A 61,130-nucleotide genomic window follows, 5' to 3' on the forward strand; every position below is an offset into this window, starting at 1 on the left:
TTTATTCATTTGCATGTGGATATCTAGTTGTCTCAGTACAAATTGTTAAAAAGGCTATTTATAACTGATTTGTTTGGCGCTCTGGACAAAAAACACTTGGACATGAAGGTGAGGGTTAGTGCTGGAATTCTCCCTTCTACTTCATTGATGGTTAAATCATTCCTTATGCCAGTACCAAATCACATTTTATGAGTAGTCTTTCCCAGTCATGCATATTAACACTTGTTTTATGTAATAGTAAAAAAGTGTAGTGGATTGTTTTTTTATTTTGGAGATGTTTTGTATCTTGATAAAGCCTGTGGCCAGCTTATGTTTTGCTGACATTGTAACATGATGGGATAACACCCATTCCTTTTTTTCTACATTCAAACCTTTAACCTCTAACCCAGTGCCTCCCACTTCACTTCCATTCCATGAAATCCCGGTAACAGGATCTGCTAACTTTGCCATTTTCTTCATTGTGTTTTACTCATACTTCATAGACTCACTGCCTGGAGAGGAGAAGATTAAAATCTGGACTGTCACCATTCCTCTTTAGAAATGTCTCAATTTGAGCCCTAGCTGGTTTGGCTCAGTGGATAGAGCAGGGTTTGATTCTGATCAAGGACACATACCTGGGTTTCACGCTTCTCCCTGGCCATTGATGTTTCTTTCCCTCTCTCTGAAAAAAATCAATGGAAAACTATCCTTGGGCGAGGATTAAAAAATATTAACAGAAGAAATAAATGCCTCAATATGAAATCTCAAAATTTTAAAGCCAATTTTTTTTTCCTGTGGAGAAACGTTGTGGTATAAAATACAAGCAAGCTTGAAGTAAGCCAGAGGAGAACTGGTATTTAAATGTTGCCGCAGGACGCTGCACTGGTTTTTCCACTGAGATTTAAAATTATTTCACGGTATTCTCTGTTTCCTCACCGAGGAAAGGAAAACTTATTCCTAACCATGGAATGCCTCTCTGTGGACCTTGCCTGTGCCCTCTGAGTCTTTGCTCTGTCCTCTTCATAAGAAGTGACCCATGCTTGCATCTCTTATATCAGCCTGCTTCCTCCCTGTGGACCATCTAAGACCCACAGGCCTCTTTTTACTGCGTAGGGTCTTGGTCTCCCTTCAGGAGCTAGCAGGCAGAGTTTCTGCTACTACAATTCTCTTAGAAGATTTGAGTTTCCTATGAATTTTATTGGGGTTCATGGCATTAGAAGAGCTATCTTTCAAATTGTTTTCAGATAAGCTCTTCACCTGAGGCTTCCTGGAGGTGTTGTAGGATGGTGCCTTTAAAATTCTTACATTCTGAAAATCCTTAACAGAATTTGAGGAACCATATAAATGTTTCTGAGGTCTTAAGTACTTTTATATGTCGTGGCTTCATCTTTAGACCATCTTTTCCTGGAACACCCTGGAATTGATGTTATCTCAGAAGCTATTTATTTTAGCATTATATGACAAATGGACATGTGGGAGAAACTATAAATGGGAAATGGATATTTGAAACCCATAAATCTGGGTTCTTTTATATTTAACTAGAGGCACAGTGCATGAAATTCATGCATGGGGAGAAGTCCCCTCAGCCCAGCCTGTAACCTCTGCAATCCAGGACCCCTCGGGGGATGCCCAACACCAATCCCGGGGATTGGGCCTAAACTGGCAGTCAGACACCCCTCTCACAATCCTGGACCGCTGGCTCCTAATCGCACACATGCCTTCATGCCTGATTGCCCCCAACTACCCCTCTCTGCTGGCTTGGTTGCCCCCAATTACCCCCCTTTGTCAGCCTGGTTGCCCCCAACTGTCCCCCCCCCCATGGGCCTGGTCACCCCCAAGTGTCCCCCCCTCCAGCCTGGTCACCCTACTCAGCCTGCCTGTTCAGTCGTTTGGTGATCCCTCACTAACTTCCCTGTCTCCTTGGTCATAGGCAGCCATCTTGTGAGGACATAAGGGTTATTTTGCCTATTACCTCTTTATTATATAGGACTGTCTTTCTTTAGCCTGTTTTTCTCATCAATTTCAATTTCGGCTGCTTCCTAGTGAGAATCCCTGTCATCATCCTTTAAGTGTCACTTTATTCATTTCCCCAGGATCCTTTGCTCTCAGATTCCTCAGAAGCCCTGAGACCTCCACTCATTGTTTCTTGGAGGCCCTCTTGGTGTTCATTTTCATGCTTCACTACATTATGCAGGTTCCACCCACCTCCTGTTCAAAGGCACTCCAATGAGTGTGTGTGTTTCTTTTAGCGTCAGCACTCTATTTTTCTATCAGTATCTGTGCCAGTGATTTATTGCTGTTTAATAAACCATTTCCATACCTCCTACCTTAAAATAGCATTTACTTAGTTCACAAATCTGCAGTAAGGCCACCTCATTTCTTTTCTACTTGCCACCAGTTGGGATGACTTGAAGCTGCGAAGTGGAATCACCTTGATGTTTGTTCACTCTCTGGTTAGACATTTGCAGAAAACTTTGGCTGGGACATTCACTGGGGCAGTCTCAGCTGGACACCTGTATGCGGACTGACCATGTGGCCTGGGGGGCTTCTTTCTTCCCAACATGGTGGCTGGGTTCTCAGAGTGAGCTCCCCTAGGGAGAGGGTCAGATGGCACCAGACATAGCAGTCACACAACAGTCACCATATCCTATTCACCAGAACCCAGTTAGCACTGAGGCCAGCACCTATTTCTTGGAGAAGTGCCAAACAATCTGGAGACATTCTTCAAAAACTCAGCATCACTCACCTTGTCTTACCAAACAATCATTGTATCTGAAGGGAAGTAGTTCTTCCCAAGTCATTATCACTGACATTCCAGCAAGTTTGCTGTTGATGATGATGTTGTTGTTTTTATTTAGCATGCTCCTTTATTTTGTGGGATGTAAGAAAGAATTTCAAGATAGCACTATTGACTCAAGCCCTCGGCCCCATTTTGTTGATTCTGAAAACTGTTGGCTCACCTTGCTAAAGTTTTACAGGAAGCGATGCAGTTTCTCAGTAAACCATGGAATCGTTTCATCTTGGAATGCAATTCAAATTAGCATCAAAACTTTGTAATTCAGTAAAAGACTTTTGACATTAGAATCCAAATATAAAAGATTCATTAATTATTCTCATTTTGAAAGGGCTATTTTGGGAAGCATTTGGTGACTCAGTCCTGAATACCTCAATATGATATCTCTAAAACTTTATAAAAATTATGAAGTGTTAAGATGGGAGAAGATGAATGGGACTTTCTATTAAGAAGCAACGTATAGTCACTTTGTGAAGGAGAGACATAAAAAAGTCATAGAAAAAAAAATAATCTAAAATCAACTGCAGATGTTGTGTGGCCAAGACAAGAAGAGTAAATATATTTTTGGGATTCCTGGTCATTTTAACTTTGGTCTTGATTCTAAGTAACTCGTGGTTCCACATTTTAAGACTCTAACACAGTGCAGATAACATTTTATTGCAATTGAATTTGTTTCAGAATTTCATGCTGTTAAACTATAAGAAATTTAAAATTTAAAAAAATCTCACACAGGTGTCCACACCTTCATAACCAAACTATATTCTTTTATGCATGCAGGTTGATGAGCTTGTAGCAGATTCAAAACGTACGCATTGTCCTGAAGAAAATACAGCTCAACAGGAGATAGAATTCCAAGAATTTAAAAAAAAAATGTGACGAAATGACGACTAGAGTAGAGTGGTGGAAACAAGAAGCAATAAGAGTCAGAAGACAAATGGAAATAAGTAGGGAAAGACACCGGGAAGAAGAAAGGCGTCTAGAGAGGCTTGGAGAATGTGCAAATCCTTATCTAGCATACAGATTAGAACAAGTCAGGCAAACTTTCCAGGTTAATTTATTGACCTTTAATTTGCTTTATTTCATTTTACTGCAAATTACACTTTGGATACAGGCAATGCATGTGTTTCCCCTTCTTCCCTTAATAGCAGCTTGTTCTGTCGATTTCAGGAAGGAAGATGACATGTTTCTCTTTCAGTATTTTAATTTTCATCATTACCATCACTGAGTTGATCTTACAGAATGATTCTTACTAGAGGATCATTTTATTTTTAAGATGCGTTGAAGAAAAACGACTACTAGGAAAAATATAAAAGTCAGGATTTAAAAATTATACAATTATTAAATTATATTGTCCAATTTTAAGAACTTAAATTGATTTTATTATTCTTTGAGTTATCAGAATGTGTGAGTATTAATTAAAAAAAGATTATTTGCTAAGCAAAATAAGCAAGTCAGAGAAAGACAAATACCATAGAACCTCCTTAATAATGTGTGCAATCTAAGCAACAAGATAAATGGATGAACAAAATAGAACCAGAGGCATGCATACATGGAACAGACTGTCAGATGTCAGAGAGGAGGGAGGTAATGGAGAAAGAAAGGGGAAGAGTTTAGCTAAAGAGCACCTATGCATGCACACAGACAACAGAGTGGTGATGGGCACGATGGGGCAGGCCTGGTGGCCCTGTGGAAGGGGGTCTTGTAAGTACAGCCCTCCCAGAAGGCAGGGAGAATTACCTGAGAAGCCGTCTACATCACTGACAGCCTCCTTACTTTGGATTACTCCTTAATTAGGAATCCCCACCCCCAACTTCTTAGAAACATCAGTACTTTTAAGAATAATTTAGAACCTATAGCTGAATATAGTAAATCTGCTTTGTTACATTTTCATTGCTAAAATGCGATGTAATGGGAAATTCCCTTTACTACTGTAGCTACTTAATGAATGCAAGTCTCTTAGGGGAAAATAAAATACTAAGCATTTGTTGTTTATAATCTTCACAGTTCTAAGAAGCAGCTAAGAGGAATCAGCACCGAACTTCTCCTTGTTTCAGGAGCAGCAAGACAGACCACTAAGCACTCCTAATAAGAGGCCCTTCCTGGGGACAGCTTTTGTTGAAAATCCTAATAAGTTTTGTACGAAAAAGAAAACTTGCTGATTCCTACTTTGAGAATCTTTTGTGAATACAATAAACTTATACTGCCAAAAGGATTAATTTCTCATTTTAAGTGAAAAGTTTTGTTATCTTTTTATGTGAGGGAACATTCTTAATTGCTACTTTACTTACTGCTTTTTATTTCAGTTTTTATAAAATGTCTTGCTGAGCATTGTACATTTTCTAAAAAGTTAACCTAAAGAAATATTTGAATTTATAATTTACTAGAGGCCCTTTGCATGAAATTCATGCATGCATGGGTAGGGTCCCTAGGCTTGGCTGGCAATCAGGGCTATTGGGCTGCCAGGTGCAGGCCAGGGCCTCCCTTTTCCAGCTGCCAGCTGCTGGCCAGGGCCTTTCTTTGTTCTATGCCTCCCCCTGGTGGTTAGCCCCCATCATAGCTAGTGATCAAAGTCCTGGTCTCCCAGTGGAACTCCCCAGGGGACACTTTTCATATTAGCCTTTTTTATATATAGACTAGAGGCCCGGTGCACGAAATTCATGCACTGTGCAGGGGGAGTCCCTCAGCCCGGCCTGCACCCTCTCACAGTCCAGGAGACCCTCAATTGATCACCCCGCAGAGGGAGGCCGTGCCCACCCACTGCAATGCCGCTGGCCAGGTAGCCTGGGCCTCCCCCTGCAGGGCGATCATGGGGCGATGGCCGGCCTCGACGAATTGCATTGCACCTGCCTTGGCTGGCCTGGTACCAGTAGGTGTCATAGCATGGTCGTCCGGACAGTTGTTCTGTGTTTGGCCATTCAGTCTATTTGCATAATTATTATTATAGATTGCTTTATATTTGCATTTTTAAATGAAGTTCCCTTATGTCTGCATATCTTGCCAGCCCTTGAATGACTGATGACCAAGATGGCAGTGATAGGCATATTGCCTCTAGTTTTCTTTGTGTATTAGTTATTAATATACCTTTATCTCATTTATTGAGTTCTTTAGCTCCAGAATTTGGTTCTTGGTATAGTTTTAATCTCTTTGGTAAAGTGCTCCTTCTGTTCATTAATTTTATTTCTGAGCTCATTGTACTGCCTTTTGAGTGTTCTGTATCTCATTGAGTTTCTTCATGACTGCTGTTTTGATTTCCTTCTCATTTATAGAAAAACTAGAGGCCCGGTGCACGAAATTCGTGCACTGGGGAGGGTGTCCCTCAGCCCAGCTTGCACCCTCTCTAATATGGGACCCCTCGGGGGATGTCCAACTGCAGGTTTAGGCCCGATCCCTGTGGAATCGGGCCTAAACCTGCAGTTGGACATCCCTCTCACAATCCGGGACCGCTGGCTCCTAACCACTCACCTACCTGCCTGATTGCCCCCTAACTGCTCCCTTGCTGGCCTGATTGCCCCCTAACTGCTCCTCTGCAGGCCTGATTGCCCCCAAATACCCTCCCCTGCTGGCCTGATCACCCCAAGGCTTTTATTAGTATAGATATGACCCTGCACAGAAAATTTTACTAACCCTGCTTTACAATAAGGGCTTGACGATTGAATCATTAGGACCAGACACCAAGATTTCCTTTCATTGAATAGTGGAGGGAATACTTATCTTGTCTTTAAGTTGCCCAGAAATTAAAATGAGATAATGACTTAGAAAGTATAAAAGCACCATATAAAGACAACTGTCTTTTTAATGAAGTGGTAAAATGAAAAACACTTTTTATTCTCCCCTTCCTTCCTTTACAGCTTTTATTTAAACTTTGAAATTTATAAAGATTTCACTCCAATTTTCATTTCTTTACATTCAATATTATTTTGTGTTGGTTTCAGGTTTTATATTAGTTACAGAATAGTGGTTAGACAATCATATACTTTACAAAGTGTTCCCCGATATTTCTAGTACCCACCTGGCATCATACCATCATTACAACACTATTGACTATATTCCCTATTTAAGTGACAATGGGTTTACAGGTTCCTTTCAGTCTTTCTTTTGTGTTGCTTGTCCTTCCTTTTCTTTCTCACTTCTACCCTCATTTTCTTTATATAGTATCTCAATTGGCCATCAAAGCTCAGTGAAGGCACTGGGGCACGCTTAATCCATTTTACAGACCAGGAAACTGAGGCCAATTCCAGTTGGCTGTGGAACTTGACTCAGCACACAGGAAACCCTCAGAGCCATGCTCTTTGCGCTTCCTAAGGGACAGCCGCCCAGCAAACAGAACAAACCTTCCAGTCAGGCTTCCGAGCCTCTTTCTCAAGCACCTCTTCATTGCAGATGCTCCACATTCTTTCCTCTCCCCCCATTCTTTACTGCCCCCCCTTCTCCGAAGCAGGTGGAAGGCTTCCCACTCACTGCCTAGGCATGCTCTGCCATGGGGCAGGGTGTCGCAAGCTTGCTTTTGGGTCAAGGCAGGAGCAGGAGTCACTGCCTCTGAAGTGTGAAGGCCGCCTGGAGCTTCTCTGAATCACATCAGTCAGTCCAGTACCCTGCAGTGCAGCACCCCTCCACTGAGGTGGCACCACCCCTCAACCCCTGCCTCAGGGGTGAGGGTCCTTGCTCCTCTGCCAGGAGTCCTTCTATGCCCCTTGATCCCTGGCTGGGCCCACCCACGTCTTGGGGGCACTGCAGAACCTCTGTCTCGCTGCAGATGAGGCAGATCCCTGCCCTAGGTCCCCGCAAAGCTATGAATCTGTGGCCAGAGGCCTGGTCTGGGTCTCAGCAACCACATGCCTGCAATGTTCCCAGGGACCCCCGGGAGTGGCTGGGCGAGTCCCGCCTCACCTCCCCAGGGTGCCGATCTCCCCAGGGACCCCTGGGAGCAGCTGGATGGGCCCGGCCACGCCCCCCAGGTTGCGATCTCCCCAGGGACCCCCGGGAGCGTCTGGGCAGCCTGGCCACGCCCCCCGTTTTGCCAATCTCCCCAGGGACCCTGGGGAGAGGCTGGGCGGGCCCGGCCATGCCCCCCCAGGTTGCCAATCTCCCTAGGGACCCCCGGGAGAGGCTGGGTGGGGCGGCCTCGCCCCCCATTTTGCCAGTCTCCCCAGGGACCCCTGGGAGAGGCTGGATGGGCCCAGCCACGCCCCCCCCCCCTTTTGCCGATCTCCCCAGGGACCCCCTGGAGTGGCTGGGCAGCCAGGTCTCGCCTCCCCGGAGCGGCGATCTTCCAAGCGACCCCCGGAACTAAGAGGACTGGGCGCCGCCATCTTGATCTTCTCAACGGCCAGATAGGCCACCCAGAGTCCTGCTCCCCAGCCTCCCGCTGGCCCAATCGTGGATGTAGCGGAGATGCGATCAATTTGCATGTTTCTCTATTATAAGGTAGGATTGTCTGCTATTTTGAGCTTCTTTCTGAGAACTGTCATTGTCTTCCTGTGTTAGTGTTACCTTGGTGGTCCATGCTACTTGATGGGTTGTTCCTCTGCTGGTGTATTTGAAGTAGTGAACACTTTTCTTACTTAGGAACATTTTGCTTTCCACAATTCAACAGGGTGACAATTTGAGGTCTTTCTTTAGTTTTCTAGTAGATGGTAGTTTTTGTTTTCTAGTACAGGGCAGTTTTTGTTTTCTCTTACCTAGACTAGTTAATCTTGAGGAGGGCAAGGTTATGAGTCATGGTGTAGGAGGTTTAGCCTTAGACATGGGAGTGGATGTGAGGCAACCAGGGTAGTGGATGTTGGTGCTGGATCTGGCTTGTCTGGGTCTCAGGGTACCACAACCATGGCAGGAGGTGGGACCAGTTGAGGGGAGCCCATTGGTGAGGCCAAGGGGCTGCTGCCTCATTTCCTATGACCCCTGGCAGCACTGTGCTGTTGCATGGGGCCTAGAAACTTGGTCTGTTCCTACTACTGGTCTGTGGTGGTGAAACTGGAGAGGAACCTGCATTTTGGGGGTGGGGGTGGGAGTGGGTTAGGAATGCTTCTGAGCTTTTGCCCCTGCCCCTGGTCTGTGTTATGAGGGCTGTACCCTGACTCCTCAATCACTACAGTGTTTGCTGGGGCTGTCGGTTCAGCCTTGCTGCAGTGATGGGTCTGTTCCTGAACTGCCCCTTCTCCTCCTCCCCCTTCCTCTCCTACACATTCCAATGAGACCACCTTCCAAAGTCCTGGTGCATGGACCTTTCAGTGTGTGGAGCACAGGAACCTGTGTTGGGTTCTGGATGTCCACAAATTGTAGATTTCAGGGGGGAAGCAAAGGGGTGTCTCCCTTGGTCATGATGCCGTCACTCACTAAAATAGCCACTTCAAATCAGTGCACGTTGGCTTAGAGTTTTGCTGGTGCTTTTTGGGTTTTATGCTGAGAAAAATCGCATAGGCCTGTGCTAAATGTGGCTTCAACTTTTTTTTTCATTTGGCTTCATTGGAATACATCACAGAAGAGCAAAACTTAGGATGTCTAGACTGCTCTTTGGCCAAATAAGGTCTTTGTGCTTCAAAGTTGTGAAACTGGATGACTGGAAACAAACAAACAAAAAAACACAAAAGGTTGGTGGGGAAAGAAGGTCAAATACTTCCATAAGTTTGTAAGCATGATGCAAACCCGAAATTTTCTTATTATATCTCACCAGGAAAATCAGAAATGTCTCATTTTACAAGATGAAGTTGAAAGTGTGTGAAAATGCAAAAGCGTTGCAAGATGATTTTTGTAGAATTTTTTCATTAATATTTTTGGAGGAAAGTTGTGTGGGCTTTTTTTTATTCCCAATATTTCTAGATAAATAAAAAAATAGCTTATTTTAAAGTTAATGTTGGTTCCAAGATATGCATAGTTTCCTTATGGGGCATTGATCAGCCTAATTATGCTAGACTTAACAAGAGAGAGTAAAAAAGCACCCTTCTATCAAGATACACAGATAGCCACAGGTGCCTTCTGGAGTTGCTGGGAATTTAATTACTGCTAGTAAGAAAACATAAAGTAGTATTATGAGACATGGTACCATGCTGTCTAAAATGAAAGAATAGGGTGAGTTCTGGGATGGGGCATTACAATACAGCAACTTCTAAGAGTCTTTAAGCTATGATTCTGGAGAGTAAAACGTTAAAAATGCCTTAAAGTTGAATTTGCTTTTCAATCCCCTTTATTTACAAGATTTTAACATTTTGGACTCTTCCTACCTTGTTTGTCCACCTTTAAGGACAATAATTATAATAAAGTATGACTCTAATCTGTGCTTTCAGTTTTCTCCACTTTCAGAATATTTAGATGTGTTGCTTCTCTCATCATTACATGAAGGTTAGTCTTGCCCACTTGATTCCATTGAGCGGTATAAAGAACTGCATATCTGCTTTGATGATTTTACCTTTTGTGTTCACATTGTAGGGTGTTTATTCTATATATCAGAAGTAGTTTCAGTTCTATGTAATTGTGTTATTTAATGATATTATAAAATACGTAAGTTAAAATTAGCTTGAACAGTTATATTACTTGTTATATTTCCTTGGTTGTTGTTTTTAATCCTCACCCGAGGATACGTTTTTTTAATTGCTTTTTAAAGAGAGAGGAAGGGAGAAAGAAACCTGGATCGGTTGCTTCCAGAGAGTTGATGGACTTCACAACCTAAGTATGTACCCTGCAGGGAATCACAGCTGCAGCCTTTTGATGCACAGGATGATGCTCTAGCCCAGTGGCTGGCAAACTGCGGTTCGAGAGCCACATGCGGCTCTTTGGCCCCTTGAGTTTTTAGCAAAGGCCAGCTTAGGAGTACCCTAATTAAGTTAATAACAATGTACTTACCTATATAGTTTAAGTTTAAAAAATTTGGCTCTCAAAAGAAATTTCAATCGTTGTACTGTTGATATTTGGCTCTGTTGACTAATGAGTTTGCTGACCAATGCCTTAGGCTTTAAGGCCCATCTCAGTAGCCCTCCTACTCCTTGTGGCCTAGAGTATGTGGGGGTCCCGCAGGGATGCAGAGGCGCTTTTATTGTCCCCCTTCTCCTCTAACCAACCACCAGCGATGGTAGGGTTTGGGCCTGATGCTCCAACGCCATCTATTTTCAGGGCTACCAAGCAGATACCAGGCTTTATCCATGGTATTCTTACTGGCTTCAAGTATTCAGAGTTCAAACAGAGCTCTTTAAAACATGATACTCCAGTCAAAGTTTCCATTCAATAAGACCACTATTAAAAAGTGGTCTTATTGAATTTATGCAAAGAAATGTATTGCCATGATTTATTTATTGAGAATTGCCAAATTTCAGTGGAATTGTATAAGGAGAAAAATATACTGCCCTGCTTTAAGATCTTTGGATTTTCCTTGCCAGTCTTTTTTATGGATTCTTCAGAGTAATATTTTTCTAAAGGAATTATAATAAAACAGTAACTATCTTCAAATGGCAAGAAGAAATTTAAAATGTGTCTATACTCAAATAGATAGTCACAGCTGTTCCTGTAGTAGGGTTCCCGCTAATGTAGTAACTTGTCCTTAAACTACATATGGTCTCTGGGATGGGTGACATGCCCTCTCAGAATGGACTAAGGGAGCTTTATCCCTACACAGGGTCTTACATATCACAGAACCTCACAGGGTCTGTAATTCCTGTGAGAGAGGGCTGGTACTCACTACTTCCCTCTGTTCCACACAGGCCTCCCCCACTTTTCTTTCTTTTTTTTCCTTTTTTAAAATATACTTTATTGCTTTTTTACAGAGAGGAAGGGAGAGGGTTAGAGAGCTAGAAACATCGATGAGAGAGAAACATCCATCAGCTGCCTCCTGCACACCTCCCTCTGGGGATGTGCCCTCAACCAAGGTATGTGCCCTTGACCGGAATCGAACCTGGGACCCTTGAGTCTGCAGGCTGACGCTCTATCCACTGAACCAAACCGGTTAGGGCTCTCCCCCACTTTTCTAAAGTTGAGGTTTGTGCCACCCCTGACATGGGCATGGTCATACAGGCCTAGAAGGCAGTGCACAGGCTGCCAACTGTCTTTCAATAAAGACTAAAACCTGATGGGTATTTTTCCTTGCCCATTTGGGCACCTGCCCTTTTGGCAACTGCCAAATATGTAAGAGAATTAAAGATTAATATAACATATTAACATAATGAAGTATAATATTGGCACTGTGGCCACTTCAGGCAGCCAAATTTTCTGCTACCAAACATGACACATGGTAGGGCTATACAAACATCTCAGGGAGGTGACTAAAGTCCATTTTTTACCTTCACACACAAAGCAAAATTGTCCTTGTTTCTCTGGAGTTATGTCCATGAAGATGCAGGTATCATCTAAGTCCATTACACAGTTTTTTGCAGGCCACTGTCAGCTCCAGTTGAAGTGCTGAAGTTTTAACCCTTTCAACACAGTTGCAAATGGAAAATTTGACCAACTTCATCCCTGGCCACTTTTACATATCCCAGGGCCTGTTGCTTGTCTCCTTTTAACCAGCAAGCCAAATGCTTAAGTCTTTTATTATGTGTTATAAAACACTCTTAACTCACTGGGCAGAAACTTGGGTGTCAGGTCACTGGTCTGTATTTTTTAATTAACTTCCTTTTAACATTTCTCTTTTCCTTTTTACTACATACATAACCTTCATAAATTTCACACTTTCAAATTAGCCTTAAATCTTCCTTCCATGTCTTTCAAAAATGCATAACCATGCCTCAGTCCTTCTATTAAGTATCTCTAGTCTAATATTCTTTCCTTTCTGTCATATTATTAGCAAACTGTAGACCTTTTCTTTCCTTTTTTCTTTAAAATGGTTTAGAATTCTTTACTTTTAGAAACCTTAATTCTTTAATGATTACCAAAAAGTAAACAGCCAGCATTTCTTAGATTAACATTTATGAACACACTTTAAATGTACTTTTACTTTCAAGAAAATATACCTTTAACAAAGTATAAGAGACCTTCCTCCTGAAATAAAACTAAGAGCAGGTAAATTAAAACTTGTCTAGCAGTTAATGTTTCAGTTTTAAAAAAATTTTAGATATTTACCATTTAACCCAGCAATGCCCCAAAGCCTTTACGTTAATTAAGAAAATTATTATAGGAGCAGGCTTTGATTTAAACTGCAACATTTTCCCTTAGATTAAGGTGGGGGGGGGTTCTTGATTAAAAAGTTGGTCTATATGGAGCAACAAAAATTTTCATAGAACGCAAAAATAGTATTGTAATATATATTTTTTAATTTCAACATAAGTACAATTTATAAATATAATAAATAAAAAATTATGTATAGTATTATTTTATTCTTTGGCATATTTCTCATTTGAATTTTTTTTAGTAGATTGCTGTCGTTGTTTAAAAGGTCATGAATTTGCCGTAACGTAAGTCGCAAGTGTCACTTTCAAGGCTGGCGCTAGACTTTTTGCCGCCACTATAAAATATAAATAATATGAGTACTGTCTGCTAAATTCAAGAAAATTTTTGTATTTATGAAATAAATAAATAAATTACTTACCTAAATTATCTGAATAGCTGATTTGTAATGACATCACTTGTTTAACTAGCTTACTAGCACGCAGTAGGATGTGTATCGTCTGACAGTTACAAAATGTTTTCGTCGTTGCCAATCCCCAAAAAATGCCATTGTTCATTAAGTCCAAACAATGGTGGTCGAATTCTAACAACTGATCAACAATGCGAACTTTGATAAGCAGTTCTCGATAATCAGTTCTCAACAATTATTTGTGATTATTAAAGTTTAACATTATAAAATTAACAAAAATAATATAAAACTCATATCCTGGCTAAATAGCCACATGGCCGCTGAAAACCGTATATTCTCTTCCCGTTCTCCCGCTGTTTCCTAGCTTGTTGTGCATTCTTTCAAAAAATCGGGACTTTTTAAAAACGCCGCAGGATGTGGGGCAAATTGTTAAAAATCGGGACTGTCCCGCCAAAAGCGGGACGTCTGGTCACCTTACCTTAGATATAACATCTAAGGTTACTACTGCAGCTTCTGTTTCTGGCCCTCCAGGCCAGCCCTTCCCTAGGCCACTTGTTCTACAATTGTGAACATCATGTTAGTTTTCTGGTTTTGCTTTTTTTATTTTATGTACATAGATATTCTTCTTTTAACATCTTTTCTGTACTTCTCAGGTACCTGGGTGCAGGTGGGCTGAGACCAAGGGGGGGCGGTATCGGCGAAGAGAGTAGGGAGAGATAGGTTTTCATTGATTTTTGCTGGCTTCTCTGAAAAGCCCCTTTGTCCATCTACCCGCTTCACTCCCCCACTGTGCCCTTGGTCTCCAGGTGGCAGGACTCGGCTCCTTTTTTTTTTTTTTTTTCCTTAGTTTTTATCTTTCCCTCTCTTCCCCTCTCCTGGCAAGAAGAGATAAGAGCAAGTAACTAACAGGTGAGCAATAAACCTCCTTGAAATTTTTATGACTTTACAACATGTTTTGCAAATAGTGAACTTTAGAACTCATTTTTTTCTCTTGCTTTTTCTTATAAGTAGTTTGGAACTTGCCTGGGTTGTAATTTTTGCAAATTTTGTACCTTTAAATTAGTCTTAGAATTTTAAAATTTAACCCAACATAGCAAAATCATAAATCAGGAAAGAGCAGGGGAGAAAAAAGATGGCGACAGGCAGGAAGGTAGGGAGAGAGAGAGTGTGAGTGAGGAACCCATAGAGGAGAGTGTAGATGTGTGTGGTGTGTGTGTGTGTATGAGATAGGGTCAGTTAGATTCTGCAGGTCTTCCAAGGGGCTCCCGAACAGGGCAGCCCTAGACGGCGGAGGCCCGCGCACAAAGCGGACACTTCTCGGCGGCTGGTGCGGAAGCAGAGACCACGCCATCTTGAGAAACAGAGCTGCCTGAGACTCGGATCCTGGCTTCTGACACAAACCAGGACCCTGCAGCCACTGGGGACAGAGAACTGCTATCACAGCTTCAGACAAACAAACAACAAGAATCCAGACTTCCCGGCAGATTTCCGTGAGTCAAAGAGCCTATCCCCCTCCTCGCAGGCGCGCTGATAGCGCCATAGTAACTGATAGACTCGCCCCTCCCCCAAGCTGCTCACAGGCGCACGCACAGACAGCGCCATAGTAACTGATAGACCCGCCCCTGGCCCAAGCTGCCGAGCTTTGCGCAGGGACGTGCTCCCTCTTAGGGAATTTGGCGCGCGCTCGCGCATGGGACAGAAGCAGCTCCCCGTCGGGGAAATCTGTCAGTGCGCACAGAGGGCTCCCCTTCGGGGAATTTGGGGGAATTTGGCTCGCGGGTCACAGCTCCCCCTCCGGAGATTCTTAAGAGCGTGCACAGAGGGGCTTCCCTTTGGGGAATTAGGCGCGCAGGACGGACTCCGCCCCCCTTCTGGGACTTTGGGAGAGTGCACTGAGCCGGCTCACCTTCAGGTTTTTAAGAATGTGCGCTCTAGCCGGTTTGGCTCAGTAGAGAGAGCACACACAGGACGCAGCTCCACTTCAGGGAATTTGGCACGCCGGACACAGCTGCCTGGGATCCCTGACTCACAGCGCATTCACACTAAGAGCCAGCGACCCCAATTGTTGGTGTGTGCACACACAGGGACCCTGATTCTCAACGAGAAACCGCACAAGGCAACAGAGACTTTGACACTCGAGTCTTGGTGCAGACACAGGGAAACTCTGACTCCTGGCACATGCTAAGGATCTCATTCTCGGCACATACCAACAGTGTGGTGCAGACAGGGCCCCTGATTCTAAATGTGCACACGAGACCACACGGAACACTGGGGACACTGATCCTGGGCAAGTCTGGTTCCCACCAACCAAAGACAGCCACACATCCTAGTGTCAGAGCACTTCAGTGAAACTAGGGTGGAGCGAAGTCCCCACAGCACACGGCCCAGGTCCACGCAAACAGAAGCTTGAGCTTTCTGGTAATAGCCAGAATGGGGAAACGAAATAACTCACAGAGGAAAGAAAATGTGGAGTCGCCAAGAAAGGAAATTAGTGAAACTGAAGCTTGCAACATGACCGAAAAGGAGTTCAGAGTAATGGTCATGGAATTTATACATCGGATGGATGAGAAAATCAACAACTTATGCAAGAATCAGGAAGAAATGAAAAGTGATATAGCTACAATCAAAAACACCATGGAAAGTTTCAACAGTAGACTACAAGAAGCAGAGGACCGAATTAGTGAGTTAGAAGATCAGGTACAGAAACAAGCTCAAGCTGAACAGCAATTGGAGAAAAAAATTAAAAAGCAGGAGGAAAGCCTAAGGGAGCTTCGGGACAACATGAAACGAAGTAACATGCGTATAATAGGGCTGCCAGAAGGACAAGAAGAGAAGCAGGGATTAGAAAATCTATTTGAAGAAATAATGACAGAAAACTTCCCGGATATGGGAAAGATAAAAGTTACGCAAGTAAAGAGAGTCCCAAGCAGGATCAACCCCAAAAGACCCACACCAAGACATGTCATAATTTCAATGGCAAATATAAATGATAAAGAGAGAATCCTAAAGGCGGCAAGACAGAGACAGAGAGTTACCTACAAAGGAACACCCATCAGATTGTCAAATGATTACTCATCAGAAACACAACAAGCTAGAAGTGAATGGAAGGAGGTATACAAAGTGTTGCAAAGCAAAGGACTGAATCCAAGAATACTATATCCAGCAAGACTATCAATCAAAATTGAAGGGGAAATCAGGAGCTTTGCAGACAAAAAAAAGCCTCAGGGAGTTTATCACCACCAAACCAGCAATGCAAGAATTGCTAAAGGGAATACTGTAAAAAGAAGAAATAAACAGGTAAGAAAGAATACAGACACAAAAATAGATATGACTGCAAACAAATACCTTTCAGTAATAACTTTAAATGTAAACGGACTAAATGCTCCAATCAAAAGACATCGAGTAGCTGAATGGATAAAAAAACACGACCCATATATATGCTGTCTACAAGAGACCCACCTCAGAACAAGAGACTCACACAGATTGAAAGTGAAGGGATGGAAAAATATCTTTCAGGCAAATGGAAATGAAAAAAAAGCTGGGGTAGCAATACTTATATCTGACAAAATAGACCTCAAAGTAAATGCCATAACAAGAGATAAGGAAGGCCACTTCATAATACTAAAGGGAGAAATCCAACAAGAAGAAATAATTCTGGTAAACATATACGCTCCCAATATAGGAGCACCCAAATACATAAAAAAACTCCTGGAGGATATCAAGGGAGAGATTAATAGCAACACAATCATAGTAGGAGACTTTAATACCCCACTATCACCACTGGACAAATCCTCTAAACAAAAAATCAGCAAAAAAAACAGCAATCCTAAATGACTCACTAGACCAGATGGAATTAATTGACATCTTCAGAACATTTCACCCCAAAGCCACAGAATATACATTCTTCTCAAGTGCACATGGGTCATTTTCAAAGATAGACCATATGCTGGGTCACAGGCAAAGTCTCTTCAAATTCAAGAAGATAGAAATTATATCAAGCATCTTCTCAGATCACAGTGGCATAAAACTGGAAATCAACTACAATAAATACAATCCAAAGAAATCAAACACATGGAGACTAAACAGCATGCTATTAAACAAGGACTGGGTCACCAGAGAGATCAAGGAAGAAATAAAAAACATCATGGCAACAAATGACAATGAAAACACAACAATCCAAAATCTATGGGACACAGCGAAAGCAGTCTTGAGAGGGAAGTTCATAGCTCTACAGGCCTATTGCAAAAAACAAGAAACAATGGTAATAAATTACTTAACCCTACAACTCAAAGAGCTAGAAAAAGAGCAGCAAGAAAAGCCCAGTGTAACCAGAAGGAAGGAAATAACAAAGATCAGAGCGGAGATAAATGACATAGAGACCAAAGAAACAATACATAAGATCAACAAAACCAAGAGCTGGTTCTTTGAAAGGATAAACAAGATTGATGGACCTCTAGCCAGGCTCACCAAGAAGCAAAGAGAGAGGACCCAAATAAACAAAATCAGAAATGAAAGAGGTGAAATAACAACAGACCCCGCTGAGATACAAAGGATTGTTACAAAATACTACGAACAACTCTATTCCAACAAACTGGACAATCTGGAGGATATGGACATATTCCTAGAAAAATATAACCTTCCAAAAATCAATCAAGAAGAATCTAAACAGCTCAATAGGCCAATAACTATGGACAAAATTGAAGCAGTCATCAAAAAGCTTCCGGCAAACAAAAGCCCGGGGCCTGATGGCTTCACAGGAGAGTTTTACCAAACATTCAAGGAAGAACTAAAACCTATCCTCCTCAGACTATTCCAAAAAATTCAAGTGGAAGGAACACTTCCAAGCTCCTTCTATGAAGCCAGCATCACCCTAATACCAAAACCAGATAAAGACAACACAATGAAAGAGAATCACAGACCAATATCCCTCATGAACATAGATGCCAAAATCCTCAACAAAATTCTAGCAAATCGGCTCCAGCAGTACATCAGAAAGATCATCCACCATGACCAAGTAGGATTTATTCCAGGAATGCAAGGATGGTACAATATCCGCAAATCAATAAACGTGATACATCACATAAACAAATTGAAAGATAAAAATCACATAGTCATATCAATTGATGCAGAAAAAGCATTTGACAAAATCCAACACCCTTTCTTGATAAAAACTCTCAACAAGGTGGGAATAGATGGCTCATACCTCAACATAATAAAAGCTATATATGATAAACCCACAGCTAACATCATACTCAATGGACAAAAACTAAAAACATTTCCCCTAAGAACAGGAACAAGACAGGGATGCCCACTCTCACCACTCCTGTTTCACATAGTACTGGAAGTATTAGCCATTGCAATTAGACAAGAAGAAGAAATAAAAGGCATCCAAATTGGAAAAGAACAAGTAAAGCTGTCTTTATTTGCAGACGACATGATATTGTACATAAAAAATCCGAAAGACTCCGTCAAAAAACTAATAGACTTAATAAATGAATTTGGCAATGTAGCAGGATACAAAATTAACGCCAAGAAATCTATGGCCTTTCTATACACCAATAGTGAACTTACAGACAGAGAGACTAAAAAGGCAATCCCATTTACCATCGCACCAAAAAAATTAAGATACCTAGGAATAAACTTAACTAAGGAGGTAAAAGACCTATACACGGAAAACTACAGGACACTGAAAAAAGAGATAGAGGAAGACGTAAACAGATGGAAGAACATACCATGTTCATGGATTGGTAGGATCAACATCATTAAAATGTCCATACTACCCAAAGCAATCTATAGATTCAATGCACTCCCCATTAAAATACCAACGGCATATTTCACAGACCTTGAAAGAACTCTCCAAAAATTCATCTGGAATAAAAAAAGACCCCGAATAGCCACAGCAATCCTGAGAAAGAAGAATAAAGTAGGAGGGATCTCAATACCAGATTTCAAGCTGTATTACAAAGCCACTGTTCTCAAAACAGCCTGGTACTGGCACAAGAACAGACATATAGATCAATGGAACAGAATAGAGAATCCAGATATTGACCCAAACCACTATGCTCAATTAATTTTTGACAAAGGAGGCATGAACATACAATGGAATAAAGATAGTCTCTTCAATAAATGGTGTTGGGAAAATTGGACAGATACATGCAAAAAAATGAAGCTTGATCACCAACTTACGCCATACACAAAAATAAACTCAAAATGGATACAGGACTTAAACATAAGACGGGAAACCATAAAAATACTAGAGCAATCCACAGGCAGCAAAATGTCAGACATATGCCAAAAGAAATTCTTCACTGACACTGCCCCTAGGGCAATGGAAGCTAAAGAGAAAATTAACAAATGGGACTACATCAAAATAAAAAGCTTTTTCACAGCAAAAGAAACCATCAACAAAACAACAAGAAGGCCCACTGCATGGGAGAACATATTTGCAAATGGCATCACTGATAAAGGTTTAATCTCCAACATCTACAGGCAGCTTATACAACTTAATAAAAGGAAGTTAAATGATCCAATAAAAAAATGGGCAACAGACCTAAATAGAATCTTTTCAAAAGAAGACAGAAGGAAGGCCAAGAGACACATGAAAACATGCTCAACGTCACTAATTATCCGAGAGATGCAAATCAAAACAACAATGCGGTACCATCTCACACCTGTCAGAATGGCTATCATCAACAAATCAACAAACGACAAGTGTTGGCGAGGATGCGGAGAAAAAGGAACCCTCGTGCACTGCTGGTGGGATTGCAGACTGGTGCAGCCACTGTGGAGAACAGTATGGAGTTTCCTCAAAAAACTGAAAATGGAACTCCCATTTGACCCAGTAATCCCACTCCTGGGAATATATCCGAAGAAACTAGAAACACCAATTAGAAAGGATATATGCACCCCTATGTTCATAGCAGCACAATTCACCATAGCTAAGATTTGGAAACAGCCTAGGTGCCCGTCAGCAGATGACTGGATCAGAAAACTGTGGTACATCTACACAATGGAATACTATGCTGCCATAAAAAAGAAGGAATTCTCATCATTTGCAGCAACCTGGGAGGAATTGGAGAACATTATGTTAAGTGAAATAAGTCAGTCAATGAAAGAAAAATACCACATGATCTCACTCATTTATGGATAATAAAGAACATTATAAACTTGAACAAAAAGATAGATACAGAGACAGTAAAGCATCAAACAGACTGTCAAATTACAAGGGGAAGGTTAGGGAGAGGTGGGGGAGATAAGAGATCAATCAAAGGACTTGTATGCATGCATATAAGCATAACCAATGGATGCAAAACTCTGGGGGTGGGGGCATATATGGGAGTGGGGTGTGGGGAGGGCAATGGTAAGATATGTACAAATATAATACCTTAATAAAAAAATTGAAGAAAAAAAAAAAAAGGAGCAAATTGAAGTCTCTATTTACAGATAGAAACCTCCCTAGCTAAGAGTTCTCTGGTGAGCTAAGTGTTAAAAAGGAAGAGAAGGATGGTTAATGTCATACTGCAATCTCTCTTACAGTTCAGTTCTACTGGGCTTCCCCCACAGAGCGGGGCTGGCTTGTCCCAAACAAATTAAACAAAGAGACAAAAACATCAATAAATACTCTGATGTTTTTAGCCAGACATCTCTCTCTGTTAACAAAAGCACACAAAGGCACAGGACAATACAAAGCAGCTCTCACACTTATATTTACACATCAGTCAGTCCAAGCCACTTCTCCTGCCCCCAAAGGCAGGCTTGAGCTCAGACTGCACTTCAGCAGACATATGCTCAGAAGTTAAACAGTTCATCGGATTCCTGCCCAACTCCCCTAACAAAAACAGACTTGGAGGCCTAACAGAAACAGACATGGGCCCCCCCTAAACCCATGCCCCAAGAACAGGATTCTTGACTGATGTCTCAGTGAGAAACTATCAGAAAAGTTATGACTGCATCCAGGCTTTCTTGTCAGTAGCAAAATGACCGGTCATACAAACAAGCAAGCAGGAAAATGAACTTGAATTTACTTCATCAAATTTACCTCCCGAGGTTTGTTGTTGTTGTGTGTGTGTGTGTGTGTTTTGTTTGTTTTGTTTTGTTTTGTTTTTTTACTCCAAAAGAATGCAGGGGCATGACAGGCGTCCTCCGTCTGGCTGCCAGAACCACTAATGAGTGTCTCTGGGGCCCTGGAAGCTTTCCAGGGGGCACCTCCCCTGGAGACCTTCCCAGGGACTGGCAGCCAGGCCAGGGGAGGCCATCAGCCCTCGGCATCTGAGACTGAGTGCTGGTAAGTGCCATCTTCCCGTACGGGCCACCAAATATTATATTGTAAATCAGCGAGCCGACATGAGATGCCTTAATAAGCCAAATTAATTTGGAGTCTTTTTATTATGTTAGCACTAGCGGGCTCAGTGTAGAATCTCTCTGTCAAATTCTGGGCCTCAATGTGGTGAAAGTCTTTCCTATTTATACTTTTTCCAGCTCTTTGTCTTCCAAATTTGGAACGAGACTTCCGGACCTTTTGAGAAAAAAGTTCTATGTGCTGGGACAGAGCCGTGAGACCATATCTCAATGCCTGGCCTTATTACAGAGATTCGGATCAATCAAACAATGCAGGAGAGTTTGGAGAGACTCACTTTATTCACCGTGGTGGGCTTAGAGAGAATGAATTCAAATTCTAAGCAAGGCTACAAGCAGAACTTCCCTTTTTATTAAGGAGTCAGCCCTATGTGCACTTAGTGGTTATCTCGCTGCTGGCCTTGAAAACAACACAGTTCTATCCAATTGAAAAGTACACCTGGCATGGCATTGAGATTATGGGCATATCTAGTGTCTGGCCTACAAGGTCAGGCAGCTAAGTTTATCTTTCTCATTATTCAAGCAGGCTAGAAAACAAAGTTATTTTTTAGAATAAGAGTCTGTCTAAAACAACAGCAGAGAATTCCAAACAGTAGTTTTACAAAATAGGGGTTTTCCTTCTCAGCCTGGTGTCATCACTGACAACTCTGTCTGGCATAGTTTATGGCCTCTCTGGAATAGGAGTAGTCTTATTTTTCCTTATTATCTAAGCAAGCAAGCATTTACAGAAGCCAAAATAGCAGGGTTAAAATTTCAAACAGCAGTTTTTACACAAGATGGAGGTTACTATGCTTCAGTTTCAGCAAATATTGGAGATAAAGGTCATGGTAGAGTAAATGCAGCTTCATCTATTTAGTGGGATATTTTCCCAGGGCATTCAGGTTGTTTAATGTTTTCATTTGTCTAGACAGGAATCCTCCCTCAGCAATCCACAGAGGGGCTTGGGGCCACCCCATTCACCCTTCAAAGAGGACATGGAACTTTTCTTTTGGCCAGGACCACTTTCCTTAAGTCCAACTGAAATCCTCTGATTTTCTTAGTGATATGGGAGTTTTGGACTGGAAATGGGTGGTGTTCCCCTGGGCAGGATGGTTCCCAGGTTATTGTCCAGTGGAGTCCAAGAATGACACCAGGGATAAAAGGTGGTATAGCAAAGGTGGAAATTTATTGAGAAACAAGCACAGACTCTCACATGGGGAGGGGGAAAGAGTCCCACTGAGTCCCTTTTCCCTACAATTTATAAAGGCTGCAGATCTTTGTGCATTGATATCCCCTCTGATTGGTCACTATAGAAACTCCAGAGCTCAAAGGTCAAACTTCGCATGTCTCACATGGGACATGTGAGGCTGTCTTACTTGCCTTTCTTATTATTTTCCTATCCCCTTTGGGCTTTCTTCTTCTCTCTTTGAATGAGGGGCTTCCTTGCCTTTATTCTGTAAATGTACAGCCTTCTGCAGCTCCCAAGTCCCCTTATTCTATGGAAATGTGCCCTCTGCTGTTTCCAGCTCCCTTATTCTATGGAAATTCACCTTGTGCAATTCTATAGCCTTGTGCTGTTTCCATGGACCCCTTAATTTTTAAAATTTCCTAAACCTGCCTATTTCACACCCCCCCACCCCCCCAAACTCTTATTTTACCCAAAAAACTCCTTTCATTAGCCTATCCTAAGTGAAGATGAATGACAGGTTGGGAGACTCTGTAAGACAACCCATTGCCAGAGGGATTCTGACAACGAATCACAGATGCAGCAAGGATACATTAATGTTTTTACGAAGGAACATATACAGCCCTTCAAATCCCTCAGCGCAGCTCAATGTTTTGGAGATACCAGTTTACTTGTGGAGTATAAAGGTAGGTGATAACTGGATGACAACATTCAGCACACAGTTGTTGAGCCCTACTACATGTCAGGGCACTGTGCCAGGGGCTGAGGACACCACAATCAGCAAGATGTAACACCTGTCCTCATAAGGGACAGAGAGAGAGAGACAAGTAAATAGGCAATTACAATAAAGTACACCAACTACTAATGTTAGGGGTGAGCATGGTAGCTAAAGGGACACATCAGAGGGGACCCAGTCTAGTCATGGGCTGTCTTGGAGAGCTGCCTGAAGGAGGTGATACCATAGCATTATACTGAAGGACAGGTGGATATTTGTAAGCCAGACAGGAACTTTCCAGGGGTGTGAAAGAGCATAGTTTACGTGGGGAACTGTAAATAGTCCAATACGGTTAGAAGGAATAGAGAGCACAATAAATAATGCTCAAGAGGTGGATGGTAAAGGGGCTGCATACTAAGGAGACTGGACTTCTTGAGGACTCTGGGAAGCCAGTGCAGGACCAAAAGGGAGGTCCTTGTTTGGGAAGGATAGTCCGACTGCTGTGTGGGTATACATTGGAAGAGGGTAAAGATTGGAGACCTGGACACTAGTTGGGAAGCTTCTGACCTTGGAAAAGATGTGATGGCGAGAAAGGGCATGTAATAAAGAATAGAGCCACAGTTGTCCTAATAATTATTCACCTTACTAACTATAAATATGCTTTCTTACAGACCCTGGGAAACTGGAGAATGGAACAAGGCTGAAAAAAGATTAGATGCCTCGATGGGTCCATTACTCAGAAAAGAAATACATTTTGAGACATGCTTTCAAGGATAGGACATGCTTTCATTTGGTTGCTGGGCCCAGACCATAATCCCTTCTGGGAGTTTTTCTCGGGAACGCTGACCATTTTCTGGTCCCAGGAACTGGCTGAGCTGTTTATAACATCATAGAAGTTTAGCCACTTTGTTATCAGACTTTGAGCTCCTGAAGGCCCGACTACTATTAATTACTATACCTTTATACCTCCCCTTTCCATGTTACACTTGCAGCTCACAGCTGCATGTAGTTATCTTCTCCCCCTGTGTGTACATGATCAGCCAACTGGCGAAGGGAGTCAAAGCAGAATTTTCAGGGTGACAGACAGCTTTCCCTACACTGCCGGCATTATTGGAATAATGCTCATATATGATTCAACCCTGTGTCTGCTTAATTTGGTTCAAGCAGTGACAGGCAGCCTCGGACCCATTGTGTCCGGTTTCAGATGTACACATGTTTTAGCACTATGTGTTGAAAATACTATGCCTTCTCCTTGAATTACCTTGGCACCTTTATAGGCAATTAATTGACAATACACATACCCATCTGTCCCTGGAATCTATTCTGCTCAATTGGTCTATATGTCTATTTTTTCATTCTACTGCACTGTCTTAATTACTATACCTTTATAGTAGGTCTTGAAATAAGGTAGTTTGAATTCTCAAATTGGCTCTTTTTCAAAATTGTTTTCACTATTCCAACTACTTTGCTTGTCCATATAAATTTTAGAACCAGTTTGTCAATTTATTTATTTTTTTAAAAAGGTGCTAGGATTTTTAGCAGAATTGCATTAAATCTAGAGAAACATTTTGGAAGAACGTATGCCTTAGCAATATTGAGTCTTCTGATCTATGAGCACAATATATCTCATCATTTACTTAGGTATTATTAATTTATCTTATCAATACTAATCAATACTCATCAATACTTGCACATATGTTTAGATTTGTCCCTAAATATTTTGTTTCTTTTTTTAGTTTTTTTATTTTCTTTTTTAATCTATTTTTATTGATTTCAGAGAGGAAGGGAGGGAGGGAGGGAGAGAGAGAAACATCAATTATGAGAATCATCTATAGGCTGCCTCTTGCATGCCCCACAGCAGGGATGGACCCTGCAACCCAGGCATGTGCCCTGTTGATGCTCAACCACGGATCCATGCTGGCCAGGCAATATTTTATTTCTTAATACAATAATAAAGGATGTTGTTGTTTCTAATTCAATTTCTGATTATTTTATTGCTAGTATATAAAAATACCATTGATCTTTTAAAGATTGATTTTGTATTCCATGTTCATATTAAACTCACATATTAGTTTTATTCGTTTAAACATTGTTTTAGGGCTCAGTTGGTGTGACTCAGTGGTTGAGCATCAACCCTTGAACCAAGAGGTCACTGGTTGGATTCCCAGTCAGGACACATGCCTGGGTTGCAGGCTGAATCTCTAGTGGGAAGCATTCAGGAGGCGCTGATGGATGATGTTTCTCTCTCATAGCAGTTTCTATCTCTCATTTCCTTTCCCTTCCTCTCTTTCTAAAAATAAGTAAAAAGCATATTTTTTTAAAAAATTTTTTATGGAACTTACTGTATTCAGAACATGCCATCTGTGAATAGAACCTGTGTTATCTGTTTCTTCTAGGTATCATAAAAAAAGATTTTGCTTTTTATCCATTCTATCTCTGCCCTTTGGTTTGATTTTATTGAATTTTTATTTATTTATTTATTTATTTATTTATTTAGTTAGTTAGTTAGTTAGTTATTAGAGAAAGAGGAAAGAAAGGGAGGGAGAGAGAAATATTGATTGGCTGCCTCCCAAATGCACCTTGTCTGGGGATTGAGCCCGCAACCTGGCATGTGCTCTGACCTAGAATTGAACTGGTGACCTTTCAGTGCGCAGGACTATGCTCAATAAACAGGGCTCTGCCTTTAAATAGACTGTCTAAATCATTCACATCTAATGTGATTAACATGCTTGGGCTTAAATCCACCATTTTGCTATTTGTTTTCTATTTTTCTCATTTGTTCTTTATTTTTTTCTTTCTCTGTTTTCTTTGTATTAACTCTCCATTAGTTGTGTATTTATCACTGTCTTATTAGCTTATGTCTTTTAATCTTTTTCTGTGTGTGGTTCCTCTAGATTTTAAAATATTAACCTTCTAGGGCCTGTACTGAATACCATGGGTGCTGCACAAAGATTCTTCACTGGCTGGTTAGAACTCAAGCATGTCTTAGCTCTGTGTCATCTCTGGGAACTATTCAACTAATAGCTCCCTCATCTTATTTGTGTGGCATTGTGGAGTTTCACATTTCAGTATTTAGTCACATAGTCAAGAGGACTCCTATGCACATTACTGGGACTCTGTTACTACTAGCTCCTGCTTCCTGGGACCTGCCATAGAATATCCAGCTTCCTTAGCCTTCTGGTGCTATGATTTCAATCTGCTTAACTCATGAGACTGATATGTTCTGCGTGGTTTTCCCTCCCTGCACCTCTGAAAAGCCAGATTTTCCAACTGTTGGGCTCTCCTGGCAAAGCATGTTATAAACAACAGATGGCAGACCATTGGCACTCACATTCCTGATGTTTGCTGCACCATAACTCACAGCATAATCCTTGGACTTCTAGGCTGGATTTGGGAAGGAGTTTACGTCTGGAACGAGGGGCTTCAAGATCCAGCTATCATTACTCCTATGTCCTTGTTTCAAAGAAGGTTGCTCCCATTTTAGTGTCAGGGAAATATCTAAGGATACAGCCCTGCAAAAGCAAATTTCAGAATTCTTAGACTTGTTTCTACATGCATGACCTAAAAAAAAAAAAAAAAAATAGGAGCAGTGTTTGCATGTAAGAGAAATGCAGCAAATATTTGCTGAACTGAATCCTGTTAGGACATGTGATTATAGCCCCACCTGGGCTAACCCCAACTTTTGGCAAATGTTACCTGACTCTTGTGGATGATAAAGAAGGTTGGCAGTTCCCCAGGAGCACGTGTTAACATTCTCTAGTTACCTCACCAAGTTCACACCCTTACACTTAAGAAATCCAATGTTCCGGCCGCATCTGCAGGGAATACAGAAGAAGGCTGCATTCAGCAATGCCCATTTAGGACACTGGGCCAGGAGCAGCTGGGTTGACTGATGATACTGCTGGCCCTCAGACCCTTTTTAACCCTTCGTTGAGGTCGCAGCTGGGAGGGCTTACCTCTGTAATCTGTGTCCTGGCTTCCCTGTCTGCTGGTTGCCAACTGGATTTGGGAATTGGGAGGCACTGAGGGGAGGATTAGAAATGGAGGGAGGTGTCGGGTGTTTTTCCCTCCTTTTTTTGAGGAAGGCAACAGCAGCTTCTATCTTGTCAGTACTTCTAACTCTCACCCAGATGGCCCACCATGCCTGCAGCCCCTGCCAGGGATGACCCCACAAGCTCTGGGCTGAAACTGTCCTCTCGCTTCCTTTGTCTCAGCTTCGTGAGCAGCAAGCAGTGGCTGTCTGCTTCTGCGGACCTCTGCGTGGCTCCATCATTCCCCGATTGGCTTCCCAGATGCGCCCACAATTTGAATACCAGTTCCCCACATTGCGTTTCCCCCCATTTACTAGTAAATAGTCAGCATGGTTTCTTTCTTCCTGGCTGGCTCATGGCTGGAGCTGTGCCCTCAAAGTGTCTCCTGCAATCTTGAAATCTCCTTAGGGCTGTTGTCTCGCACATGTTCATGTTGCCTCCCTGTGGACGCTTGTCACGCCAGCCTGCTGTGCTGCTGCTTTCCTTGTGGTTAGATATGTCACTCAGCGGGGCTTGGCTGTACCTGCTGAAAACTGTCACTGCTGTAATCAATAGGGCCTTGAGGGGAGGGGTGAAAATTGCTGTTACTCTGTTCCTGTGTGAGATGGGCCTGTCAGTTCCCCAGAGCTGAGCACAGTGTAGGATACAAGTTTTAATAAGAATTTAGAAACAGTTTGGAGTTCACAGAATCTCAGAACAGCGAATAACGAAACTAGCCTTAGGGAGCGACTATAGGGTTAAGCCTCCGACTGACCTGTTGGCAGAGCCACAAATAAGTCCCAGCTTAGAGGGTACAGCCCTCTTAGCATAATTAAGCTTGACCTTATGAGGCCCCTGGATCCTATCTGGGTAGCTAATGGGCTGTGGGAGGTGCAGCAAGTGATGCTAAAACAAGTGAAACTCACAAGAACATTGTAACTATGGTGACCACAACCTTGTTTACCTCTGACTATAAAATAAAGGGTCAGCTTGCTCTCTGGATCGCTCTCTGTGGTCTCAGCCAGGCACAGGAGATCCACCTACATCCAGCTTATTCTCTTTGTCTATCTTTTCTTTAATCCACCTACGTGCTGGGAGCCTCTCTGGGTGCAGGGGTTAGTGTTGCAATATGCTTGAAAATATAAATTAGTAGATAAGATCTCAGAGAGTGGCAATTGTGCTGAAGAAATTAAAACAGGTATGAGATGAAGATGAAGAAGTGCTACTTTGAGTAGAGTGATCCAGCAGAGAAGACCTCTCTGAGGAGGTGACCCTGGAACTGAGACCCCAATAGGGGGAAGGATGGAGTCCCATGCAGCTCTGGGAGATCCTCAGCTGTGAGTTCAAGTCTTGCATGACTCAGATGGTCTCCTAGCTGACAACTCAGCGAGGGCCTTGTCATAATGTTCCAGCGGCAGGGAGTGTGCATAAGGAGACCCCGTGTTGAGCTGCAGCCTCTGCTTGCAATGGAAGACCTGGGAGAGGCAGCCAGAGGCCCAAAGCAGGAGGCCTCGGCTGTTGTGGGACCTGGCAGGGGAGTGAGGGCGAAGAGCAGCCACAGAACAGAAACAGGGTGCTGAGGATGACCCTGCCCCTGTGGGCCAGTGAAAAGGGGCATGGACTTAACCAGATTCTTCAGGGGTCAGATTAACAGCCTGAAGGCCAACTTTTTGTTCTGTTCTGTTCATATGGGTAGGGGGGTCAAGTTAAAATGGGTTCTGAATCTATCCGTGAAAGTTACTTTTTATTGTTTCACAATGGATTCCCACCTGTACAGGCAGGATTCTGTCTGTGTGTGACATTTTATTCCCATGAAAGGTACATTCATATCTTTCTCATTACCCTGAGTCACTGTTTGCTTCAGAGAACTAATTGAACTTTGTCCTCTCTTTAGTTAAATCTCCTTTTAGAATAACTTGGACTGCATCCAATTCTTCTTAGCTTTTGTTTCAATTATTGTTCTTCCCTTTCAGCAAATTTCTTGAAAATAATCCTGCCTTTTCTCAGCTGGTATTTGAGACTGAAGGGCTGGGACACAAGTTCCTCTTGCGAGGTAATTGACTCAGCATGGAAAAGAAAAAACAAAACCTTATTCTGTCATCCTAGCTGCTGGGTCCTGAGAGAAAACTCAGCAAGCACCTCCCTCGGTGCAGCTACAGGGTGATGCTGACAAATGGGATTCACTCGGGGGCGGGGGGGGGGGGGGGGGAGTCTTACTTGGTCCCTTAAGGATTTGGGTACTGTTGTTAGCAGTTATTACTCAGTCCTGGCTTTCACGGGAAATAGAAGAAGGAGTAAGTGAGGGGGAGAAAAAGTGCAGCAACATCCAGAAAAATGAATAATGGTATGTTCTCAAAGGATGAGGAAGGTTAGGAGTCTGCTATACAGTTGAAGAAATATCAATGCCCTCACTTCATACTTAGCAAAGATCTGCACTAGTTACTTCTCTCAACCAGTGTTTCTCATCACACAACATGATCTTCATTCTCTATATTAATTAGTTTATTGTCTTACTAATGGAATGTCATCTCCACAAAGGCAAAGATTATTTTGTCTTTTTTTTTCCATAATGCCTATAACTGTGTCTTGCACATTATAGCTACCCAATTAAATATGTATTTTAATGAAGTACACTTTCATACAATTATTGAATATTCAGACGTCATTAAAAAACCATATAAAGGCCATTGTAAAAGCATCTCTAACCCACTTGGGATGGGCTACCTGCTTTCTATCATATGATCTCCTAGGAATCTTTATGTCCTATCTCCTTATGCTAAATTATAACTGCCATTTAACCTGTCTCCCTGTATTAGTTTCAAGTTGCTAATTTTGTAATAATTTGTTATGTAGCATGGCACAGCTGAGCTGGATCCTCTACTGAGATTCCTCAATGGGCTACAGCCAAGGTGTCAGCCAAAGCTGGGGTCACATCTGAAGGCTCAGCTGGGGAAGGGTCTGCTTCCAAGATGGTGATGGACAGAATTCAGTTCCATGGGGGCTGATGGCATGAAGGCCTCAGTTGCTTGCCGGCTGGTGTCCAAAAGTTACCCCCAAATTCTTGCCATGTAGGCCTTTCTAACATGGCCCCTTATTTTAACCAACTATACAAGCTGAGAAGCAATAGGGTTTATTAGCCTTTGAGAAATCTTAGAAAATAGGAGAGGTATTATCTTTTCAGTTGCAAAGGGAAGATGGATTATTCAAACCATACTGTGAGGAGTGATATCAATCTCTAAACATGTTTTAGGGTGATGTTTAAATGCAAGTTTTATGAGAACTTTTTAGCAGAGAAGTAGGGAGCCTAAGAGGCTGGAAGGACTTTACTAAGGAAGAAATTGACACATAAGTTCCTGGGCTGCTGAGTCAGGAAGTAAGAAGAAACAGTGTCTCTGCACTTCAACAAGGCATTTAGTTCAAAATACAGGTAAATAATGCAAGGGGGAGGGATTAGGCTAATTGATAATGAAAGAGGGAGGGATTAGGCTAATTGATAACCTGTTGAATGGTGTTCTCAAGGCTATTAACATCAATAGAGAGCATTTTCTTATAACCTGACACAGAACTTAGCCCTAATTTTACAATGAAAATATAGAAAGTACACACATCAAATGTATAGTTTTGATAAATACTGAATACATGGAATACTAGAATCTGGTGGAATTCTGACTTTGACCAGCCAGAGGGATGGGTTGAAACAAGATACATTACAATATTACATCCTGTGGTTGGCTGCAAAACACCACTGCACAAATAAACACAGCATGGGGGAAGCATGGCGGAATGGTAGCATTAAGCACAGCAACACTAAGGATGCTCTCGCTTAGGGGTTTTATCTAGCAGAAATTTCTTATTAGTTGAGTGTAATTCACTAACAGGGTTTTCTAAATGGCGTTAATAGACAATAACAATGTGACAATGTGAGGACACATGGGAGAGAGTGATTACCCCTCCAGGTGGTCATAATCCCAGGGACAGAGCACATGCTTTTAGGATAAATCAGGGTCATAAGGCTGATCGGAACAAGGGGCTGCTTGAGTAGGCTGTTCCAGGAGGAGGCAAAGCTGAAACAAAGGCCAATTTGTTTTCACAATTTCTTTACAGAAATTCATTCTGGATGTCAGACAATTATTTTCTTGCCAAAAAGACTAAAAGAAAAAAACACAGAGAATCAGAAGGTGGAGTGAGGTTTTGTTACAGGGCAAAAGATAATGAAATTGGGGGCTGGGGTTCCTAAAGAATTGTGTTACATGTGTGCTGGAGACCAGGCATTGAGCTCATTTCAAGAAATTCTGAATAAAGTCTTTGTTGATGGTATTTTGTTGTTGTTGTTAATCCTGATTCCAGGACATTTTTTCCATTGATTTTTTTTTTAGAGAGATTGTAAGAGAGAGGGGTGGGGGTGACACTAATGTAAGAGAAACATATAGATTGGTTGCCTCTGCCTCCACCTACATACCCCGAAGGATCCGGGGATGAACTTTAAACCCAGGTATGTGTCCTTGACCAGAATCAAATCCTTCAGTGCATGGGCTGACTCTCTAACTGTTGAGAAACACTGGCCGGGGCTTGCTGGTATTTTTTGACCAAATGAAGGGTGAGGACCTTAACTAAGGTCCTCGAGTAGAATGAGTGTTTAGAGATGGCCAGCCTAGTGACTATTGTGCGTCTTGTGGAGTAAGTCTGCTGTGATTATCAAGTACAACTTGCCATGGTTAATTGTATGTGTTGTTTTTTAACTTAGGAGTCCAGGGTGAGCAGTGCTGGAGAGACAGTCCCAGCTCCTGTAGTGTGCGTGACAGTTCTATAGCTCTTTCTGGGATCTGTGCCTGCCCGGACCTGGAAGAACTACAAAGTCCTTGATTGGTTTCCTTGTGGAATCTGGGCAGCAGCAATCCCAGCCCCGCCTCATTGGTGGTTGGTAGAAATAAATGATTCTGGAGCCTCCCCTTCCACTTGGCTTGCAGTCAGGAAAAGGAAGGAAAGTCAGCCAGCTTATCCAGGACTGTAAACGGTGATGGACTCCAAACGTACTCATTCTGTGAAACTGAATGATGGGCACTTCATGCCTGTGCTTGGATTTGGCACTCTTGCTTCTGAAGGTGTAAGTCAAACCCAGGGTACCAGCGGGTTAAATGCAAACAGCCCTACCAGGGCCTAGTACAGGCGTGGCGGCGGGGGGAGGCTGGGGAAGTGGTGGGGAAGGGTTGGAGGGGGAGGCGGGGGAAGTGGTGGGGAAGGGTTGGAGGGGCTCATGTGGCCTCCATTTCACCACCTCTGACTTAGTACTCAGTGGGATGATGAGCTGTTGCCTCTGAGGAGTCAGAGTCAGAGGCGATAATTCTGAGGGTGGATTATATTATTATTATTGTTACTGTTATGGTTATTTAATGTATATGGAATGCTTACCATGTATTTTAAGTACTTTACATGCATTATCTTTAATTCCTCAATAACTAGCCCAGGTAAGTGCTATGATTCTTCTCATTTCTTACTTGTTTAAATTCTAAGCTCTGCTGTGCTTCCTGGACCCATCTCCCCCTCAGAGCTTTGTTAGATCCCCTGCTGGGCAGTGAGCCCAGGAGGAGGGGAAATTAACATGATGCTTCTGGCAGCTTTGCTGTGGGTTTGTGGGGCTGGAAGTATTTGCCAGGGAATTCCTGTCATTGAAACTTTGGTCCTACAAGGAGCCACTATCATTCTAGTGTTAGGCATTCAGAAAGGAAACTTGAGGAGACACAAGTAACAGTGGAGACAGAATTGTGCTGCTCATCAGATGTATTACCCACATGTCCCCATGGTGGACTGCAAAGCTCTTAGTGTCCAACTCTGGTCATGGTGGGGAAGTGGCAGTTTTGTGGTTGCCTGGGAGGGATTGCCCCCATAAATGACAGATATAAAGCCAATCCATCTTAGTAGAGCTATGACATTAAATATCAATAACCAATAGCCATCAAACAGTGAAGTTTGTTTGCAGTGAAATAATTAGCCATTTCTCCATTATTATAGTTTCAGCACCTGGTATGTCTTACATACCTTATATCCAATTTTTATGACTCTCATTAAAGACAGAATAGAACAAAAGATCCCATAATCCCCTCCCAAGAATAAAAATAACACGTGCCTGGCTGGTGTGCTCAGTGGACTGAGCATCGCCCCATGCATCAAGAGGTCACTCGTTAGATTCCTGGTCAGGGCACATGTCTGGTTGCAGCTACTAGTAGATGCACAGTCAGGGACAGCTGATGGATGTTTCTATCTCTCTCCCGCTCTCCCTTCTCTCTCCCCCTCTCTCTAAAATCAGTAAAAACATGTTTTAAAATAGAAGTAACATGTGCATCTGCTTAGTGAGTACAAAAGTGCCAAATGAAATATATAGAATCGTCTTTTGCATACTAATCAGTTCTTTTTCTAAAAGCAACTCCCCCAACTTCATTGGCAATTTACTGCAGTTCAGGGCAGGAACAAGAAGTAGGGCCCAGCCCTAGCCGGTTTGGCTCAGTGGATAGAGGGTTGGCCTGATGATTGAAATTTGTGCCTTGATTCCAGTCAAGGGCATATTCCTTGGTTGCAGGCTTGATCCCCTGCTCTGGTGGGGCATGTGCGGGAAGCAACCAATCAATGTGTCTCTTACACATCAATGTTTCTCTGTCTCTCCCCCTCCCTTCTACGCTCCCTAAAAAATCAATAAAAACATCTTGGGATAAGAATTAATAACCACAAAAAGTATGGTCCAGTGTCCATGCATGTGACTTCTTTTGTTCAGTCAGGTGTGTTTTCTTGGAAATGTGCAAACTCAGTGTCTCAGATTTAGTCATTAGGCATTGACCATTGGCCACCCGAGGCAGGCCTAATACATATCCTGCTGACTTGCCCACAGGCAGTGCCTGAGTGGTGAGGGGAGGAGCAGCCGCCAGCTCTCCAGGCACCTCCTGCGTCCACCTGCTCTTGCTATAGAATCTCCTGATCTGGCTCAGGTGTCTTGTCGCCTCAGTCCTTTCACAGCATTTCTGGTGCTGACCAAGGGACAGGCTTATGTAACCCCCAGTATGTGAAACCAGAATGTTGATTTAGTCACCTCAGAGGCTGAGATAAATATTAGGATGAATAAGCCAGGGTTTGGCCTGGTGGGAAGAAAGAAACAATGGCTTTTTTATTTTATGTTGTGTGGCTCTCAAAAGAATCCAGGTAGAATATGTAATTATTAATTAATAAATCAATTAACCAATTCCACAGTCAAGAGTAAACTTCAACTTGATAGTAAAATCTATCCTAGCAGTGGGGAGAGTTTACACAGATCATAGTTCTGCTTTTCTGGCGTTTTGACAACTAGATAAAGACACTGAATGACGGGCTGAACAGCTACCTAACAATGTTTATATCATTAATGCCAGGGAAAGCTGAGGTGTTCAGAAAGAGGGAAGCTGATGTGAGCTGTGGTATTCTGGAGAGGCTCCAAGGAGGAGGTGAGCTGAGCTTCAGGAAGGCTTGATGTCAGACACAGACAATCTAATGAGCAGTGGGATCGGTTCCATTCAAGTAGAAGAGGCACTATTTTACTGCAGTCTTTTCACAGAAGCTCTGGTGCTGACCAAGGGGCAGCCTCATACAGCCCCTCCCCATATGTGAAACAGAAGACACGAAGGACTGAAGACAGAAGGATGAAAAATTGCCTGGTGTAGAGAGTATGAACTTCGGGCAGAGTTCTAATATTTTCCTATGGGAAAAGGGGAATTTATTAAAAGACCTCTTTTAAAATTTGAAATGAGCCCTGGCCAGTATTACTCTTTGGTTAGAGCATGAGCCCATACATCTAAGCATTGTGGGTTTGATTCCTGGTCAAGGGCATGTACCTGGGTTGAAGGTTTGATCCTTTACATGCAGGAGGCAACCAATCTATGTGTCTCTCTCACATGAATATTTCTTTCCCTCCCTCCCTCCTTCCATTCCTCCTTCCTTTCCAATCACTCTGAAAAACCAATGGAAAAAATATCCTCAGGTTAGGGTTAGGATTAACAACAACAACAAAAGTTGGGATAAGATTTAAAAATTATCCATGATGCTAATCGTGATAGATTATTCATTCAGTAATGTATCTATCTATAAATGCAATAACAACAACAACAAAACTAAGACTTATAACACAGACTTCCTACACTGCTCCAATTGGGTCCAAGGCCTTTCTTGAGTAATCACAGGTCTGATCACCTGGTTATCACACTCTTTCTTGCCTAGTAGTAGTGATGACCTGAACAGTGAGCCAAGGGTTTTTCTCTCGGGGTCGTGTCCAACGAGGCCAAAGAATGAGCTCTGCAGAGCAGAAGATATAAGCAAAAGTGTGGAAAATTTATTACAGGCAGATTCAGACTCCCTTCATGGGGAGGGCACTAATAGGCTGCCCCGTAAAGCCTGGTAGTCCAGGGGTATATATCTGCTACAAACCTGCTTCCATATTTATCCATGTCATCACCTGATTGATTCCCTCAATTCTTGCCCAGAAACAGACCTGAACTTACCCTGTTTCTATGTATTCTTCTCTGTTCCTATGCTGAACTTGCTGTTCTATGCGTTCGTACACCTGGTTGCTGCAGGCCCTCTCTTTTTTATTCATGCCTCCCTCTTTGAGTCTAGAAACATTTTATTATTTCTGCCAGATTGGTTTCTGTGATTAGGCTTGTTCATGCTGCCGTGTCTGCCCTGCCTATATCCCACCACCATTTGTTTTTCACTGGACCCCTGCCCTATCTGCCTGCGTTTCAAGTTAAACTTCTTAGTCTCCCTTCTGATTAGGAGATCCCCCAACTGCTGTTGGGAGCAGGGGGTGATCACTTTGGCTACTTCCTGCTGACAGTGGGCATTTTTGGGGAGCTGTTGTCGGGTCCCATTGGAGGAGCAAGTCTAGGGGTAAAAGGCAATCATTTCCATCTGGGGCTGCATTTGGAGTTTTATAGCCTCTGTGGGAGAAGAAACAAAACAAGGAGGTTTAGTAAGCAAGGGCCACAGATAAGTAATAGAAATAGCTAAACAAGGGGCTGAGAAGAGGGGCCAACCAGCTTCCTAGGGATGGAATAATTTTTTTAGTTTGTCTTAAGTCCTGTAAGGAAAATGATACCTGGACCAGGGTGGGTCAAAATTATCCCCCTGCCTTTGCCTAGAGAGGGCAGATGGTAGTTGGGCTTGGTGCCTGAGTCCCCTTGGGTCTTGGTGGGACTTGTCCTTCCAGAGGTTCCATATTATTAGGAGGACAAAATAGCTTAGGTGTATTTTGTGGGCCACTAGGCCCAGTCACCTTCCTAGGGGTTTTTGACTCTCTGGTTTTGTTTGGGGTCAAGGTTGTCAAGAGCTGTGGTTCGATTTTGTATTGCTGACTTAATTTTTTATTATTTCTTAAAGTAAAGAAAGCCTGGATATATGAAAACTTAAACTAATTCCTTCCCTCTTATAGAAAAGATTTAATTACAAGATGGTATTGTAGTTAACACTTCCCTCTGGGGACTATGTCTCTCTCTATCTGCCATTTGATAATGAGGCCAAGCCTGGGTAGAAAAGAAAATCAGGCATTTCTCTTTAAGGGTATGAGGGTTGAGTGCGTACCAATGCATTGAATGCTTCCCAAGGACTATCTGCACGGGGTGTGGATGAAGTACTTCCATCTGTATGAAAACACACAAAAAGATGTCCAGCATCCTCTGTGATCTTACCTTCTCTGTTTGGGGCACCCCTCCTAGATAAATGATGGAGGATTAGTGCCTCTTTGTGTGCGACCACAAAAGAAGATCCGCTGAACTAGTTGCACTTAACTGCAAGATCTAGGGTAATAATCCCACTTAACAGAACTGACCTACTGGACCGTGTGCACTTACCAGTGTGTCCTACCAGGCACCTGTCCTGCTCTAGATGTGGGGAAGCCTGTACTAACCCATGTTCCTGATTGAACATGTCTGAGATGGTTCTAATGTTTTTGAAATACCCATCAAGCTTCCTCAGTGTGTATACCTTCCTGTTTGTAGATCTCAAAAGTACTCTGTTAAATATTCTGGTATAGATCAATTCTTAAGATTACCTGTTTGTTTGTTTTTTATGGTCTTTTCAGAAATCATGAGATGCACCTTTACCTTGCCAAGCCTTAAGACTACAGGCCTCTGTGCCTAGGGAGTAAAATGGCCTTTTTTTTTCTTTCTTTCTTTCCCCTTCACCCCTCCCTTTCTATAGGGAGGTTTTTAAAACCATTTGCTTTGGGTCCTTGGCTGGGAAAGATAATGGTTTGTTAGTTACAAGCTGGTTGCAAATTGCCCACATTGTTTGGCTTTGATTTTATTTCCATCTAACATTTTTCCTTATAAACCTTTTATAATTTTCACAAACCTTTATACAACTTTTAGGAATAGCTACTTTTCAAAATGCATCTCTATGCATCATGCCTTTTATAACCTAAATCGTATAATTTCCAATTAATAATTCTTAGAAGCCTCAATCCTCAATAATCAAGAAAAGCAAACAACCAGCATTCCTTAGATTGACCCTTATGGACATATTTTAAACATACTTAGTTTCAAACCATATTCCCAACAAAACAAAATACATTATAGCAACTCCAAATCCACTTTACAGACTTTTAGCAACAAAGATGAAAGCAGATGATCTAGCAATCAAAGCTGTAATGAGTTAATTTGATCTGCAAACGTGGCCAAGTTTTTCCCAGAAACTTGTACTTTTGAAGATGTCCCAGACTAAGGTTTTTGATGAGGTACTTACATTCAAAGGTCCTAGGAACCACAGGGGAGCACTGTAGAAAGTGCTGTTGGGCCTAGAGCACTGCTGTAAACCTGAACCTGCAGTCCTTCTTCATTCTGTCTGGTGACCTACTGCCGGTTTGATGTGGAGAGGTTGAATTTCTGACTGAACCCCCAAAACTGATAACCAGAATGGTGAGCCCAGGGTTCTTCTCCTGGGGTCGTGTCTCACGACACTGAAGAATGAGCTCCGAAGACCAGAAGATTTAAGCAAAAATGTGGAAAATTTATTTCAAGCAGATTCAGACGCCCCTCATGGGGGCTGGGGGTGGCAAGGCGAGGAGGGGTAATAATAGGTAGTGTGTGCGTGACAGTTCTATAGCTCTTTCTGGGATCTGTGCCTGCCCAGACCTGGAAGAAGTACAAAGTCATTGATTGGTTTCCTTGTGGAATCTGGGCAGCGGCAATCCCAGCCCCGCCTCGCCTCGCTGGTGGTTGGTAGAAATAAATGATCTGGAGCTTCACTTTCCACTTGGCTTGCAGTCAGGAAGAGGAAGGAAAGTCAGCCAGTTTAGCCAGGACTGTAAACGGTGATGGACTCCAAACGTACTCATTCTGTGAAACTGAATGATGGGCACTTCATGCCTGTGCTTGGATTTGGCACTTTTGCTTCTGAAGGTGTAAGTCAAACCCAGGGTACCAGCGGGTTAAATGCAAACAGCCCTACCAGGGCCTAGTACAGGCGTGGAGGGGTGGTGGCTTGGAGGGACTCATGTGGCCTCCATTTCACCATGTCTGACTTTGTACTCAGTGGGATGATGAGCTGTTGCCTCTGAGGAGTCAGAGTCAGAGGCGATAATTCTGAGGGTGGATTATATTATTATTATTGTTGTTGTTACTGTATGGTTATTGAATGTATATGGAATGCTTACCATGTATTTTAAGTACTTTACATGCATTATCTTTAATTCCTCAATAACTAGCCCAGGTAAGTGCTTTGATTCTTCTCATTTCTTACTTGTTTAAATTCTAAGCTCTGCTGTGCTTCTTGGACCCATCTCCCCCTCAGAGCTTTGTTAAATCCCCTGCTGGGCAGTGAGCCCAGGAGGAGGGGAAATTAACATGATGCTTCTGGCAGCTTTGCTGTGGGTTTGTGGGGCTGGAAGTATTTGCCAGGGAATTCCTGTCATTGAAACTTTGGTCCTACAAGGAGCCACTATCATTCTAGTGTTAGGCATTCAGAAAGGAAACTTGAGGAGGCACAAGTAACAGTGGAGACAGAATTGTGTTGCTCATCAGATGTATTACCCACATGTCCCCATGGTGGACTGCAAAGCACTAGGGTCCAACTCTGGTCATGGTGGGGAAGTGGCAGTTTTGTGGTTGCCTGGGAGGGATTGCCCCCATAAATGACAGAGAGAAAGTCATCCCATCTTGTCAGAGCGATGACATTGAATATTAATAACCAATAGCTCTGAGACAGGGAAGTTTGTTTTCAATGACATAATTATCCATGTCTCCACTTTATAGTGTCAGCACAGGGTATGTCTTACATACACTATATCCAACTTTTATTAATCTCGTTAAAGACAGAGAATAGAACAAAAGATCCCACAATCCCCTCCCAAGAATAAAGGTAACATGTGCCTTGCTGGTGTGGCTCAGTGGGTTGAGCATCGTCCCATGCATCGAGAGGTCATCAGTTAGGTTCCAGGTCAGGGCACATATCCCGGTTGCAGCTAGATCACCAGTCTGGGAAGGGCAGGAGGCAGCTGATGGATGTTTCTATCTCTTCCTCTCCTTTCCCCTCTCTCTCTCTCAAATCAATAAAAACATGTTTTAAAATAAAAGTAACATGCGCATCTGCTTAGTGAGTACAAAAGTCAAAGCAAAATATGTAGAATCTTCTGCTTCCTAATCAGAGTTCTTTTTCTAAATGCAACTCCCCAATCTTATCAGGAGTTCACTGCAGGTCTGGGAAGGAACAAGAAGTATGGTCCAGCCCTAGCTGATTTTGCTCAGTTGATAGAGCATCAGCCAAGGACTAAAGGTTTGAGGGTTCAATTCTGGTCAGGGGCAGAATGTACCTTGGGTGCAGGCTTAGTCCCTGGCCCTGGTGGGGGCATGTGCCAGAGGCAACCAATCATTGTGTCGCATCAATGTTTCTCTATCTCTGCCCCTCCCTTCTACACTCTTTAAAAATTAATGAAAACATCTTGGGGTAAGAATTAACAATAACAACAAAAAAAGTTGGAATAAGATTTAAAAATTATTCATGATGTTAATCATGATAGATTATTCATTCAGTAATGTATCTATCTATAAATGCAATAACAACAACAAAACTAAGACTTGTAACACAGACTTCCTACACTGCTGCAATTGGGTCCAAGGCCTTTCTTGGGTAATCACTGACAGGTCTGAGCACCTGGTTATCACACTCTTTCGTTCCTAGTGATACTGAGGACCAGAACAGTAAGCCAAGGGTTTTTCTCCCAGGGTCGTGTCTCACAAGGTCGAAGAATGAGCTCTGCAGAAGATAAAAGCAAAAGTGTGGAAAATTTATTACAAGCAGATTCAGACTCCCTTAATGAGGAGGGTGCACTGGGCCACGACAGCACAGTCTAGGGTTCAGCAAGCCTAAGGGAGGGCGGTGAAGGGTGAAGAAAAAGACAGACAAGAGAATAATCTGGATCTAGGTGGATTTTCTGTGCCTGGCTGAGGCCACAGAACAGATCCAGACTGCAAAGCTGATGCTTTATATATAGTCAGGGGCAAACAAGGTAATTTACAATGTTCTTGTAAGTTTCACTTGTTTTGGCAGCACTTGCTGCACCTCCCACAGCCCATTAGCTACCCAGGAAAGATCTAGGGAGCAGTCACAAGATCAAGCTTAATTATGCTTAGAGGGCTCTGCCCTCCAAGCTGGGACTTGTTTGCGACTTTGCCTGCAGGTCAGTCCAAGGCTTAACCCTATAATGGCTTCCTACAGTGCACAATAATAGGTTGCCTGGTCAAGCATGGTAGTCCAGGGGTATATATTTGCTACAACCTGCTTCCATATTTATCCATGTCATCACCTGATTTGATTCCCTCAATTCTTGCCCAGAAACAGACCTGAACTTGCCCTGTTTCTATGTATTCTTCTCTGTTCCTATGCTGAACTTGCTGTTCTATGCGTTCGTACACCTGGTTGCTGCAGGCCCTCTCTTGTTTATTCATGCCTCCCTCTTTGAGTCCAGAAACATTTTATTATTTCTGCTTGATTGGTTTCTGTGATTAGGCTTGTTCATGCTGCCATGTCTGCCCTGCCTATATCCCACCTCCATTTATTTTCCACTGGACCCCTGCCCTATCTGCCTGCGTTTCATTAGAACATGAGCCCATGCATTTAAGCTTTTTGGATTTGATTCTTGGTCAAGGGCATGCACCTGGGTTGGAGGTTTGATCCCATACATACAAGAGACAATCAATCCATGTGTCTCCTTCACATGAATGTTTCTCTCTCCTCCTCCCTCCCTCCCTTCTTTCCACACTCTCTAAAAAAATTAATTAAAAAGTATCCTCAGGTGAGGATTAATAGTAACAACAAAAAAGTTGGGATAAGATTAAAATATTATTCCTGATGCTGTCATTTAGTAATCTATCTACCTCTCTATAAATACAATAACAACTACAACAAAACCAAGACTTACAACACGGACACTCTCCACTGCTCCAGTTGGGTCCACGGCCATTATAATCTTTCCTGCCCTCTCTGCCAGACATTCTAGATCCTGGTCACACTCAGGCACTATTTCTGCTGGTCTAGGTTGCTTGCATAATGGGGCATATCACTGACAGGTCTGAACACCTGGTTACCACACCCTTCCTTGCCCAGAGGTACTTGCTAACATTGTTCCTTCATGGTTATTACCAATCATAGAAGCACCAAGAGCTGCCCTAGTGACTTGTCTGAACTCCAGACATGCTCCTCCCTGCCACCATCACATAGAGGCCACTGTGTTTTCTTCTGAAAAGCAGGATCAAGTACCATTGTCCATATAGCAATCTGCTGGTAAACTCAGGCTCTCCTGGCATGTGAGCCCTGAATAACTAGGGAGTAGTCATGGCATTGGAGTAGGTGGAACCCTTCCCTGTGTCACCTGGTAGAAGGTTTCCTCCCCTGGGAACCAGGTCCTTTAATCTGGCAGATGCTAAAGTTGAGCAAACAGGCAACATAAATTCCCCCAGTGGGAAACAAGGAGTGAGGATGAGAGGGTGTGCCTGTGGAACAAATTCTTTATTAAATGACTTAATTTCCCATGTTGCCTGGTGGAGTCCATTTCACTAATTCATTTCAGATTAGAGGATATATTGGAGTTTAATCCATGCCCCCAGAGTACAGGTTTGTTGCCAGGACCTGCCCCATCAAACGGGAACAGGAGACAGGTAGAAACAGCTCTTATGGAAATAAGTTGTATCTCTTTGAGTCAGGTCAACTGCCAACCCTCCTTATTCATATTTTATAGGTTCCTAAGAGCAAGGCCGCTGAGGCAACCAAAGTGGCAATCGATGTAGGTTTCCGTCACATTGACGCAGCATATGTCTATGAAAATGAGGTGGAGGTCGGCAAGGCACTTCGAGAGAAGATTGCGGACGGCACTGTGAAGAGAGAGGACCTATTCTACACCACGAAGGTGCTGTGAGTGAGTGACAGTAGGTCCTTGTCAGAGCACATAGGCTATTTGTAAAAAAACAAATACAAAACAAAAATCTCTGAACTTGGTTTGAATAATTTCTTTATCTTCTGATATTGTAAAGTCCCACTATAGAAAAACAGAAAGAAGAAAAGGATTGCTCTGCTGGGGTTGTGTTAAGGGTGGGACACAGTTGCTCAGACTCTTGGAACAAGGGTCAGCATTCATATGTAAAACACGAATAAAGACACTTAACTTCTCCATCTTGCTTGTGGATTGACTGAGCCACTGCAGAGTGGGTCCACTCCTTTCATCCTTCAGCAAATTCTCTCAGCACATATCCAAGTGAGGTTGACATATTATCCTGAGAGGGGAACCAGACTAGGAAAGACTGTTTTCAAGTCAGCGCTGAATTGGCTGAAATTTGTAAAAGTTTTCTTAGGTGGAAAACCCTGCTTCCAACACAAAGAGAGCAGAGGTCTCTACAGAATGGTCCTATGTGTGTCCACGTCAATGATGATTTGTTTTCAGAATGTGGGCCTCTCAGCGGTCCTGCTTCCAGGCATTTCCTATGTAGGGCAGTAGAGTCCCTGTCCCCTTGCCTGACATTTCTTGACTCTCCTTTCAGAAATGTGTTTGCTAATCCTTGAAACATTTAGGTTGCTTTTCCTGGCCCATCTATGTTTTATTGACAGTTTTCTTACAGTCACTCAAATAAATCTCAGTATCTCATTAAAAACCTCATTTATAGTAAGTAACGTAAATTTAGCCCCAGAACTTCCTATTTTGAGACCACCACAGTGGTTGGTTACTCACTGCTCAATCTCTTAACCATGAAGTTTAATTTCAGTTCCCAAATGTGTGACATCACAAACCATTTAAATTTGTTTTGTTTTGTTTTGTTTTGTTATTGCAGCTTTGGTCTACTTTCTTTCGACCAAAATTGGTTCGACCTGCCCTGGAAAGGTCACTGAAGAAACTTCAACTTGACTATGTAGATCTATTCATCATCCATGTGCCAATAGCTATGAAGGTCAGCTTTTGTTTTCCTTGTTATGCCCAAGTGTATTTCACATCAAAGAGTTGAAGACACTGCCCTCCATGTCTAAGTGATGTGCTCCCCCTTATTGAAGAGGGTCTCAAGAAAGCTGAGTTACAAAGATAGTAAAAACACAATGAAAGTCCACACCTCTCAGCCCAGTCAAGAGGGAGGCACTGTAGGGTGGTCCATGTTGGTACACTGGGCTCCTTTGAGTATCACTGGTCCAGCCTCTCCTCAGTGGACATTTGCTAGCACATCTGGTGTTCTCACTATCTCTGAGTTGGGTTAACATAAATTGAAACTAAAACACATTCTTAATAGTAAAGGGAAATCCCATCATCCAAACAAGCCTGTCCTTGGGAAACAAAATCAGTTCTAACTGTAGGGGAACTCATTCGTAGTGGAATTTTGGGGGAGTGTGTGGACATGAAAGTGGAGGTAAATGGGAGAGAGTTGCTTCAACTGATTTTTATCTTCCTTTCCCCCAATGTCTTCTCTTACATCACACACACACACACACACACACACACACACACACACACACACACTGCTTAGTAATAACAGCCTCTTGAAGGTTGTGTTACCAAGCTACTCAGGCACAAGAAAGATCATTCTTTAAAAAAATTCTTTCTTCTCCCTTCCCTGTATTCCAGCCTGGAGAGGAGCTTATGCCTAAAGATGCCAACGGGAAATTTATTTTAGAGACAGTGGACCTGCGTGACACCTGGGAGGTACGTACTGCTACTGCCACCCAAAGTCAGTGGGATAATGTGGACATCAGTGCATGGGGATCAGAAGAAATGGGTCTGGCTCCATCCATTGTCTGTCCTCAGACATGTCACCAAACTCCTCTGTAGTTTGGTATTCTCATCTGTAAAGCAAGGGAGTTGAACGGGATCACAGCTAAGGTCTACTTTAAAAAAAATGTTTTTATTGAATTTTATAGGGGAAGGGAGAGGGTGAAAGACATAGAAATATCAATGATGAGAGAATCATTGATTGGCTGCCTCCTGCACACCCCACACTGAGGATTAAGCTGGCAACCCAGGTATGTGCCCTGACCGTTAATTGAACCCATGACCTCCTGGTTCGTAGGTCAATGCTCAACCACTGAGCCATGCCTGGAGGGCAGTAAGGTCTTCTTTTAATGTAAACTTCTGTGGTCCTAAGTAGGAGTGTCTTTGCCACACTTACCTGGTTGAGTCTGTGAGCTCTAAAAGGGGCATGTTCAGAAGCAAACTCCAGAGGAGTTAGAGCTCTATCCCAGGACAGATAAACACACCAGAGAGGGGGAGGCTGTTGTCTGCTTAGCAGGAGGAGAAAAAGCCTGTCTTCTACACCCCATTCCGTACACTTGTTTCACCATTCCAGGGAAGAGAAAGCATAAAAACTTTAACTAGTGGAAAACCTAAGAGTTCCTCTTTGCCCTTAACTATGACACCATGTGTTACGTGCCTAACAGCATATTACACACCATGGAAGAGGCAGGGAGATGAGGGGAATTTAAAAGCATCTTAATATCTATTTATTGTCCTGGGTGTGCATGTCACAGACTCAAGGACAAAAGCTGTGTGTACATAGCAATAAAGTACACTAGGAAAAAATATGTCCAAGTGATAAAGATGTTTGGTTCAGCCACATAATTATGTATGTTAAGACAGATTTCCAGTCTTTACAAAGTTCAATGTCAAATGAAAGGGCTGAACTGCACTAAAGATTTGCCTCACATGACCTTTCTCCCTAGGCTCTGGAGAAGTGTAAGGATGCAGGTTTAACCAAGTCCATTGGGGTGTCCAATTTCAATCACAAACTGCTGGAGATGATCCTGAACAAGCCAGGGCTCAAGTACAAGCCCGTCTGCAACCAGGTGAGTGCATGACCATGGCAACTCTTTTGCTTTCTGCCCTTCACATCCTCTTTCTTATTTAAAAAAATATGTATTTTCATTTATTCCAGAGAGGAAGCGAGAGGTAGAAAAAGATAGAAACACCAATGTTGAGAATCATTGATTGGCTGCCTCATGCACGCCCCCTACTAGGGATTAAGCCTGCAACCTGGGCATGTTCCCTGACTTGGAATTGAACCCTGACCTCCTAGTTCATAGGTCAACACACAGCCAGTGAGCCACCCTGACTGGGCCACAACTTCTTTCTTGACTAAGTGTCCCCAAGTTTTTGGCTTGATGCCAACTGCACAGGTAATTGTTCTTTTTATAACAATAGGAAATTCCAGAGAAGGAACATGTTGAGTGGATTGGGGAGATCATTACTTCAGTTATTCAGAGGTGGGTTGGAGGTTCCCAGGAGACATCCAAGTAGAGATGCTGAGTTGGTAGGTGGTAGTGTTGGTCTGGAGCTCAGGCAGGCTGTCAAGGCTAGAGGAGAGGTCCATATTTTGGAGCCATTGCTTTATGGGTGGCAATTAAACTCAGAGAAATGTATTCCCTCTCCTACGGAACTTCAAAGAATGAACAGGAGAGGGCAGGAAAGTCAACATTTAAAGGTTAGGCCAAGAGGCACTGGTGAGGGGATTGAGCAGGAGTTGGCAGATAGGGAGGAAGAAAATGAGACCAGGTGGTGTCAAGGAAACCAAAGAAGACCCTTGAAAAGGTTTGCATGAGCCATGGGGTGGATCCTGCTGGGAGCAGCCAATCCAACTAGGGATAGAAAAAGTATGGGGTTTTATGACACAGAGTTCCTGGGAAACATAGCAGGAGCAGTTACAGAGTGGTAAGGGGAAAAGCCGTAAAGAGAGCAAAGAAGTGGAAAGTGAGGAAGTGGATAACTCATTTAAATAAATAATTTTTAAAAATAACAATGCTGCCAATGTTCAATCACTATGATATTATAAAGTTGTATATCCCTTTTTTGAAACAGTTTGAAAATCATGCAAGAAACCAGGCAAATATTTATACTCTTCATTTTACTTAATTACTTCTAGGAATGTATTTGTAGAAAATGATTCATAATCTATAAAATATGTCTCTCACTTCAATATGTAATTGTGAATTCATGAATTTCAACAAATATAGTTACTTTCTTATCAATGATTGAATTGTCATCATTTTAATCAGAAGATGCTTCTGACAACACTTTGTGTCTTTCCTGTCCTCTTTGTTTTCTAGAATGAAAGATGTCCTAGGCTCAATTTGTAGCTTTTCTGCCCAGTATTGGAATCAGCCATTTTTTTCTAAGGAATCTTAGTTTCTTTCTATAGGAAATAACATGTGGAGGTCACAGAACAGGTATAACAGTCTTTCATCATTTCAAGCACTAATAAAAAATAAGAAAAGTGTTTTATCACATCTGAAAACTAATAGCATTTGAAGGTATTTCAGAAGATGCATGAGAAAATGACCAATCTGGAAAATATGGTACATATATTCATTCAAAGGCTTTTCAAATTTATGTGATATTGGTTCATGTATTCTGATACCTTCTGGTCTTGGTAATTCACAGGTGGAATGTCACCCGTATCTCAACCAGAGCAAACTCTTGGAATTCTGCAAGTCCAAGGACATTGTTCTTGTTGCCTACAGTGCCCTGGGGTCCCAAAGAGACCCAAACTGGTAATGAGAATATCAGACTTAACCTCTGTCAGCAACTCTATTAGTGATGGATCACTTTTTAAAATTAACCCTTGCTTTTTTCTGGATTCCTTTATTCTAATGCTAACCCTGTTGAGTCACACTCGACATCCAAGTGCAAAAAGGTTAAGCTTTCTTTGGGACCTAGGAAGGGGCTGGGAGGAGGCTGGTAAAGTGGAGGGGAGGAGATGGGAGACATCTGTAATATTATCAACAATAATTAAACACACACACACAATTAAACCCTGATTTCTCTCTTTCATCTTCTCTACTGAATAAACTCCTATTTGTATTTCAATATCAAACCCAAATAATTTAAAATAATTAAATTAAGCTTTAACATTTTATTATGGAAAACTTCAAATATAAAAAATCCAACACAATATTGTAGTGAGGTCCCATGTACTGTCACTGAACTTCCATAGTCATCGCCATTCCTTCATTCTTGTTTCATGCATACTCCAAATCCCACTCTAAATGTTATTTTATAATATAATTTACACAGCTTGTCATGCATAAATATTGGCGATACAATGTTGATAAATGGATGCACTGTACTACACACATTTCTCTTGATTATTTTGGGAATTTGGGGGAAAGGGAACAGCACACTTTAAATTTCTGGTCCTACACCCTTCACATCTACATGCTCTGGTTTTGTTTTCAGGGTGGAAAAGGATAGCCCCATTCTCTTGGAGGACCCTATCTTGAAGGCCATTGCCAAGAAACACAATAGAAGTCCAGGTCAGGTGGCCCTGCGTTACCAAGTGCAGCGAGGGGTAGTGGTCCTGGCCAAGAGCTTCAATGAGAAGAGAATCAAAGAGAACTTCCAGGTACAGGCTGGCCACTGTCTCTCCAGAGTGAGGAACTGGTGCTGTACTGGGGGCCATCTCTCTTGCCTTTCAGCACGCACCCATGTTCATTCCTTCCCATGCATCTCTCCCCTGTGCTATGGGGGCAGCTTGGAAGGGTGGGAGATACAGCACTGGCCTCAGAGTCCTAGGTTTTATGGCCTCTAGGCCCGGCTTTACTGCTTCCTAGTTGTGCAATGTTGAGCGCACATCATTGCTGCGGGTTTTTTTCTGTTGTTGTTGTTGTTGTTGTTTTCATCAATTTTAGGAGTCCTTCCATGCAGTAAGGGACTTTTAAAACCCTGATTCCTCTCTTTCATCTTCTCTACTGAATAAACTCCTATTTTTATTTCAATATCAAACCCAAATAGGATTAGCTGCTTTGTTAAACCACTGGGATACCCCAGCACAGTTGTGGGTCACCATAGCACTTGACATGGCACTGTTAGTGATTTTTTTCCTTATTAAACTAAAATTGCTTGTTTATATGTCAGTATGCCCTCTAGACTGGGAGACCCTAAATGCAGTGACTCTCTCTGGGTCATCTTTTAATATCTTTTCCCCAGAAGAGCACATGGCAGGTAGGAAGCTACATACAAGTGTATAGACTGACCACATTAACTAATGAACATATTTTTAAAAATTTATCTTTATGAATATCTCTCCATAAACTCTCCCTCATATATTGTCTGGTCCCTTAGATCAGTGGTCCACAAACTGCGGCTGGCGAGCCACATGCGGATCTTTGGCCCCTTGAGTTTGGCTCTTCCACAAAATACCACATGCAGGTGCACACATACAGTGTGATTGAAACTTCGTGGCCCATACGCAAAAGTCAGTTTTCGGCTCTCAAAAGAAATTTCAATCGTTGCACTGTTGATATTTGGCTCTGTTGACTAATGAGTTTGCCGACCTCTGCCTTAGATCAATCAGTGATCTTCAACTTATTTATTGTGAACTTCATGAGGAACTATGTAAATTCTATTGCATTTTAAGATGACAGCTAACAATTTCATCATTTTAATATTTGCAAAATATGACATTTAGAGTATATTATTTATCATGCATTTGCTCCAAAACATTGAAGCTGTATATTTAGTTTATTCAGTTTATGCAAATATTTAATAGACAAATCTAAATTTCATTGTTAAACCCAATCAGAAAAATCCCATTTTATTTTTCAGTTCTACTTAACACGCTAATATATACATTATGACAACCAAGTCACTTCTGGAGTACATTTTTAAGATGAATAAAAGATGGATAGATAGATAAAATAGATAGATATAGATAGAGGCACTGGGTTTTCTATGAAATTATTCCCTGGATGAAATAATGAGCTTCCCACTTTAATATTTCTTATAAAAGAGCTGTCTGCTTTGCTATTAATTGATGCTCCATTAGGGGAGTGTCAATTATATCATCAAACAAAAACAAATTGGACTTAAGTAAGAGATACTTTATTTGAAAGAAGGCCTTTCTGAATATTGGGACTATAAGTGTCTCAAAGATAAATCAGAAAGATTTATCTGGGAAGTAAGCCTGACTAGAGAGAGAATGAGCAGGTGTGTGGTTGAATAATCAGCAAAAACTTTTCTTGAGGTCAGTAGCTTCTTGAAGAGGCCTTCATAGGGGTTTGCTCTTCCAAAGCTTGCTTAAGTTTGAGGCTCTGTCAAATTTTAGGGTGTTTATATGGCAGGGTGGAGGCAAGAACTAAAGTTTGATCCAGTCTGCAGATATTCTGTCCAGATTATCCAATTATCTGTTTGTTTAGGAGGAAAAAGTTTTGTTATTTCTGTTGCGAACAATTCACTTAGAGAGGTTTGGAGTTGATGACTTATAAAAGCCTTTCTTTTGTGGAGTGGAGCAGAGGAGGAGAGGAAGAGGGACAGGAGCCATGGTGAACCCAGGAGGGGAGTTCTCAGGCCAGTACACCTGGAAGTGATGGCAGCGGACGCTTCCCCTAGTGTTCTCCTTGCCTCTGTCCACCAGGAGGTCCTCATGTTCCCAGGTGGAAGCTCTCTGCCTTGGGGGAGAGTTTAATGTGATTCTTGCTTTCCTTCCAGGTTTTGGAGTTCGAATTGTCTCCAGAAGACATGAAAGCAATTGACAGCCTGAACAGAAATTCTCGATTTTTTAAATTACCATTGTAAGTGACTTGTAGATTGTTTTTTCTGGGTTCTTTCCTGTAATATGTAGGTTAGCAGAGGGACTCAGCTTCCTTAAATAGGAAAGATGGGCCTGATTTCTACTGCAGAAGTAAATCTGGAGCTTCCTGGTGACCTCAGACCAGAGGTTTACTCCAGGTTCAGTCTCTGACCCAACAGAAATGTGAGCAGGGCCCAGAACAGACCATAGGTAAAATGGCCAAAGTTTGCATTATGGTGAATACATGACTTTTATGCCCTAATTCCTGTGCCTGGTATACATACCCCCACTAAGATCTGACTTACCCATTTGACATAGAAGGCTCAGTGCCTACTGCACACTACACTTTAGGGGTGCTGATCCTATATAATAAAAGGATAATATGCAAATTGACCATCACTCCAACACAAGATGGCCGTCCTTATGTGGTCAAAGATGGCCACCCCATGTGGATACAAGATGGCCACCACAAGATGGCCGTCAGGGGAGGGAAGTTGTGGGCGATCAGACCAGCAGGGTAGGGCAGTTGGGGATGATCAGGCCTCCAAGGGAGGGAAGTTAGGGGGGACCGGGCCTGTAGGAGAGGGCAGTTAGGGTGACTGGGTCGGCAGCAGAGGGCAGTTAGGGGTGACCAGGCTGGCAGGGGAGGGCATTTAGGGGCATTGGGCTGGCAGGGGAACAGTTATGCATTGAACAGGCTGACAGGGTAGGTAGTGGTTAGGGGGTGATTAGGCTGGCAGGCAGAAGTGGTTAGGGGCAATCATGCAGGCAGGCAGGTGAGTGGTTGGGAGCCAGTAGTCCTGAATTGGGGGTCCCAGATTGGAGAGGGTGCAGACTGAGCTGAGGGACATCCCCCTCCCCTGTGCATGAATTTTCATGCACCATGCCTCTAGTCTCAAAATAAAAGGCCATTCAAAGTAAGAGGGAACAAGTTCTTGTTGAGATCAATAAGAATTGCTAATGGGAAAACATTAATTTAGATAGAAGCCCCAATAATGTTCAGATTGTGAGACAAAGGCAATGGGTATTTATAAGAAAGGGAAGGGGAACAATAATTACATCTCCAGAAGGAAAGCAGTGATGTTAATTCTAAAGAATATTTTTAATTTCCAGTCTAGTAGTTATCAGTCCATTACTCATGATAACTGTTTTCTTATTATCCTCGCAAACTGTTCCCTGAGACAGTGTTGCCTATGCCCAGTCCAAAGGATATTTTGCCCTTTTTAACATTCCATAAGTGTGAGGCATAAGGCATGCTGGGGAATTAGTTCCTCTGGCATAGTGGCTCTGGCTCTATTTTAAAGTGGTTCCATTTATAGAATTGTTTAGAGGAGCCTATGAAAATGTTTCATCTTTAATGCTTTTTAAAATCAGGAGGAAACATGGTTATATTAATGATCATGTAGTAATGAATCCAGCCAGGACTCTATTCATTTTTGTCCTAACACAACTATAAAATGTAACATTAGTATTCTTTATGGAGGACGGGCCCAGGAAGGCAAGTGTATGTGGGTGTCAGAAAGTCATCCTTGGACCCGCTTCCACCTCTTCCCCGAAGGGTCAGTGGCATTTCCCCTTAACTGGGTATTCCTGTTCCAAGGCATTGTCCACTTCTTCCAAATTTCTCCCTCCGTTGGCCTTTTATCCTCATCACAAGCCCCATTTCCTCCATCATATAATCTCACCAAAATGTATAAATGGGTCACAAAATTAATTGCCCCTAGTGACTGATGTGTCCCCAGGGGCGTACACCAACATAAGATCCTCTGGATTTCTCTGGTTTCTGGATTTCGGACTTGCTCAGGGTCACCTTTGTCCCTCAGGAGACTAGCCCCTGGCAGCCCCTGACTCCTTGACTTCAACTTATTCACAAACATTGCAGGCCCCTTGTTCAGTTACTGCAGGAGGGTCTCAGGATTGAAGAGAAGGAAGACTCATCAAATGAGAGGAGTTTAGAGATAAGGGAATATCATTTTAGTTATAGAATAAAGATTGGGTTTCAGCCCTAACCGGTTTGGATCAGTGGATAGAGCGTCGGCCTGCAGACTGAAGGGTCCTAGGTTCGATTCTGGTCAAGGGCATGTACCTTGGTTGGGGGCACATACCCAGTGGGGAGTGTGCAGGAGGCCGCTGATCGATGTTTCTCTCTCATCGATGTTTCTAACTCTCTATCCCTCTCCCTTCCTCTCGGTAAAATATCAATAAAATATATATTTTTTAAAAGATTGGGTTTCAAAAGAAAGATCTCAAAACTCTCCTTGTTTATAAAGCTATGTTTGTAAATTTGAGAAAAGACATTATAAATGAAAAAATGTGGGAAGTAACTTTTCTGTTCCTAGGGCTTTCAAGTCAAAGTCTGTGATCTTTATCAGGCCTGTGATTGTATGTACCTGTCTTCCTATACCTTTGTCAACACACAGGTCCTGGCACACATAATTTCTTAGAATGCACTCTTTAATGAAATCAAATCAGAAAGGACAAATTTTAAAAGGAAAATAAGAACCTGGACAAGTACTTCTATAAATTGTATGAAAGCAATAATTTCATTTGGCAGGTATACATATTAGCTCCTCAAGAGAGTTACAGGAGGACCCTGAATTCTTGAATGAATTGGTTTAAAAGAGCAGCAGAATTCTCACTGTGAATGTTCTCATGATCTAGGGACAAAAGTGACACGTGGCCTGAAACAACCTCCATATTTCAGCCCTGGCTCCTACATCCTATGGCAAACTCTAATCTAAAGCAAACTTCCTGTCACTTGGCTTTTCTGCCAAATGTGAATGTGGGAATTGAGCACATGGACCAGGAGCTGCATGTTTACGTGTTGAGGTAGAAGGAAGAGCATGGTTGGAAATAGAGAGTTTTTAGCCCATCCTGACTGCAACCACAGAGAAACCCTCTCTTTGGCAGCATGGGACCGAGTTAGTAAATGATTATCCATCTTTCTCTTTCAGTGCTGTTGATCACCCCTATTATCCATTTTCTGAAGAATATTGACCATCAAATATCTACCATGAGTTCTCCCTGAATCTCCTGCTTCCAGGGGTGTATAGAGGATTTCTGCACTTGGGAAAGGTGATTAAAAAGCAGTTCTGAAGTTTCATACTGCTTCCCTGTCTTCTTTTTAAAAATATTTTTATTTTGTGAAATAATAAACACTTCCAAATAAGGATGTTTGTTTTTATTGAGAATTAAAATAATATATACAAATGACAGAAAATTGGGACAATAAAAGGGAAAGAAAGGAAACAAAGATAATCTGTACTTAGCAAATTTACAAATTCTGGAACTTGGGGGCATTTGCATTCATGATTTCCCTATACAAAATGTATGTGCTCTTTTACAACATTGAAATCACCTTCAACCTACAGGTTGTATACTTTTTTCTACTTAGCATAAGTATTTTTTCCCAGTAACCAAATATTATTTTTAAATCCCAGTATTATATTTTACTGTTATAAAGCAGCACGTCTTATTAATTACTTTAATTTAATTTAATAATCATCTGCCTACATTTTGGCATTGTGATTAGTTCTCACATATTTTGCCACTCGCATTTATTCATTCAGCACATCTTCACTGAACATCCTTTATGTGCCATTGTTTTATCAATAAATAACATAGACAAGAATTAAACTCAAATAAGAAATGTCTTGAGGCATGTGGTTGGAGCAGCAGGGCTGTGAGGGAGATGAAGGTAGGAAGGAAGAGAGTGGGAGCACTTGAGGGAGAAGGGGGCTCGCTGTGTTTACACCAGGTACAGGTTTTAAACGCCCTCCCCAGACTAAGGCTCCAACTCTTGTGGAGGAGAGTGAGACTATTCTGGGTCCAGCTGTGGTGCAGCAGGAGTCTGATCCCTGTTTGGGTTGCTGGAGCCCTGAGAGCCTGTTAACGAAAAAAAACCCATTGAAACCTGTAAAGAATTTTAGTGAGTTTATTTGAGCCAAACTGTCGACATATGCCGGGAAGCAGAACCTCAATGAATTGAGATTATGCTCCGAAGAATGGTGGGTTACATCTGTATTTATGCATTGCCATCAAAGGAGGGACATAGGTGGGCTACATGAAATTCATTGGATAAAGTCAACTGGTGGGAAACCCCTGGGATTGGACAAAAAGTAAAATGATGGACACACACTTAGGTGGGTACAGGAACAGTTAACATGATAATGAAGGAATTTGAGGCATCTGTCCTGGCGCCTACCACATTTGGTTGTGCCCCAGGGGCTCCAGCAAAAGAAGGAAGTTACAAGTTACCCAGACATCTCACAGATATGTTATCTCAGAGGCAAAAAGGCAAATGGGCTCAGTAAAGAAGATCCAAGTTGATCTTTGTCAGGGCAGATAGCAGCCTAGGAATGACTGCCCACCATAACCTGTTTGTAGTTAAATATTTAATTTTCAAACCATCCTTTGTGGTTATTCCAGGTCTCTGAGTTTGCAAGACTGCCACGCAGGCCTCCCCTGAGCTTGTCAGGTTAGCATGTGGCTCCTTTCGTCCACAAGCCTATAGGGAAATCAGTGGTGTGTTTTTCCGGAGACAGCACCAGTGGAAGAGCTGAGAGCCTGAGTATGTGAGGGAGCATTGAGCTCAGTGGACATGAGGGCCTACTGGCTGCACTGCATGCCAATGCTGGGCTTCCTTCTGTCCCTCTTCCCGCTACAAGTGTGAAGCACTGAGGGGGTTTCAAGATGGCAGTGGAGTAGATGGACCTTTCTTGCACCTCCTCCCAGGGCCAGACTGGAAAAAAAAAACTAAGCTGGGGAACATTCACCAGGAATTACCAACTGAGGACTAGCTGGAAAGGGGACTTTTATAAGGGAAGGCAGAAATCACCTGGAGAGTTGTAGGAAGGGCAGGGTCCTGAGAGGGGCTGGCCCCGCTCCCACCTTGGGGCAAGCCCAGAGTGAGGAGGGAGATCTTGAGTCTGCATGGAGGTGGAGTTGATGGGTGGGGGTGGACAGGATCAGGGGTGTGTGGGGGGTGGGGGGTCGGGGGAGAAGGAGAGTTTTCTGGGAGGAGTGAAGCCTGGACTCAAGGCTGGGCTCCCCAGCCCAGAGCGCTAGAGCTGAGAACAAAGGCCCACATAACACCCAGCTGTGAAAGGTGATGGGGTTTCTGACTGCCAAGGAGTGGCAGAGCCAGTTGGAGATAAAAGCTTTTTGTTTTTACTCAGAACACAAGATTTTTGTTTACAGCCACTCATCTGAGTAGGCTTCAGTGGAGGGAGGTGGGTGCAGACTGGATTTGCCTGAGGAGAGGCTGGGGTGGGAAGCATTGGGGGAAGGTGGAACAGTGGCAGCTGGGAGACCTGCAATCTGTTGTCCACCTCATACTGCAGTGACCATTTTTCCAGTGAGGTGCAGGCCCCTCCCAGCAACCAAAGCTTAGGAAAAGGCAAATATACTGCCCTGGAGGATACAGCTTGCTCCACTCTGCATCTCAACCCCTGCTGAGGAGATGGCAGCAGAGTCCAAGCCTACAGGTTTGAACAGTAACAGGGGGAGTCAGTGACTGGCTTTGGGATAGGTCCATACTCCCCACTGTCCCAGAACTTGACTGGTACTTCACCCTACAGGAGAGCTAATAGAAACTCCTGGCTTCCAGCAGATACCACTGGACTGCATACGAGGGGATCCACCCAGCCAAGGGAAGGGAAATATTTTAAATAGTCTAACGAGTGACTCTTTGATAGGGAAACACACTGACCATCTTCCCTGAAATTTGAACTCCCCCTCCCCCTCATGGGAGACCAAGAGGTCTCATTCAGCCAATTCAGCCTAAAGCCCTTTGCAAAACAGCCTTTTCAATGACTAAGATTATAGTTGGCCAGCAGAAGGAGGTGTGCAGAGGCAGAGCTCTAGCAGCCTTGGAACATTTGCTGGCTCTTCCCTGGACATCATGCTGATAACAACATAGACCTAAAGCTCAACTTGGCCCCTCCCACTCATAGCCAAGCCCTGTAGAGACAGACACAAACTGTGGATTGCTTGAAGCTTTGAACAGGTTGCTGATGGCCAAACACAGACAGCTTCTGATAGTGGCTAGCAGCACTTCCCAGGAAGCCCAGAAGTGGCAGACAAAACCAGAAGCCTCAGTCAACATAAGAGTAAAATCCAAAGGGAGCTTCAAGGAGGCACTAAATTCTGCTGAGATGAATACTACTTCACTCTTCTCCTTCTTCTTCTCCTTCTCCTTCTTCTCCTTCTCCTTCTCCTTCTCCTTCTCCTTCTCCTTCTCCTTCTCCTTCTCCTTCTCCTTCTCCTTCTCCTTCTCCTTCTCCTTCTCCTTCTCCTTCTCCTTCTCCTTCTCCTTCTCCTTCTCCTCCTTCTCCTTCTCCTTCTCCTTCTCCTTCTCCTTCTTCTCCTTCTCCTCCTCCTCCTCCTCCTCCTCCTCCTCCTCCTCCTCCTCCTCCTCCTCCTCCTCCTTCTCCTTCTCCTTCCCTCCTCCTCCCCCTCCTTCTTCTTCATTTTCTTTATTTTTTCTTCTTTATTGCTTTGTTATAATTTTTGTCTCTTTTTTCTGTCATATATTATATTTTTCTATTTTCTTTCCTTACACTATTTTTTCTTTCTTCTCCTTACTCTTGTTTTATTTTCTTATTTTTTGTCTTTCTTCTTGCACCTCATTTTTCCTTTTCATAATTTTTTCTTCCTCTTTTCATTTATACTGTTTTCCTTTTCCTATTATTTATTTTTATTTTTTCTCTCCCTTCTTTTCTTTCATATTCCTTTTTATCACCCACTATTTTTTTCTCCTCATATTTTTTTCTTTTATTTTATTATTCCTGTTCTCTTTCCTAATTCTGTTTCATTTTGTGGTTGTTTTTGTTGTTGTTATACGGGCCTTTTGTATGTTCTTGTTTTGTTTCTTAGTTTATTTTGTTTTGTCAGCAGCTGCACAACAGCTCACACAACGTGTTTGGGGTTAAGCCTCACAGTCAGCCAGCTTGAGAGGAGATCCCACCCACAAATGGGACACTAACAATCAAGACGCAATTAGAACTCCCAAAACCCACACAAGGGACATTTCTAGGGCATCCAGCTCATGAGATCAAAGGGACTGCACCACTGGGTATCACAGAACACTAATACATAAAACCACCCCATGAAGATGGAGAGGCATAACAGTCCGATCTAATACATAGAAACAAATACCAAGGGGCAGCAAAAATGGGGAGACAAAGAAAAAAAAACTCCAAATGAAAAAAGGAGAAAACTCCATAAAAAGAGTTAAACAGCCCAAACCGGTTTGGCTCAGTGGATAGAGCATCGGCCTGCGGACTGAAGGGTCCCAGGTTCGATTCCGGTCAAGGGCATGTACCTTGGTTGCGGGCACATTCCCAGTAGGGGGTATGCAAGGAGGCAGCTGATCGATGTTTCTCTCTCATTGATGTTTCTAACTCACTATCCCTCTCTCTTCCTCTCTGTAAAAAATCAATAAAATATATTTTTTTAAAAAAAGAGTTAAACAAAAAGGAGGCAAGCAATTTATCAGATATGTAAGATTAAAAGTGATGGTTATAAGGATACTCAAGGAACTTTGTGAGAACTATTAGGATATTAGTGGGAACTACAAGAGCATGAAAAAGGAAAGAGAAACAATGAAAAAGAACCAGTTACAAATGGAGAATACCATATCTGACATCAAGAATATACTAAAAGGAATCAAAAGTAGATTGAATAAGGCAGAGGATCTAATCACTTATTTGGAAGCAAGGTAAAAACAGAAAAGTACCAAATTAGAGCAGCAAAAATAAAAAAAATAATTGAAAGCAAGAGTATAGTTTAAGGGGAAATTGGGATGATATGAAACATAATAACACCCATATTGTAGGGGTACCAAGAAGAAGAAGAACATGAACCAATAATAGAGAGAACTCATGTAAAGAAATAATGATAGAAAACTTTCCTCTGTGAAGGAAAAAGTCACAGCAGTTCAGGAAGCACAGGGAGTTCCAGTCAAGATGAATCCAGAGAACCACTGCAAGACACATCATAATTAAAATGACAAACATTAAGAACAAAAAAAGAATCTTAAATGCAATAAGAGAGAGACAGAAAATTACCTACAAGTGAATACCCCTTAGACTGCCAGCTGATTTCTCAAAGAAACACTTCAGGCCAGAGTGAATGGCATGAAGTATTCAAAGTAATGAAAAACAAGGAGCTGGACCCAAGACTACCCTATCCAGCAAGGCTATTATTTCAAATTAGCGGTGAAATAAAGAGCTTCCCAGACCAAAAAAAAAAAAAAAAAAAAAAAAAAAAGGCTAAAGCAGTACATTAGCACCAAACTAGCATTGCAAGAAATGTTAAAGGGACTGCTTTAAGAAGAAGAAGAAATCAAGAGAGAGAGAGGAACACAGGTAAAAAGGAAAAAATGGCAATAAAGAAGTACCTATCCTATATAATAAAAGTATAATATGCAAATAAACCAACCAGTCAGTGGGCAGAGAGGGAATGGCGATGGGGGGGGGGGGGGGGGGGAAGGGGCAGCAACTAGCAGTGGTGGAAGGATGATGGGGGCGGGGGGTGGCACCATCCCCTGATTGGCCTGACAGTGGCAGTGTAGCAGCAGGGTGATGGGGGCGACGCCATCGCCTGATCGCCTGTCTGGTCACCTCCAACAGAGGGAGGCCGGGCAGCAGTGGCGGGGTGATAGGGACGGTGCTGTTCCCTGATTGGTGGGCCCAGTTGCCTCCCACAGAGGGAGGCCAGACTGTGGCTTAGGCCTGCTTCCCTGGGAAGTGGGCCTAAGCCATTAGTAGGACATCCCCCGAGGACTCCCAGACTGTGAGAGGGCACAGGCCGGACTGATGGACCCACTTCCAGTGCATGAATTTTTGTGCACCAGACCTCTAGTCAATAATAACTTAAATGTAAATGGACAAAATGTTCCAATCAAACAACATAAGGAAGCTTAATGGATAAGAAAATATGACCCATATATATGCTGTCTACAAGAGACCCACCTCAGGATAGAAATGAAGAGATGGAAAAATATTCCATGCAATTGGAAATGAAAAAAAAAATTTAAGGTAACAATACTCATATCTGTCAAAATAGACTTCAAAACAAAGACCATAAAAGCCACAAAGAAGATCACTACATAAAACTAAAGGGATTGATCCAACACAAAAATATAAACCTTGAAAACATACATGTACCCAACATAGGAGCAAATACATATATTAAAAAAAAAACCAAAACTCTTGGAAGACTTTAAGGAAGAGATTAATAGCAATACAGTCATAGTAAGGGACTTGACCACAGCACTGATATCACTGGATATATCTTCCAGACAAAAAATCAAGAAGGAAATAATGACCTTAAATGGCACACTGGATCAGATTAATTTAATTTATATTTACAGAACATTTCATCCTAAAGTGACAGAATATACATTCTTCTCAAGTGCACATGGAATATTTGCTAAGATAGATCACATGTTCAGACACAAAATAAATCTCTACAAATTTCACAAGGCTGAAATCATATCAAGCATCATCTCAGTTCACAATGTCATGAGCCTAGAAATAAACTACAGTTAAACACACACACATGCACGTGCACGCACACATTCACAAAACAAAAACAAAAAAACAAACAAACACCTCAAAGACATTCAAACACATGAAGGCTAAATAGTATGTTATTAAACAATGAATGGATTACCAATAAGATCAAGGAAGAAATAATAAAATAAAATAAAACACTCCTAGAAACAAACATATAACAACCTAAAATCTATGGGACACAGTGAAAGCAGTCCTGAGAGGGAAGTTCATAGCATTACAGGCTATGCAAGAAATAAAAAACAGCTCAAATAAGCAACCTAATCCTAGAACTAAAAGAATTATAAAGAGAACAACAAGAAAAGCTCAATAGAAGTAAAAGGAGGGAAATAATAAAAATTCGAGGGGAAATAAATGACATAGAGAATAAAAAAAAAAATACAACAGATCAATGATGCCAAGAGCTGGTTCTTTGAAAAGATAAATAAGATTGATGAACCATTAGCTAGACTTATCCAAGAGAGAGAACCCAAATTAATAATAAGACCAGAAATGAAAGAGGCGAAGTAACAACTTACTTCATAGAAATACAAAGGATTGCAAGAAAATACTTTGAACAACTATATGTCAATAAGCTGAGCAACCTGGGCAAACTGGAAAAATTCCTAGAAACATATGATATTCCAAAACTTACTCAGCAATAATCAGGAAACCTGAATAGGCCAATAACAACTAATGAAATTGAAGCAGTAATTTAAAACAAAACCAAAAAAACTCTCAACAAACAAAAGTCCTGGACCAGATAGCTTCATAGGCAAGTTTTACCAAACATTCAAAGAATAATTAATACCTATCCTTCTCAAACTGTTCCAAAAAATTCAAGAGGAGTGAAGACTTTGCAAGCTCTTTTCACAAGGCTAGAATTATCTTAATTCCACAACTAGAGAAAAACACTACAAAGAAAGAGAATTGCAGGTCAATATCCCTGATGAACATAGATGCTATAATCATCAACAAAATATTAACAAATCAGATCCAGCAATACATTAAACAGGTCATA

The 61,130-nt window shown here is 42.3% G+C and overlaps 1 protein-coding gene across 1 annotated transcript; it reads left to right on the forward strand.

The window, feature by feature from the left end:
• Window positions 1-38,839: 38,839 nt before the first annotated feature.
• On the forward strand, window positions 38,840-53,549 carry LOC307097915 (aldo-keto reductase family 1 member C15-like; the record flags this gene model as incomplete). Its single annotated transcript, XM_079768196.1, has 9 exons — window positions 38,840-38,926; window positions 42,758-42,925; window positions 43,842-43,958; window positions 44,621-44,698; window positions 45,712-45,834; window positions 47,426-47,535; window positions 48,221-48,386; window positions 50,471-50,553; window positions 53,507-53,549. 9 exons carry the CDS (start codon window positions 38,840-38,842, stop codon window positions 53,547-53,549), a joined length of 975 nt encoding a protein of 324 aa, XP_079624322.1.
• Window positions 53,550-61,130: the final 7,581 nt, after the last annotated feature.

Source organism: Cnephaeus nilssonii, assembly GCF_951640355.1.
Source record: "Cnephaeus nilssonii genome assembly, chromosome: 1".
NCBI lineage: Eukaryota > Metazoa > Chordata > Mammalia > Chiroptera > Vespertilionidae > Cnephaeus > Cnephaeus nilssonii.